General features: G+C 37.9%; 2 protein-coding genes and 1 long non-coding RNA gene across 8 annotated transcripts; 1 reads left to right on the forward strand and 2 right to left on the reverse strand.

The window, feature by feature from the left end:
- Nucleotides 1-276: 276 nt before the first annotated feature.
- LOC100706127 (uncharacterized) lies at nucleotides 277-19,409 on the reverse strand. Of its 3 annotated transcripts, none has more exons than XM_025900081.1 (4): nucleotides 18,749-19,409; nucleotides 2,287-2,586; nucleotides 1,918-2,202; nucleotides 277-412 (listed from the first exon to the last, which is right to left on the reverse strand). In XM_025900081.1, exons 1-4 carry the CDS (start codon nucleotides 18,795-18,797, stop codon nucleotides 282-284), a joined length of 765 nt encoding a protein of 254 aa, XP_025755866.1. In that variant the 5' UTR covers nucleotides 18,798-19,409; the 3' UTR covers nucleotides 277-281. The 3 variants fall into 3 exon arrangements, 2 of the variants coding, with proteins under 2 accessions (XP_025755866.1, XP_025755865.1); XM_025900080.1 differs by lacking the exon at nucleotides 18,749-19,409 and adding an exon at nucleotides 4,532-5,574; XR_003214800.1 differs by lacking the exons at nucleotides 277-412; nucleotides 1,918-2,202; nucleotides 2,287-2,586 and adding an exon at nucleotides 9,122-9,264 and having other exon boundaries at nucleotides 18,749-19,402.
- On the forward strand, nucleotides 12,892-18,137 carry LOC109195677 (uncharacterized). The gene is made up of 2 exons (XR_002057240.2): nucleotides 12,892-13,634; nucleotides 16,500-18,137. It is a non-coding gene; the product is annotated as an uncharacterized LOC109195677 (long non-coding RNA).
- Nucleotides 19,410-22,226: 2,817 nt separating the features above from the next.
- LOC102075733 (uncharacterized) lies at nucleotides 22,227-38,340 on the reverse strand. Of its 4 annotated transcripts, none has more exons than XM_019348194.1 (5): nucleotides 37,696-38,340; nucleotides 35,327-35,431; nucleotides 23,120-23,320; nucleotides 22,752-23,039; nucleotides 22,227-22,368 (listed from the first exon to the last, which is right to left on the reverse strand). In XM_019348194.1, the coding sequence occupies exons 2-5, from the start codon at nucleotides 35,373-35,375 to the stop codon at nucleotides 22,238-22,240; spliced, it is 669 nt and encodes a 222-aa protein (XP_019203739.1). In that variant the 5' UTR covers nucleotides 35,376-35,431; nucleotides 37,696-38,340; the 3' UTR covers nucleotides 22,227-22,237. The 4 variants fall into 4 exon arrangements, with proteins under 4 accessions (XP_019203739.1, XP_005476795.1, XP_025755871.1 ...); XM_005476738.2 differs by lacking the exons at nucleotides 35,327-35,431; nucleotides 37,696-38,340 and adding exons at nucleotides 23,854-23,940; nucleotides 24,256-24,300; XM_025900086.1 differs by lacking the exon at nucleotides 37,696-38,340 and having other exon boundaries at nucleotides 35,327-35,814.
- Nucleotides 38,341-58,488: the final 20,148 nt, after the last annotated feature.

The raw sequence follows: 58,488 nt of genomic DNA on the forward strand, positions 1-58,488 counted from the left end.
CACAATAAAATAAAAATAGTAGACAGCAGGAATAAATAGCAAACAGGAGAAATGTCTACAATCAAGACTGATATAAACCAAACATTCAAAAGTCAAAAACCTGCTCAGCCTCCCAGACACTTTTTCCTAAGATGAAATCCTAAAAAAAACATATCAGCAAGTTCTATTTATAAATTAAGCATTTGGTGGACTTCATTGACAGCTAATCACACATGCCCTGTGAAGTTCTTGTAAAGGTACATGCACAGTTTTATGCATAGATGTGCGTCCTTTTTTTTTCTTTAGTTTTGCTTCTGAAGTTTCTCTATGAGGTGAACACTGATGAAAGCAGACACCATGATGATCAGACCAACAGAGAACACGACTGTCTTCACCATACAGAAGGAGACACCGTCAGAGAAACTCTCAGAACCTGAAACACAGAGCAAAAGCAGACTTTGACTTTACAGCACATTGGGAAAGGATAAAACCAGCAATACCTCTCACTGGATGTGGATACCATTTGATTCAAAATGTAATTGTCATTATATATGTTTTACAGTCTGTAATAGTAGAAAACAGGAGGAGTGATACACCTGCTTAGGGATGGGTATCGAAAACCGGTTCTTGTTGAGAACCGGTTCCCACTGTTTCAATTCCTTGGAATCGTTTGCCATTTTTGCAAACGATTCCCTTATCGATTCCAGTCGCCCCAAATGACGTCACCACGTTGCGGAGCGTACCTGGCAGGAAACACGGCGCCTAAGCGGCTCAAACGCTTAAAAGTTTGTTTATACTTTACGAGAACGGATTGTCATCCGTTCAGGGCAACTTGCAATACTTGCAAAGTAGATATTTCATTAAGGGAGGAAACACTACGAATATGCAAAAGCATTTGCTCACAAAACACGCGATGAACTTAAATGAATGTCTTTAATTCCGCTCCGGACTCGTGAATCTCAACCCAGCAGCAGCAGCGGTAACGTTTGCACGTCATCTCCCGTTAATGCGGCAGGTAAATAATCAACTAACAGTGCATATTATGTTAGCGCGATCTGCTTTATTACAAAACCTTCCATTGTGCATTTAGGTGACCATGATGAGAGAGACAGACAGAGTCTGACTGGCGCTCGCTGGCAGTTGTCGCTGCAGTCTACCGGTAGCATCTCTTTTCAGGCCCGCATGTCACCGAGCAGTGACTAGTTTGTGGTCAAAGCCTTGCAGCCATTTGCCACAGCAGATGGTAAGTGAATGTGTTTAATTGTAGGCAGGGACATTACTGGATATTCTTGTGTAATTGCTACAGAATAATTTATGTTATACTTTGTTATTGCTACAGAAGAATATTTATTTTATTATTTTACAATTTTCCCCGGGGACCCTGTGACACCCCATTGAAGAGCCGTAGGCTGTGGATCTCTTAAGATCTCACTGTTGGGTTTGTAAGGCCATGTTACTCCTAAATTTCTATCTTGTTGAAAAAGAAGATATAAAACAGTTCTAAGCTAATCGACCTTAGTGTTCTCCTTTTTAAAAACATCGATAAGAGAATCGATAAAGAATCGAATCGTTAAACAGAATCGAAAATGGAATCGGAATCGTTAAAATCTTATCAATACCCATCCCTACACCTGCTGCTGTCAGACCTGCAGGTATCAGGCTGTGATGTTCTCCTTTATAGTGGACAGAAATTGCTTTTTTTGGAGTGGCACAAATAATTTGTGTGGCATCTTATTGAATGCAGAACAGCTGATTCACAATTCAAGTATTTAAGGCCCTTCCTACATTCAAGTATTTGGACTGGATTGTGGATGCTTTCTATCACAATGAAAAGACATGTAGTTAGACATGGGGACAACATGCAAACATCACATAGCAAGTCCTTTAAAAATCTGGTTATTTCAGCTTTTCATTCATTATTATGACATTTATTCTCACCTGTCTCTGTTTCACAGTAAGATTTGAGCACCTTCATGGTTTGATTCCAGCTCACTTGGTTGCTGTGATTACAGAAAATGGTGTCTTGGTGCAGGTAAACACTTAAAGAGGAAAATTTTGTTGTGGCCTTCACATCCTTTTCTCCTGCATGAGAGCAGATTTTACCATCACATCTAAAACTACTGCTGATGTTAAAGTCCACTGTGCTGCAGGTCACAGTCAGGTTACAGGAGTCTGAGCTGGTGGACACAGGGTCCACTGTCAGGTCAGCAGGAGCCACTCGATCTGGGGAACAACGGGTGTGAAAGTATTAAAAACAGGTCTATGATATGTTAACACTTCAAAATAATAATGAAAAACAAAACCTACCTTGAACTATGACCTTGTATTCAGCCACCCTTTGCTCTTGTTCGCCGACCACAACTGCTTTATAATCTCCACTGTCACTGTGTTGTACTTTCTTTAATTTCAAAGAGCAATTTTGTCCAAACAACTCAGCCCTTCCTGCATATTTCTTATACACGAATGGATCTCTATTAAAAACACATTTAGCTATATTGTTACTGGAATTACATTTCCAGAACAAATCTGTCTGTTCGTCAAGTTTAACAGGTTTCTCTGTATCCAGGTGTAAGTCCTTTCCATGCAGCACAAACACATGTTGGAGACCTAAAAGAAAAGGAAAAACAAAACATATCAGTCATGAACATCCAGCTCCATTTATGTTAAATCAAACACAAATGCAACACAAAAAGGACCTGACACACACGGCATTGCAGTGCTGTGAATGTTTTGGTTTGTTTTTTATTATATTTTTTTTCACCACAGCTTTTCACCTGCCTTCTGCTGCTCTGCACACCTCACAAAGCACTTTGGTCAGGTCCTGGTAGCCTACTCGCACAGGGGGAGGCATGAGTGGATGATGGAGACCATCTTTGTTGGTCAACCTCCCCTGACACCACCTGCTGCTCCTCCCTATTGTTTGATTATTTTCATTATTGTTTAGTCACAGCTAACTGCTTGAGTTTGTAGCATCCACCAAACAATAATCAGTTTCACATTTCAGATAAAGCTGTTGTGGAAAACCTGAACTTGTCATGAGATACAGCTTCCATCTCACTTCGGACAGCCCACCTCTCATATCTTCAGATATGATCAAATATATGACACCAATCTAGTCTTACTACTAAATTAACAGCTGCGAAAGAGTTCCAGCAATCTTTCATTCTAGTTTATACGTCAACCAAAGGTCAGGACATAGTTAGGATTACTTTGAAAGTTGCATTCTTGGCCTCGCACACACTTAAAAAAACATATTTGTAATTTTTTTGTCCACCCGCACCTGCAACTTTCTGATTCTCTGATTTAGTGCTCAGTGAGATAGAATTATTATAGTGGGTAACAGTTTTTTTTTATTAGTGTTGATGTTGTAAGTGTTGTCACCAAATTTAACCAAAAATCATCAATGAAGGAATCAACCATGAAAAATGAAAAGAAGACTGAGATGAAGTTATACAACATTTAAAAGCCTTAATCTTAACCTTTCAGACCCAAACTGTCTGTTTCCAGTCTGTAACTCCTCCTATCCTTCACCACTGTCAAACACTATTGCATCTTGATAATAACTGTTTTTTGGTAGTAAATTAAGTTTCTATTTCACTACTACAACAGATGGCGGATGTAAGTCCGTTCCATGAAGTACAAGCACATTTTCAGACCCTATAAAGACCTGAAGAGACACGTAAGACGTAAAGTCTTCTACTCACACCTCATTTGTTTTAATTATTTGTATAGTGTTTGTTTTTATTATGATTGAAAATTAATGGGGAACTAGTTGCTTTAAAATGATTTATTAAGCAGCTCTTTTACCTCTTTTATAGCAGGGTGAGATTTTACACAGTTCACAGTGTTGTTAAGAGGTCAAAATATGAAAAGTTGTTAGCAGTTGCTCCTCATCTGTGCCTGAAATCAGCCTTAAACTGTGATGTTGTTTTGAACTTTTCAGATAAATGTATCTTATACTCTTTGCTTTAAATAGCAAACATATAACTCATATAACAGGACAGTGCTTAATAATTCTCAAGATTCTCCATTTACACTACTTCTCTTTTATTAATTCAATAGCACATCTTCACCCAGGACAGAGAACTATTTTGAAAAACATTATCTGAGACACAATGACATTTCTTCCACAGTGTTTTTTTCCTCCCCTCTCACCAAAAACAAAATTGGCCTGTTAGGACACACTGGTTTACACGGGTACAGAAGCTCATTGGATGTGCTTTGGATGTGTTGGTTCTATTTCCTTTCACAACCAGGAAACAGAGTCACTGCAAGAAAGAGGAAGTGACTATTTTTAGATTGACTAACTTGTCAGAGCTTATTCAGCCTGTCAAAGACACAGCTCTGATTAAACTCTTGACTAATGTAGTTCGAGACATTAATCAAGTCTTTTACCCGCTGCAAAAAATGAAAGATACTTTTTGCAGAGAACACTATTATAAAAGAAAACATTTGCACTTTTCGTCTGTCAGTTATGTCCCTGTTGAAGTAAAGAAGCAGTTGTTATATACTGCTACTATATGTGTGCTAATATTTAGACATTTTTTCCTACCTTCAGCCTCACTGCAGGACAGCAACACAAGAATCACAAAGAAAAACATTCTAGAGTCTCGAGGTTTCTCTGAAATGCAACAACGTGGAAGTATTTTATACCACTGACAGCAGAACAGGGTCAGCCCCTTCTCACAGCTGCGTTCTTCTTCTACACAGACCAACAGTGCAAAAGTGAACTATCTTTGAGCTGTGCTAGTTTTAGCTCTGAGATAACCCTAGTTTTACAGTAACACTGCCTTTGAGCAGAAAGAGACGACAAAACAGAAGCCATGACTCAGTCTGACAGTATCAGCCTGCAGGAACAAACTTATTGATTTCTTCCTGCAGATTTTTGGGGTCATGTGTGAGAGTTAGTGAGCTAATGTGCGAGTCCCGTGCACTGCAAGTCACGGTGAGATTACAGGAGTTTTTAAACAGAGAGTCCAATCAGGCCAATCAAAGCAGAAGATGTAATATGATGATCTGAATGCATGAATTGACTTCATGAAATATCAGATGTCTGTGGGTTTTTCATTGATAATGTAAAATTCTGGATTCAGTGCTTGCTGGATTTAGCCTGTACAATAGCTATGAACATCCCCCAAATCCCCCCAAACAAACATAAATGAGAACAGTTTATATATTAACAGCTAAAAATAAAAATTTTAAACGTATTATCTCCCACATCACAAGTCACTCGGTGCCCTCTTCTGGTCACATTGAGGAAAGTTCAGGGTTCAGAGATGTTAATCCTGCATCGTGGAAAAGAAATCAGAAACACACTCCAGCCGATCCAAGACAGAAGAAACTTGTATTTAAGAAAAAACTTTAAAAAGTGATACATAACCTTTATTTTTTATAAATTATTCAGCACTTTTATCACAAATGTCTTTTCTGACCCATTTTGACTTGACCATGTTTATACGTCGTATAGCCTTAAAAATCTTAATGTGTGTGTGTACCTGTTTGAGGATGGGTTAACTTTGTATTATATTTGATTTGATTTGACTGTATCTTTTCTGTTAAGGATTGTTCTTTGGTTAAAGGATTTGTTTATGTAATTTTTAAGGTATTCTTTTCCTTTTTGTGTATAATCCTGCTGATTTTATCCCCTTTGCATCCAGGCTGAGAGCTGAATGTAGTGGAGGGTCTTCTATGTGTCTGTGTGTGGTGCTGGGTTCCCTCACAATTGAATGCATGTGCACAAGTGCCTGCAGTGATCCATTTATTTTTATTTGTTGAATCCATCTCCCCCTCATGTTGACCATTCTCAGCTGCTGGTAAGCCTCAGTCCTGAACTCTCCTTCCCTTTGTGGTTTGATGTGTAGAGTTTGAAAAATGTTTTTTTTCTATTAATAAAGTTAAACTTTTGAAAGGTGGGATCACGTCTCTCACCTCATCTTAGTGCACCTTACTGAAGCTTTTACACATTTCCTTGGGTCACATTCCTAAGGTGGTGTTGTTGACAATTTTTGGCTTCCCAAAACATGGTGGGAATAGTGAGTGTGCAAATATGCAAATGTCTATACTTACAAAACATTTGCAATACCTAATTTTGAGCTGTATAACACAAAAATCTGCATAAAAATTTGCAAACCCCCAAAACGTGTTAACCTGTGTAGTTATCTACCACTGGTGTCTATAACTTCAAATTTTTCTAAAATTATATTAGTTATATGCGTTAGTGGAAATCTCCTTCTCTATTTTTGCTTCTTAATCTTCTCCATAATGTGGACACTGATGACAGCAATCACCATGATGATCAGACCAACAGAGAACACGACTGTCTTCACCACACAGATGGAGATACCTGCAGACATGAGCAGAAATAATGAAACACACTAAGTAAATTCAAAGTACAGTTTCTTTTGTCTGACTCAAGAAATGTTTTACATTTCAGAAATACAGGTCATTTATTTTTCAGTGTCTCCAAAGTGTATTCAGCATTCCAGAGGAAAAAATGAGTGTTATGAAACGGCTGTGTGCAGGCAGGAAAAAGACCCAAAGTGCAGACTCCGGAGACAAACATGAACTTAAACAGCTTTAATGCTGAACTCAAAAGCAACAAACTTCCAAATAAACTTACGCAGGCAGGCAGGCAGGCAGGCAGACAGAACACACAGCAAGATGAGGGTAAATAAGGGTAGATCACGACACGAACACAGAGAAACACAAGGCTTAAATACACAGAGGGAGCAATCAGGGAATGGGAAACAGGAGGGAAACAGCTGGGGCAACTCAGGCCTAACGAGACAAAGGAAGCAAAACCAGACACATTAACATAAGACATGGACCTTCAAAGTAAAACAGGAAACATAACACAGAGACGCAGACTTGACACGGGGATACAGCAACTATGGATGACAGACAGAAAACCAGAACATTAAAACTCTAACAAAACCCACACAGAGAACCTAAACTAAGAATAAACCTATAACCCATAATATAATGAAATAAACAAAATCAAAGAACCAAAACCACAAAACACTGGGTCGATGACCCAGGCACCCTAACATGAGCCTTTATTGTGACTGATTTAGATTCCAAACAATATACAAAACCAAAACTTCAGACAGGAAGCATCACTAGGAAACTCACAGGCCTGACAGCAAACAATACAGAGCACAGCAAGTGACACCATGACAAAGGACACTGAAGTTTATATACAGTTAGGTCCATATATATTTGGACACTGACACATTTTTTTTTTAATGTTTGCTGAAACATATTCCAATTAAAGTTATATGGATATGGACATAATGTTCAGACTCTCCGCTTTCATTTGAGAGCATCCACATTCAAATTGGATGAAGGGTTTAGGAGTTTTAGCTCCTTAACATGTCCCACACACTTTTTAAAGGAGTCAAACGTAATTGGACAATTGACTCGAAGGTTATTTCATGGGCAGGTGTGAGCAATTGCTTCATATTTTGTTATCAATTAAGCAAATAAATAGCCTGGAGTTGATCTAAGGTGTAATGCTTGCATTTGGAAAATTTTGCTGTGAACAGACAACATGCAGTCAAAGGAGCTCTCCATGCAGGTGAAACAACATCCTTAAGCTGCGAAAAAAGAAAAATCCCATTTGAGAAATTGCTACAATATTAGGAGTTGCAAAATCTACAATTTGCCAACCAAGAGAACAGCAAACTCCAGGATGTAGGAGTATCTACGTCTACCATAAAGAGAGGAAGGGCCCACAAACAAACAGCAACTGAAAGCCTCTGCAGTAAAAACCTGGCAGAGCAACAAAAGGAGAAAACCCAGCATCTGGTGATGTCCATGAGTTTAAGACTTCATGGTGTCATTTCCAGTAAAGTATTAGAAATTAACATTTTATTTTCAGTATTTTAACTTTTCCAATTACTCTTGAAATGCCTCTGAAATGAATTGATTGTGAGGAACTAAAATGATTTCATCCCTCGCATTTTATACAGTCTTTTTATTTAATCCACTAAGTTAAATTTTAAAGTCTGCACTTCAATTACATCTGAGTAGTTTCATTTAAACTCATTGTGGTAATGTACAGAACCAATTTAGGTTGGCCTAATTTGGTTCTGACCGGGTTGTTACAAATGAATGATTTTATTTAATAGACATGAACAGGAGCATCAGAGATTGTGATTTTCCGAGCAGGTTTTGTTGTCAACTTTAAAAATCTGATCTGATCCATCGGTCTTACACTCTAGTAATCAGAATATTTTCGATTTTGGATTTTCTCATCAAAAGAAAAATAATAAATCTGTCAAATTTGGTACAGATTTAATTTTTCTCATGTAATCAGTATTCAAAAAAACCTATACCAAATGCAGCCTATGTATGAGTATGTATATGTATGAGGAAAACAGAGTTAATTATTCTTCAAGCAGTCAACTACTACTAAGGTATTTAGCACAGGTTTTGAGATTGTAATTAAAATTGTATTCCAGATCAATAGAAGCAGACACAAGCTTCAAAATACCTGGTAACTTTTGAATGGATGTGCTCAATATGGGTCAGCTCATTGGTTGCAACTGTCCCACCAAATGGTCAAGACATGACTTTGCAAAATGTACAAATGAATGTGATGTCTTTGAATCTTACCTGGTTTTTCCTTGCAATAAAGTTTGATCTCCTCCTTAGTCTGTTCCACGCTCACTTGGTTGCTGTGATTACAGATGATGAAGTCTTGCTGCAAATAGACAACGAGATTGGAAGAATAGGTTTTGGCCTTAAAGCTTCCACTTTGTACCAGAGAGCAGTTTTGGGCATCACATGTCCAAATGCTGCTGATTTGAGAATCCACTGTGCTGCAGGTCACAATGAGGTTTCAGCAGTGTGAGCTGCCGGACACAGAGTCCACTGTCAGGTTAACTGGAGACACTGGATCTGAAGAGTAACAGGCATGAAGAGATTTAAAACAGGTCTGTACCTTATCAACATTTCAAAAGAAAATTGTAAAACGGGATCTACCTTGGACTATGACCTTGTATTGAGCTACATTTTGGTCTTTTCCCTGAACCACAACTGCAGTATAATCTCCACTGTCACTGTGTTGTACATTCTTTAACAGCAAAGAGTAATTTTGTCCAAAGACCTCAACTCTTCCTTCATATTTGTCAAACACGACTGGATCATTATTAAAACCATATCTAGCTACATTGTTAGTTTCATTAAATTTCCAGAACAAAACAGTTTTTTTGTCTAGCACAACAGATTTCTTTATATCCAGGTGTAAGTCCTTTCCATGGAGGAGAAACACATGTTGGAGCCCTAAAAGAAAAACAACAAACCTGATGTCAGAATCATCTTATTAACATGCAACTGGAAGTCTCTCAAATTAAATACAGTAGATATTTTTTTCTTTATTTTTATTATTGTTTTGTCAACAATTTTATATAATCTGTTTATGTTTATAATTAAACATATTTATTGGTGTAAATATGTTTAATTGCTATTCAGCTGTAATAAAACACCCTTACATCAATCAGACATCTCTAAAATGAATATAGATTTGTGTGTAACTTGCCACACATCGTCCTTCAGTTACATTTTGTCTAGATCATTTCCAACAATAAAATATGGACTTCACAGATTAACCTTTTGAAAATCAGTTCCTATTAGAAGTTATGACTTCCACACAACTTTGGATGGTGCACCTCTAATATCTAGAGCTCATTAAACTAACCAAACTGAACATGTTATTTTTTTTTTCAGTTTGGTTAGTTTGTGCTTCCCTCCATGACAGAAATAGGGAAGCTACACCCCCAAACCTGTACAGAATGTGTTTGCTCCCAGACCACGTCAAAGAACCAAACCAAAAATCAGCAATGAAGGAATCAGCCATGAAAAATGAAATGAAGACTGAGATAAAGTTATAAAACATTTGAAAGCCTTACTCTTATTCTTTCAGACCCTAACTGTCTGCTTCAACATTACACAGTATTTCTTGTCTATCAAAAAAAATAATAATAATAAAAAATTAAGTTTAAAAGTAAAGACTAATTTTGTCTAAATAACTCAGCCTGTCTTTCACATCTGTCAAACACTATTACATCTTCATAATAATAGTTACCAACATTGTTAGTGGTAGTAAATAAGGTTTCTTTTTGTCTACTACAACACATTTCTTTATGTCCACATCAGGGCTGGACTGGAACAAAAATTCGGCTAGGCATTTTGACTTGAGACCGCCCATCAGGTATTATAGGAAAAGCCATAAAGCCTTTGAATGAAAACAAATCCTGTTGTACGGGACAAATCGCATTCCTTTTCACCTCAATACAGACACCTCAATACCATTTTCTTCTGTTTGTCTGTGTTAAGATTGCTTTCAGAGCCTTTGCCCTAGCAAGGGGCTGCACCGACCTCCTCGGCTGTTCCAGCCCAATCCACCGCCTCTCATTGTTTATACAGTTACAAAACAAACAAACAAACAAAAAAAGATCAGACATGCCCATCGGGCAATTGCCGGGTGGTCCGATGGTCAGTCCAGCTGTGGATATTGTGATCCTCTGAGCAGGTTTTGTTGTCACCTTTAAAAATCTGATGTGAGTTTCTGCCGTCAGTCTTACACTCACTCTAGTAATCAGAATGTTTTAGATTTTGGATTTTCTCATTAAAAAACGATGAGAAATCTGTCAAATTTGGTGATATATATATGAAATTTTTCTCATGCCGATCAGTATTTTCAAAAACCTATATGAAAATTCAGCCCATGTATGAGCAAAACAGAGTGAATTATTCTTCAAGATTGGTTGCAACTGTCCCACCAAAGGGTCAAGACATGATTTTGCAGAATGTACAAATGAATGTGATGTCTTTGAATCTTACCTGGTTTTTCCTTGCAATAAAGTTTGATCTCCTTAGTCTGTTCCACGCTCACTTGGTTGCTGTGATTACAGACAATGAAGTCTTGCTGCAAATAGACAACGAGATTTGAAGAATAGGTTTTGGCCTTAAAGCTTCCTCTATCTACCAGAGAGCAGTTTTGGGCATCACATGTGAAAATACTGCTGATATGATAATCCACTGTGCTGCAGGTCACAATGAGGCTACAGGAGTCTGAACCGCTGGACACAGAGTCCACTGTCAGGTTAACTGGAGACACTGGATCTGAAGAGTAACAAGCATGAAGAGGTTTAAAACAGGTCTGTACCTTATCAACATTACAAAAGGAAAATGAAAACAGAGACCTACCTTGGACTACGACCTTGTATTGAGCTACCCTTTGCTCTTGTCCTCCAACCACAACTGCAGTATAATCTCCACTGTCGCTGTGTTGTACATTCTTTAACAGCAAAGAGTAATTTTGTCCAAAGACCTCAACTCTCCCTTCATATTTGTCAAACACGACTGGATCATTATTAAAACCACATTTAGCTACATTGTTAGTTTCATTAAATTTCCAGAAAAAGTCAGTCTTTTTGTCAAGTACAACAGATTTCACTACATTCAAGTATAAGTCCTTTCCACGGAGGAGAAACACATCTTGGAGCCCTAAAAGAAAAGAAAAACAACAAACCTGATGTCAGAATCATCTTATTAACATGTAACTGGAAGTCTCTCAAATTAAATACAGTAGATATTTTTTTCTGTATTTTTATTATTGTTTTGTCAACATTTTTATATAATCTGTTTATATGTTTATAATTAAACATATTTATTAATTTTTGTTGTGGTATTTTTCACCACAGCTTTTCACCTGCCTTCTGCTGCTCTGCACACCTCTCAAAGCATTTTGCTCAGGTCCTGGTAACCTACTCACACAGGCGGAGGCATGATTGGACGATGGAGACCAGCTGTGTTGGTCAGCCTCCCCTGATTCCACCCTATTATTTGATTATTTTCATTACTGTTTTGTCAAATCTAACTGCTTGCGTTTGTAGCACCCACCAAACAATAATCGGTTTCACACGTCAGATAATGCTGTTGTAGAAAACATGAACTTGTTATGAGATACAGCTTCCATCTCTCTTCAGACAGCCCACCTCTCCTATCTCGAGATATGACCAAATATATTAAACCAATCAAGTCTTATTAAATTAACAGCTGCAAAAGAGTTACAGCAATCTTTCACTCTAGTTTATATATAAACAAAAGGCCAGGACATAGTTAGGATTACTTTGAAAGTTGCATTTTTAAACTTTCTGACTTTTTCTCTTATTGTGCTAAGTGCTCAGTGAGATAAAATTATTATAGTGGGTAATTAAAAAAATATTAATATTGATTTTGCAAGTGTTGTGACATTTTTGTTACAACACTTGCAGGTGATTTTTTTAATCATCAATACAAGAATCAACCATGAAAAATGAAAAAGTGACTGGGATAGATTTATAAAACATCTGGAAGCCTTACTCTCAGCCTTTTACAGCCTTTAACTCAGCCTGTCCTTCACATCTGTCAAACACTATGACATCTTGATAAAAATGTTTTTTACCAACATTGTAGTAAATTAAGTTTCCTTTTGTCTATTACAACAGATTTCTTTATGTCTACATGTAAGTCCATTCCATGAAGTACAAACACATTTTCAGACCTTATAAAGACCTGAAAAAAAGACGTAAGACATAAAGTCATGTACTCACACCTCGTTTGATTTAATTATTTTTTTAGTGTTTTTCATTATGATTGGAAATTAATGAGCAATTAGCTGTTTTACAGTTAATTATTAGGCACCTCTGATACAAAGTTATGTGTTGTAAATAGTTATATATTGGACCTGGGCAAATAAATATAACTTAAAAAACCCCCAAAACAAATCTATGTCCAAACAACAGTATGTTCATCAATGCCATGGAATTCTGTAATATCAGCAATACGTCCCTTCTTTTCTGCTCAAACAAAGAAGTAATACATACCAATACAGCATCAAATCTTTAATAAATTTCTGTATCTGTTAAGAGATTTTCAAATGTTTCAAGTATTATTCCCACTTCTATTCATATGTTATTGAAAGTTTATCTTTAATTTCAGTGTTAATAGTTGTTTACCCATTTATTCTTTCCATTTAATCATATTTTACTGCTTCACTAGAAGTGAAGCTGAAGTAAAGACAAAAGCATAGTGTTCTCAGATATGATTTACCCAGGACATCTCCTCTGTACCTGGCTCTCTACGAGCCGTTTCACTCCCAGGAAGGGGAGAGCAGGACGTTCTTATCTATACACTCCCAAATACCAAGAGGGGCCCATTCTTCAGCCACACACACACACACTCTGAGATCATACACACACACACACACATACTCTGAAACGCTATAAATAAAGAACTGCCGCATACGCTGGTTGTGAGCCTGAGACAGCAGCGCTCACCCAGCGTGCGCACGTTGTTACCATCTAAACTGTTTTGAGTGTCTTTATTTCGCCTGAAGAATATCTTGTTTAAATATTTACTCCTTACATTTATTTGGTCCTCCGAGCCGGATTAGGACATTGAATTTTAACTAATTTTGTGCTCCAACAGAGTGACCTCGTCGTTTCCTGGATTCGTGAACCCACGCTGCAAAGTCTGTCAGCCTGTTTCTAGTGAAACAGTAAAGACCAACTACGTGAATTCGCCGTTGGCCAGCGTTTTTAGCAAGAGGTCCACGATCCCAGGGAGCGAGGAGGATTCTCTCTGACCGGCATTTTCATCCGAACCAGGTGAATATAAACACTCAAGAACACATTGCGGCTAAAATCGGTTTTTAGATTGACACGGTTCTTAAAAGACTCGTCCTTTAAGGACTGGAAGTCAGGGATCTCACTCTTATGAGTGAAAGGACTCGCCTGTAAGACGGAACTGGCAGTCCCCTGGGGGACTCGTTCCGCAATTAAAAGGCTGGAAGTCAGGGATCTCACTCTTACGAGTGAATGAAAATAAAGGGATCTCACTCTCACGAGTGAATGAAAATAAAGAACGTGTCAATTAAAATAGGATTATAGTACCGCGTGTGAAGTTCATGTGTTGTTGAAGAGTGAGTGACCTTTTGAATAGAAACAACAGGTTTCTGCACCACTCTTACTGTTTCCTGTGTTGACCGATGTACTGGTGAGAAGGGGTCAAAGGTTGCGCTTCAACGCATAAAATTAAGGCCGCCCTGGGTCTAGACCAGGGTAGAAGGCTGCCTTAATAACCTCCCCCGACTCTAATATCAGCGAAGGTCACACAGAGTGTATGTTGGCAGTATTAATAAATAAAAGCAAAACAAGGTGTTTCCAAATAAAATAAATCAAAATAAAATATAGGAAAAATAAAGTGTAATAACCAAAAGGTTAAATTAAATTGGAGCTTCTCTTTAGGGTATTCTAAATTGATAATAGAAGGATAACAACCTGTAAACTGGTATTAACAATGAAATATAGTTGGCAGGACGACCGTGCCTAGAATGGATAGAATGCATGAAACCAGATAACTCACACAAACACATATTAAATGAAATAGAGAGATGCATAAGGTATATTAAGGTTGTGTCATTGTTCAGCCAAAGAAAGTGTGTGAAAAGGAAAATGTCTCCAGCTTGGGAAAGGGTGAGACTGCAGCTCACCCTCAGCCCTTGGTGGACACAAATAAAATATTGTAATATACTATTGCTGTTATATAAAAAGATAATAACATTAATAATGAAATAATATTAAATATGAAGAGGCACCTCAGTCAGTTGTGATGTGAGGTGGATAATTGTTAAAAGTAATCTGTATCAAGCTTAAGGTTTGCTCAAATTCAGTATAATGACATATGAGATGAAGAAAATAAAGAAAATATGTAAACTAATTAAGTGCATAGAGACACTTGACCCGCTTGTAAACCTGTCATCCTAGATGAGATTTTGTTAAGATGAAGAGCAAACCTATACTACCAAGCTAATGAGCAAGATACACACTTTTTATTTTGTATTAATTTTTTGTTTTTCAGGGCAGAAGCTGCATGATATTAAAAGCTCACACATGCAGCAGTCTGTGATCTCAGTTTTTTCTCTCACACTTCTGCTTTGTTTCTGAAAGCAGTTCCTTTTCTTTTTGTGTCCCAACTCGTGTGTAAGGCCTTCATGCCATCAGCAACTTGTTTTTGTTTGTTTCTTGATGTTGCTTGAGTGAGGAATACTGTGACTTCTGAAACAGCTCTCTTCATGCAACTTCATGCTTGATGATGATAATTTCAGAGCCAGCTGAGAGCTGGGTTGAGAGCGATGCTTTGTTTTAAGTGACAAAGCAGAAAAGTTAAACTTAGTTTGTTTTTGTTTGTTTGTTTTGTTGGTTTGAAAAACAAATCTGTGATCATACTTGAGGATCACAGTGACACGAAATGATTAGGCACATGATTTACTGATGCCTAGTTTAAGAGCTGTGAGCTACGAGCTGTAAGCAATGCAAAGTTTTTCCCAACTTAGAAGTTTGACATATGTAACATGTATGAGATATATGAATTATTTTAAAACGAAATAGAAATTGTCCAAAATGCCTTAAGAAAATATGTGTGCCTGTGGTATGTGTGTAACAGGAACTACATGCCCATAAAAGGAGCTGACTGTGTCAAGGACGCAGACAGACAGAGAGACACACAGACAGTTAGTATGTTTTTTCAGCAGTACATCATTTTGCAAAAATTTGGCAGAATAGAGGTATGATTACTTCTACTGGCAATCCAGTGCAACATGGAAATCTTTTAAAGGCACAGCTAAAAAATGATTTGATGACCTGTAATGGTAATCCAATACTACCAAAATCCCTACACAAAACAGCAGCATTAGTGACACACGGTTCCACTCATGTGTCAACCGGAGGGAGATGGTAGATATAATCTCTAAACATCCCTTTACTCAAAAAATTTTGAAAATTCAGCAAAAGAATTTGTAAGAACATGCATGATATGTCAGAAGCATAATGCACAAGGGAATTTAAGACCTAAGAGAGGTCATTTTCCAACACCGCCACATCCTTTCCACACAATCCACATGGATTTCATTCAATTACATAAACACCAACAAGTGGAATACGCATTAGTAATAATAGACGTGTTCTCAAAATGGCCAGAAATCTACCCAGTAAAGAAAGCTGATGCGATATCTGTAGCCAAATGTTTATGTAATCATTTTATTCCAACATATGGAATACCAAGCCTTATAAGATCTGATAATGGCACCCACTTTGTGAATGATGTAATAGACAGAGTGTCTGAAGCTTTAGGCTTCAGCATAAAACACCACTGTTCATACCACCCACAAAGTGCAGGATTAGTAGAAAGAACTAATGGCACTATAAAACAAAGATTAAGAAAGTGTATGGAAGAAACAGGAAGACCATGGCCTGAATGCATAGGTCTAGTAAAAATGTGGATGAGATTAACACAAAACTCACAGAAACTAACACCATTTGAAATAGTACACGGGAGACCATTTCCCCTGCCAATCACCAGTGAACCCATAGATAAATCTATAAGAGAAACGACTCTAGCCGAATGGATGACAAGACTGTTAGAAAATAAAGAAATAGTCTTGGCTAACAAACTGCCGAGTGATTCTCTTCCAGTTTCTTGCAGGTTGAAACCAGGCGACTGGATCCTGATTAAAGTACTCCAAAGGAAAAACTGGAGCTCTCCAAGGTGGGAAGGCCCCTACCAGGTCCTGCTCACCACACCCACAGCATGCAAAATTGCTGAACGACCCTCGTGGATTCATCAAAGCCACACCAAAAAGGTTGAACCAATCCGAGAACCACAAACTCCCGAGCAGAAAAGTGAGCAATAAAGTCTAGACTGCAGACCGCTCTAACCTCTGGTGTTCACTTGGTGGGGAGAAGGGCTATCAGTGGCAACACTGAGACACTCGCTCCTCTTGCTGGGTGTCTACTCATTGGAGGCCAAGGGTGTGTCCACGGTCGAGAAGAGGAGAAACGCTCACAGAGGGAGACCTGATGGAGATGGAAATACTAAATGCAAACCAGGATGCCCCTGAGGGTGAGAAACCGCACAGACGACGTCGATGCTGGACAAGAGGATGCCAACTGACCACTGTCACAACGATGTGTTCCATGCTCGTGTTCACAGTATTCTTATCACTGGCCCTGGTAGGCATGAACACGGCCTGCACCAGCAACCCATGTGACCCACACTGCCCGAGGATTTACCGGCAGGCTCCAAATGTGACGTGCCCTGAAAGGGGAACCATTTTTAAGCTGCAGCCTATGCCCAGAAGAACGCGCAGCGCAACGAGAAACAAAGAAGTGGAGAACAATGCTGCACCTTCATACCTAACAACACTGCAGCTGACGGCAGTCTGACCAGAGCCCTGGAAAGACTGAAGACCCTGAATGAGAGAATGAAAGAACATTCTGGAGTGGACACTTCCATGTGGGACAGCTGGATGGACATGTTTGGAAAGTACCGCAGCTTAGTGTCATCAATCCTAGTGTCAATAGCTGTTTTTGCAGCCATATTGACCCTATGTGGCTGTTGTTGTATTCCCTGCATAAGATCCATGATCAACAGACTGATAGCCACAGCTATTACACCGGACCCTGTCGGCCAAAAAGAAATTATGACACTGCTGGAGCACGCCGACACTGACTTAAACACCGACGACGAAGATGAAGAAACAACCTGTAACTAAAAGAAAAAAGACACTCCTGTTAATAATGAAGCAACAGTTAAAAATGCACTGTCAAGAGACTGTATGCTGATAAAAGTTAAAATGTGTAAAACAAATTAACAACAGGAGGGATATGTTAAGAGATTTTCAAATGTTTCAAGTATTATTCCCACTTCTATTCATATGTTATTGAAAGTTTATCTTTAATTTCAGTGTTAATAGTTGTTTACCCATTTATTCTTTCCATTTAATCGTATTTTACTGCTTCACTAGAAGTGAAGCTGAAGTAAAGACAAAAGCATAGTGTTCTCAGATATGATTTACCCAGGACATCTCCTCTGTACCTGGCTCTCTACGAGCCGTTTCACTCCCAGGAAGGGGAGAGCAGGACGTTCTTATCTATACACTCCCAAATACCAAGAGGGGCCCATTCTTCAGCCACACACACACACACTCTGAGATCATACACACACACACACACATACTCTGAAACGCTATAAATAAAGAACTGCCGCATACGCTGGTTGTGAGCCTGAGACAGCAGCGCTCACCCAGCGTGCGCACGTTGTTACCATCTAAACTGTTTTGAGTGTCTTTATTTCGCCTGAAGAATATCTTGTTTAAATATTTACTCCTTACAGTATCTTACAAACTTTGCTTTACATAGCAAACATATATAACACTCAACACTAAATAAACTCATATAACAGTATAGTACTTAATAATTCTCAAAATTCTCAACTTGCACTACTTCTCTTCTCTTTTATTAACTCAATAACTAAAACATCTTTAAGGACAGAGAGCTATTTTGAAAAACATTATCTGAAGACACAAGGAACTTTCTTCCACAGTGTTTTCTTCCTCCCCGCTCAGAACCAGGAAACCTTCCAGCACATGAAACTGAGTCATTGCAAGAAAGAGGAAGTGACTATTTTTAGATGAACTAACTTGTCAAACCTTACTCAGGCTGTCAGAGACACAGCTCTGATTAAATTGTGATGTACTTCAAGATATTAATCAAGCCTTTTACCCGCTGCAATTAAATAACTGATACCTTTTGTAGTGAACACTATTATAAAAGAAAACATTTGCACTTTTCATCTTTGTCTGTTATGTCCCTGTTGAATTAAGGAAGCAGTTGCTATATACTTCTACTGTATGTGTGCTAATATTTAGACTTTTTTTTCCTACCTTCAGCCTCAGTGCAGGACAGCAACACAAGAATCAGAAAGAAAAACATTCTAGAGTCTCAAGGTTTCTCTGAAATCCAACAATGTGGAAGTGTTTTATACCACTGACAGCAGAACAGGGTCAGCCTCTTCTCACAACTGTGTTCTTCCTCTAAACAGACCAACAGTGCAAAAGGGAACTTTGAGCCGTGCTAGTTTCAGATCCAAGATAACCATAATTTCACAGGAACACTGCCTTTGAGCAGAAAGAGATGGCAAAACAGAAGCCGTGACTCAGCAGAAACAGTTGAAAATAAAATTTCTAAACATATGATCTCCCTGCAGCCCACATCACAGGTTATTTACTGCCCTCTTCTGGTCACATTGACGAAAGTTCAGGGTTCAGGGCTGTTAGTCCTCCATTGTGGAGAAGAATTCAGAAACACTGCTTTTGTTCTTGTATTTAAGAAAAAGCTTTAAAAACACAATTTTCTTTAAAAAGTGATACATAGCCTTTATTTTTTATAACTTAGCAAGAAAAAAAAGGAGCATTTATATCGCAGATGTCTTTTCTGACTCATTTTGACGTGACCATGTTTATATGTACTATGTTTGCACTGTATTTATTGCTACATCTAGTATAAAATTAAGTGATAAGTAAATAAATAAATTCTAATATGCAAAACTGTGTACCGCCTTTATCATAAAACACTTGCAAAGTCTTGTTTTCAAAATTTCTAAATCATATTCATGATCTCTTTGCAACATATGGAATGAAGAACACTCAGAGCATATATATAGATTTTATACAGCACACACAACACATTACAAACAACCAAACAGAATACCAGTGGTTAGAGAAGAAGGGTTTTTTTTTTAACTTCAAGGGTTTTTATAGAAGTGTGGGAACTATATGTTCAGTGTAATTGATGCACTATTTATTTTTGTCTCTCTAATTTCTCTATGATGTGGACACTGATGACAGCAAACACCATGATGATCAGACCCACAGAGAAAACAACCGTCTTTACCAAACCATCAGAAATACCACCAGAGAGACTCACAGAACCTGCAACACAAAGAAAAGGTAAAACAAACAAACAAACAAACAAACCAAAAATAATCAAAAGACCTTAAATGTAAAAACAGATTAAACTCTGAGTCAATCAAATGTAAACAACAATTAATTTCTCTAACAGAATTTGACTAGATTGTTTTGTCTAAATTTTATAGACCGACAATGTGCAAAGCAGGTATACAAATAACTTGATTTGCTTGTTTTACTCTTAGACTACCAGTCAAAAACAATAAAATAGCATCCAGAAAAATATTCATTCTCGTTCTGTGAAGTTATAATTCACTCTTGGTGTGAGAAGGTCACGTCAATTATTAATTTCTTTAAATGAAAGAAGTGTTATTTTAAGAAAAAAATCAAAATGATCATCATCAACACTTTCTCTTTCAGTCTTAGCAGCCAGTAGTGCACAAATATGTTCAATGTTCTTCATGTCTCTGGTCCAGCTGACCTGGTTGCTGTGGTCACAGATGACTGATAGATTTGACAGGTAAACATGGAGAGAAGCACCTGAGGTTGTAACCTCTGATTGCTCTCCTCCTTCCTGATAGCAGGTTGTGGTGTCACATGTAAAAATGCTGCTGATGTGAGCGTGCTTTGTGCTGCAGGTCACTGTGAGGTTACACGAGTCTGAGCTGCTGGACACAGAATTGACAGTCAGGTCGACCGGTGACACTGGATCTGAGGGGGGAGGAGGTGTTTAAAGTAAAATACACGTCAGTGGTTACTCGCCATCAATGTCTGACAAGTTGCAATACTTACCTTGAACCGTGATGTTGTATTCAGTTAATTTTACTGTATCTTGAGGCCCTTTCACTTGTGCAGTATAAACTCCGCTGTCTGCCTCTTGAAGATTCTTCAGTTTTACAGAAAATTCAACCCTTCCAGAGTAATCATCAGTGACTGTTGGTTCTCTACCAAGTGAAAATGTTATTAAACTATTGTCAACCTTAAATGTCCACTTAAAAATAAACAAATATTTTGGAATTTCATCTTCCTTCACATCAAGAAGTACATCCTTTCTCTTCTGTACAAACACAAAAGTCACCGCACTGGACCCTGGAAAAAACAGAAGTCACATAATAGAATATCAGTGAAATATAATTTTAATCATTATTAATCATTTTGTAAATTTGTGCAGAAGAAATGAAATGAAAGAATGAAAGAAATCCATCCACATTAATATCACAGTTATCACAGTTTTCACTTAAAGTGAAATTTTAGAAAGCAGTTTTGGATTTTTTTTAATCCTAAACTGCTTTCTGGTTATTCAGACATAAAATTTCTTACCTGGTGTCTCGGTGCAGAACAACAGTGTCAGTATGATTAAGGAAGGCAATGTAAACTCTCTACCTTTCATAGCTCCAGTGTACAGCATGAAATGTTTTACTCCAACAGCAGCAGCAGAGTGTTAATCCTGGAGCACTGTCACGTTTGTCCTATTGAAACCGCACATTCTTTCATTGCAAAAGTGAACACATGAATCTACTTCCCCTTCATTACACTTTTTACACTTATTTAGATATGTTGATAAAGTCTGAAAATAACGTTAAATCTTTGTAAAAAAAAAAAAGAAAGAAAGAAAAAAAAAGTTTTGAATGCATATGTGCATGAAAAGTTAATAAACAAAACAAAATTCATTTTTGTGAGCTTTTTGAATGCCATTTTTAGCTCACTGTAATATTAGTAATAACTAACTAACTGTTTAGGCCACTAAACTAAACCAAGTCATATGACAGATGAACTGATCTAGAGAGGAGGTGCCATAATAAGTGTGGCCGGTAGATGACAGGAAGGCAAGGCTACTCACGCTCCGATTTTTACCAGAGTAGGTGGGGTAGAAAACCGAGAGAGAGCTAGTTCAAACTGGGCGAGTCCCCATCATGCTCTATTTCGTCTTTGCATTGCTTACTGAGTAAGACCCATAGGATCAGGGATGAGGATTTTTTTTAAACACAAAGCCAATCCAGCCTTCCTGTATTGGGTTGCTGGTCCCACAAGATCAACTAACATTAAAATAATACAAAAACACAGGTCATCCACTGCCCTCTGCTGCTGATATCAAAGAAACACATAGACTAGACTAGAATAGAATAGAATACAATAGAATAGAATAGAATAACGCTTTATTGCCATTGTACAAATACAACTAAACTTTGTACAAATACAACTAGACATTTGGTGCTGCACACCAAATGTCTAGAATCAAGAGTGATATATACCAAACATTCAAAAGTCAAAAACCTGCTTAGCCTCCCAATCACTTTTTTCCTAAGATTAAATCCTAAAAAGCATTTTAACATCAGCAAAAAGCAGTTCTATTTATAAACTAAGCATTTGGTGGACTTCATTGACAGCTAATCATACATGCCCTGTGGGGTTCATGTAAAGGTACATAAACAGTTTTATGCATAGATGTGCGTCCTTTTTTTTTCTTTAGTTTTGCATCTGAAGTTTCTCTATGAGGTGAACACTGATGACAGCAAAGACCATGATGATCAGACTAACAGAGAACACGACTGTCTTCACCATACAGAAGGAGACACTGTCAGAGAAACTCTCAGAACCTGAAACACAGAGCAAAAGCAGACTTTGACTTTATAGCACATTGGGAAAGGATAAAACCAGTAATACCTCTCACTGGATGTGGATACCATTTGATTCACAATGTAATTTTTGATGTATGTGTTTTAGAGCCTGTAATAAAACAACATATGTTGAAAGTACTAAATCTGTAACAAAAAACAAAACAAAACAGGTTACCATTCACTAAATATTCAGTTATAATGATATTGATTAATTACTTCCTGGTTCTTTAGTTTGTTTTTCACACATGCAGACAATAACATACTCCATGTTTGCATGTTATCCAAATGTTTTTAGGCTTACAGTGAATTTCCAGGCTGGAAAATTTTATCAGAAAAAAAATGTATCTGCTTATCTGACTTACCAGCATTTCGAGGACAAAAATGTCCAATCTCTATCATATCTTTGGTCCAGTTTACTTTATTGCTGTAGTTACATATGATGGATCCATCTGACAGGTAGACATGAAGAGAAACGTTGGGCCACCACCAGGTCTCTCTTTGTTCTCCTCCCTCTTGATGGCAAGTTTTGTTATCACATTTAAAAATGCTGTTGATGTCAAAGTTATATGTACTGCAGGTCACAGTAAGGTTACAGGAGTATGAGCTGTTGAACACGGAGTCCACTGTCAGGTTAACTGGAGACAATGGATCTGGAGGCAGATATAAGACATCCAAAGTTTTAGTAATATAGCAGCAATCCAGCACTGGTTTTGATTGTTAACATACCTACAATAAAATAATTCATCCATTTCCATGGCAATGTCATGTTCCACGTCCAATTCATACTCGTAACTATAATTAGGAATTAGGATTCCACTAGCCAAGCCTTCCACCTCCGTTAAGTCCAATTCAGTCCGGTTACTAATATCAAAGTCAGCTTCCACAACATCATGAGTTATATTATCCTCCTCTCCAAACACAGGATGTGACCCTTTAAAACAGTAAATGTGTGAGTACCAAATCAAACACAACAGGTATATAGTCAGTGAATGTTCTATAAATTCTTAACTTCAGAATTCATACAAACAGAATTTAACAGTATTTTAAGAACTTCCATCTTCATTGTTGTGTAGTTTAGGAAAACAATACATTGCTTTTAAATTTCTTTATTTAAGACTCCATTTATAACAAATTTGGTAAATGTACTGACTAGTTATTGACTAGATCTTGTCAGTGTTTATGGCCCACTTACAGTACTTGAGTGAACTTTCATGTTAGATTTACAACCTGAGTTATTAAATCAGATTTTAGTCAACATCGTGTATCTTGACAAATCTACTTTTAGACTTCAAACAATGAAGTAAACAATTTTAAAAACAATATATCTTCTTCCATTCCACTTTGATCAAATTGCACATTCATATAGGTTAACCATGTGTATACTCAGTTCTGCTCCAAGTCTGTATTAAATGATCAAGTCATAAATCACACATGATATTTACATTTAATTAGAAAGTTTCCTACCAAGTGTCTCAGAACAGAACAGCAGTGCCACCATCACAACAAAAATCATGGTTGAATCTCTAACTTCTTTGACTCCAAAATGTGGAACTGTGAACGAATGAAAGGATGACAGTGTTACAACTGTCTCACTTTTTTTCTTTTTCACAGCTACTGGCTGCAGTCTTATAGGGCAAAAGTAAGCACAAACCCTGTTTTATTGCTTGATTTTGTGCATTCATCTACCTAACTTCATTAAAGAATGCACATGAATTAACATTTTGCTTTAATGCACAAACAATGCATTAATTAAAGCTTCAACATTTGAGGCATTTTTTGTTGAAAATCACAATCAAAGATATCAAGCACATCTTGTAATGAGTAAAAAACCAAAAACAAACAAAAACATCTCCCAGATCCACTCACAGGTTTAGCCACAAAGTTTCCTTTGTCACAGTTAAAAGGAACAGGCCCCCATTTTCTCTGAAGGGCCAAACATATGATGCAGACATTAGAATTTATTCTTAGTTAATTATTAGTAAAACATTTAGAATTCAATAGAATGAAAAAGTCTTATTGTTATTGCTCAGCATTTTAACTTTCTCCATGAACTACAGAAATTAAAAAGATATAAACATGATGGTTGAAACTGTTTCAGACTATCTACTTTTTAACACATAATATTGAAGTCCTCACAGTTGATGTAAGATTGCATTCACTTTTAAATAGCTTCATTTGCAGTGACTTCTTTAGGATTTTTAGGATGTAACACCCTTTACATTTTACATGTTAAGCAAAAATACTTGCACGAAAAAACAGAAATGTAATTCAAGTAAAAGGAAGTGGCATCTTTTCACAGATCGAGAACAAGAAAGAGAAATAAAATTAGCAGAACAGCAGACAAGCTTGCTTTTGCCATACTTCAGTTTGCACCCCCGAACCTCGTAACACACTCAAATAGATGTGTTTTTTCAATAATTTTCTCACAAAATAATGTCAAAAAATATGACTGTCTTTCAACAAAAGCAAAATTATTCTTTCTTAAAAGATTCTTTATGGTATAATGATTGCAGTTCAATATACAGATAGTACGTAATAACACAGTTTTAGTATATATGTGTTTCCGGTCATAGAATAAGATACAATAAAAGGTTTGCTCTTTCCATGTTTGCGAGTTTTGCCTTAATGTTCAGTTTGAGAAAAACTGAACTGACAAAAAAGAAGCACAAATTATTTATATAAGTGTTAACATTTACTCATTTATCATTCATCATTTAATCAAAAAGAAAAATGATGTTGTCTCAAGCTTTCTATAACCAAGAAGTGAAGCCATGAAGTGTTTCCACAGAGCCACAGAGCCGGGCCCGTCTCACAGCTGTGTTATTTATGAACTTCCCATCAATGTCTTGTTTCACTGCTTCAATTCTGTCAGTAGCTACTAAAACACTTTATTGACAAAACAGTTTTGTATCTGAATTTCAATGAGACATTATTTTTAGGACACTACAAAAATTGGCAGCATATTATATTGAATATTTTACCACGTGCTTTATATATTTGGTTACTTTTTAATTCACACAAACTTTATCAGCTTGCTGCATTTGGAAAGATAACCAATTCTCATTTGAGGTATATATTTCTGTACTCTTTCCCCATTCTTAGGTTACTTTAAATGTTAAATGAACTAAACGCTTGTTAAATTATGGTGGAACTATTTGTTTATATTTTGACTATTTCATAAACATTCAAAATAATACAAAGAGGACAGTGATTAAAGCAGAAGTAATAACTTCTGAGAAATCAGAGATTGATAGGTTTGTTTTTGATGATTTTAAATTAGTTTAAGATGGACGTGTTCACTAGCTGAATTCCTTTTTTTTTCTTTTTGTTTAGAACTTTGTAGTTATTAGTTGACCCCCCTCACACTGAAGAAACATCTCGAACCTGCTCTCTGGAAAATACTTCTTCTTTTGCAAATGCAAAAGAAGAAATACTTCTTTTGCATTTGCTTCCTACATAACATCTCAGAAAACAGCTTTATCAGGTTCAACAAGCATCAACCAGCATTCATTCATTTTTTTCAGTCCTGTTTTTAAAATTTCAAAGATCATGTTAATGATTGCTTTAGTGTTAATTAAATTAACTGCAGGTGCACTAGAGAGGCAGAAATGATAGAACTAACAAAACAGCAATAGTTTTACAGGTGGAGGCCACTGACATTTTATCCCTCATGTTTTCTGATTGTTTTTCTAACCATTGTCACAGTAACACTATCACCAATGCTGTCAGGCATGCATACGAGCATGTGGGAGCCATTTTGAGTTGCCACAATAAAATGTTAGCCAAATAGTGTAGCTTTCCCCAGCATATTTTTTTTACTTATTTCCATCAAATGATGTGACATCCTTTTATACCTAACACATTACACAGTCATCATCAGTCTATCTATCCAGAATGACCTGATGTGTTTTTTTTCCATACTTTTTTTAGTTTTTAATTCTTTAGTGTGAGAAGTTTAGTCACACTCATAACTTATGTCCTCAAAGTTTGGACTGATAGCAACCTGCAATAACTTCTAAACGTTTTCACAATGTAGAAATAATTAGTATTCAGACACACATTTTAAAGACCTAACAAATGTTCTTTTTAATGTTAAATTTTTACTTTTTCATTTTTGTTTTCAGCTTTACCGTCAACCCAAGAGTAGCTTGAAAGCAGCTTTTGCCCTGTTCAATTAAAAGTAAGGGAACATATTTTCCTTGAGCAACCAGTGCTAGAATAGCACAAAAACAGTATTGTTATTTGTAAATTCTCCTTGGCAATGCAGCCTACCTCCAAAGCCACCCACTGCCATCTGCTGGAGAGATTAAAGAAACACATATGTCAGGATTGTATTTATTTACCCATTGTCTCTTAAACATATTCATAATTTGTTTCATGTTATTTTACTGTTGGCCATAATGGTTAGTTTACATCTATGCATATGTTTTAAAATCTAATTGTACCGAACCATCAGGTAATTTGATTTTTCTTTTCTCTTAGAAGGTAAATTTCTGGTCAATTACGATTGTTATTGTTTCTTTAGTTATACTCACTATTGTTCGTCCCCTTGTTCAGATCCTATCCAGAACAGGTGTATGGGAGGGGTCGGCCCAGCACTTCCTATTTATATAGGTTCATGAAGTCATTATTTGTTGCAGAGCAATAAAAATGTGGCACTATGGTGAATTTCACTCATGTGATTATCATGATCATTTGATCAATTTTAAGTTGCTGTCTTTCACACTTACATTATTCAATCTAGATCCTCTAGCATACCAGGCATTTGCTAAGCTGATAGGTCAGATCAGATCTTAATGCAAACAGTCCCTCCACTACTCTCCCTGTGCCTATTCACTTGGACAGCAGAGTTTAATGTAAAAGAGCCGAAAAGCTAAGAGAAAAAACAAAACTAGAAGTAGATGCAGCAAAACGTGTCAAATTAATCAACATGTTAGCTGTCGGAGCTGCTGCAGCAGTAAACAGTAGTACTAACAACAGCTACTAAAAAGCCCTGGCACACAACAGTTGCTAGCACTAGCCATGGAGAAGTCAGCAGGTCAGTTTGCTAAAGTATAACTTTTAATTGTCTCATGCTTCACTGCTGTGCAACTCAGATCTCCTAACTTAACAAAAACTATACCAACCTGATTAGAAAGAAAAACTCTTTCATTATCGATTCTCTAACAAAGTGAAATATATGTGTGTGTGCATATATTATTTATATCTTTCAGTTTGTATAAAATATATGAATTCTTTTGCGTGTACTCATCCTTTTTGTCCAGGCAAGACCTGTGCAGAGACACAAGGACCCTCTCATCACTGTTGGTGATATAATCCCATTGAGAACTTATTTACTTTTACATATAAAGTTTTGCATGCTATAGAAATTTAGTTCTACAGTGTATTTCCAAGCTGGGGCGGTGGGTCATTAAATTGCTTATCTGTCAGACTTACAGTCATTCTGAGAGACAAAATGTCCAATCTGTCAGATCCTTGGTCCAGCTGACATGACTGACCAGACATATTGCACAAAGGCAAGCACAAGACACTTTCTTGTTACGTTTCTGAACCCTGTTTTACTGCTTGGTGTTGTGCATCAAATAGGATTCATTTATGTAAAACTTGATGAAAGAATGTACATGAATTAAAATTATGCTTTAACAATATGGGACAATACTGAACAATAGAACAATTGAAAGCTAAAGCTAAGGTATCTGAGTCATTGTTGGAAATAAAAATTAAATTAAGCACATCTAGGTATATGAAGCAAGTTTGTTTTTGTTTTGTTTTTTTAAAAACGACCTCCCAGTTCTTTTTCTTGTCCTTGAGAAAACAACTGGTGCCACTGTTAAGGACAAAAAGATAAAATAATACAGGATACATTTTTTTTCAGTGGAATTGTTGCAGGGGTTTGCTCCTGCTCACAGTTTTAGGCACCTTAAAGCTTACTTTGTCATTCGTCACAGTTTGAAAGGAACAGGACACCATTTTATCCTAGTTATTTATTAGTACAACAACTGGAATTTAACAGAATGCAAATTTACTGCATTCACTGTTCATTTTTTTTTTTTTTTTACCCCTTTGCATGACATACAGACATGACAATAGCATGTACGTGATGAGCTCATCAGTCATGACGAAAGACTGTGGTTGTTTCAATTTTTCATGTTGAGTTTGTCATTTATAAATGAGATGACTACGCAGTTTATGTATTAGCCTTAGGATTACATTCACTTAAACATAACTATCTAATGAGACCAAATTCTTCCTTACCAAATACCAAATGCTTGCACTTAAAAACAGACACAGAAAGGGGAAGCTACCTCTTTGCACAGATATTAGCAACAAGAAACAAAAACAAAATTATGTATGTATGTACACACAGATACATTCTCTGTCTTAAAATTAAGTTTACATTTAAGTTGAGACTATTTAGTATAATTAATAGTAGTAGTATTAGTGTAATTATTGTTGTTAGAATTATAATGAAGTGGTGTAATACTTATGTGTTAAGTGTAGGCTGTGTGCAGACAGGAATAGGACCCAAGGTGCAGACTCCGGAGACCAAAGGTGAACTCAAAACAGCTTTAATACTGAACTCAAAAAGGGGTAACATAACATGACTGGAAAAAATCAAAATAAACTTAAACCAGAGGACTAACAGAACACACAGCTAAGTAAACGGTAGAACGCGACAGAGAGCACAGGAAAACACAGGGCTTAAATACGCAGAGGGAGTAATCAGGGAATGGGCAACAGGAGGGAAACACAGCTGGGGCAAATCAGGACTAACGAGACAAAGAAGCGTAAACTGAACACACTGAGAAAAGACAGAGACCTTCAAAGTAAAACAGGAAACACAACACAGACTGAACTTACAGACACAGACTGACTGGACACGGGGATATAGCAACTAAGGATACACAGAGACGCGAACTAGACAAGGGGATACAGCTGACAGGGGAGACAGAGCAACTAGAGACGACAGAGACAAACCATAAGACAGAACTCAAAGAAACCAAAGACTAGAAATTATAAATAATATAACAAACTCAAAAACCCTGGGTCAACGACCCAGGCCTCCTAACATTATGTGCATTTTACTTTTCCATTTTAGGGGGATAGGATCATATTTATGGTTTTAGAATAATGTATTTGGGTACCTGGTGGAGCAACTCAAAATCATGAAAACTGATATTACCATAAAATAAAGTTATTGTTGTTGTATCGTTCATTTCTAATCTCCTTTAAATTTAAATAACTCCTTCAGAAATTGTGTGACCAAAGAAAATAAACAAGTAAATTATTCAGTATATAAAAATATTAAATCATTAAAGAGGAGCTGGTCTATTCCTTTGTATATAACTGCTGTCTATTTAGAAAGGAAAAGTAGGAAGTAGTGTGATCAAAAACATGCATAATGAGCAACAACCATTTATGTATACATGTATAAATAAGAAATTGACAAGAATCCTGCTGTTTAAGGGAATCTCATTTTTAGTTCTCATGTAACACAATCATGTAACATCGACTTGGTTATCATCACAACTCTGTTTTAAGTGACACTTTCCTCCTCCTCAAAGTAAATTCTACACTATCATTAGTAGAGTAATCCTCAGCCACTTCTATGAACACAATTTACTCAAGAATTCAGCTTTTTTAAAACAATATTTAAGTAGTTTTAAGCCCCGTTCTATATTATAATTGCATAATATTTGGCTAAATTCATGTGAAGCAAATTAAAAAGCTGCTTTGGTTTAATGTTAGCTCTTGTTTCTAATTTTATGTACTTTCGGATATCATAACATCTGACAGTGTTTACAGTGCATAAAGGCTTTCCTTTGAGAACTCCACTGTGAATCTCTTTGCTCTGATTAACAATGAGAACTGAGTGAAAAGAAACCAGTGCTATCAAACAAACAATGACAGCTTTTGTTGTGATGCATCATCTGCATTTTGAGGATTTACGAGCCAGTCATAATCTTTCCCAATCCTCAATCCACAGACCTCATACCCACGAAGCCTAGGAACAAATCTCTTGATGCGTCATTGCAGGTAGCAATGCCAGAATGAAGCTTTCCATCGAAAAGAAGAGCAGTGTTTGGATCTGCCGAGTTTAAATGTTTTACACGTGTAAAGTGGTTTTCTGTCTTTTCATATGATTTTGAAGGAAGTACGTACAGACAGTATATAATAAAAAACATAGTCAAAAGTCACATATGTACTAAAACTATTTCATCAAAAATAATTAGTAACTCTATCATAGATGGTTTGTGGAGTTCTTTTCAAGCAAGTTTGCATTGGCATCCAAATGTGTAAAATGAAAATGTGATAAGTGAATATATCTGAATTCTCTATTAGAGCTTTTAAACTGTCTACTGCATTCCAGGAAAATTTCATGTTTCAAAAATTTCAAAGTCATCATGATTTCTTTGCAGTGTATAAATTGAACAAAATAGAAATCCATATAAAAAAAGTTATGACTTCAAGTTTGTTATAAAAGTGTGGAAGCTCTATGTGCAGTGGGTAAGCACTGCACAATTTATTTTTCTTTCTTAAATTTCTCTACAGTGATAACAAGCAACATGATGGTCAAACCAACTGAGAATATTACTATCTTCACCGCACAGATGACAGAGACTCACAACCTGCAACACAACGAACAGGCTAAAACCCCCAAAAACAAAATAGACCCAAACTGTGACACTCACGAGTTTCTCTAACAGAATATGAAATGCAGTTACTGATGGTGTGCACTATATGGAAATGATTTAGTTTTCTTCTTTTACCCTAAAGCCTGTAATTTTTTTCATTGATAAACTACAGCAGTATGTGAAAAACAATAAAACCCACTTTTAATATGCACTGCTCAAACAGCTGCTTTAGTGTTAATAAAATTAATAGCAGATGCACTAGAGAGGCAGAAATGATAGAACCAAAAAACAGCAATGGTTTTACAGGTTGAGGCCACTGACTTACTAGTCTATCTCGTCCCATATCCGGCATTTCCCAACTTCTGAACATATATATTTGAATATGACAAACTTTAGCTTTTACCTTTACCCCTTACTGTGCAAAGATTACTATGAAAGAGGGTTATTCTTATCTAAACCTGTTCTTTCATGTGACCAGTCACAAGTCCAGTCTGGTTGGTCTCACAGATCTTATTCTGGGTGTAGATGGAAGTTCTGGAGAAATTGTCTCTGAAATGTCCGTACAGCACTGCTCCCTGGCTCCCACAGATTCTGGCTCCCCACTATCACTCTCAGTTTGGTCTGGAGGGCGTTTCATGGGAACAAGATGCCGACGGTTCCGCCTAATTCTCCCGTGAGGTCCCTCTATGAGATATTGTCGTGGTGTTGTGTGGCTGCCAATAACGGCGCCACTGGCTCTCTGGTCTGTGATCCACACTTCTTGTCCTAGACTGAGCCCGTCGTGGCTTGTGCGCAGTGACAAAGGTTGTATGACTGTGCCTCTTAAGTCCTCCTCTCTTTCTCCCTCCTGGCAACAACCACACTATCAGGAAGTGCAGGGTCAAGCAGAGATGGCAGTGTTGGCACTGTGGTGTGAAGATGTCTCCTCATTAAGAGTTGGGCTGGACTGTAGCCATTCTTCAGTGGGGTGGCTCTGTAATAGAGTTAAGTGTGGATCAGCAGCTTTCCTTAATAGATTCTTGACAGTCTTAACTGCTTGTTCGGCTTTGCCATTGCTTTGGGGATATTTTGGGCTGCTCGTGATGTGGCGAAAGCCATACAATTTTACAAATGTCTCAAAAGCTGCCCCCAAAAACTGCGGCCTATTATGTGTAACCAGCTGCTCGGGGATCCCGTGACATGCTAAAATCCCTTTGAGATGATGGATTGCCCCTCTGCATCCTCTAACTTTGAAGGTGTGAATCTCCACAAATCTCGAGGCGTAATCCACAACAAGAAGGTAGGTTTTCTGCCCCGGACTAGCACGTCTTCCATGTGGCAAACCACCCCTTCCATGCCATCTGTAACCTCTGTGACTATCCTGTTGTGGAAATGCTCTGGTGCTGAACCAATCCTGAATGGCAGTCTCTTGAAGTAATAACGCCTGAACTGTGTGATGAAAGTGGTGTATTTGGCTGAATTTTCCATCAGAGGTATTTGCTAGAACCTCATCTTAGCATCCAGCTTGCTGAATATGCTGGCTCTAGCCAATCTGCCCAGTGCTTCCTCCACCGATGGCAGTATCATTTTCTCTCGACACAGACTCATTAAGGTGTGTAAGGTCAATACATATATGCATGGCTTCTGTCTTCTTTGGTACCACCACCATGCCCAAGCACCAATCAGTTGGCTCCTCACTTCTACAGCCTTAAAACATCTATAATAATTGTAAAAAATAAAGTTGGCTATTTTGCGGACTTATGATTACTGTCTCGAAGTGCATCACAGTTTAATCAGAGCTGTGTCTTTGACAGCCTGAATAAGGTTTGACAAGATAGTCCACCTAAAAATAGTCACTTCCTCTTTCTTGCAGTGACTCAGTTGCCTGGTTCTGAAAGAAAATAAAACCAAAACATCAAAAGCACATCCAAGGAGCTCATATAAACCAGTGTGACCTAACAGGCCAATTTTTGTTTTTGAGAAGTAGTGTAAATGGAGAATTTTGAGAATTATTAGGTAGTATCCTGTTATATGACTTATATGTTTGCTATTTTAAGCAAAGTTTATAAGATACATTTATTTGAATAGTTCAAAAAAGATGAGGAGCAACTGCTAACACCTTTTCTTATTTTGACCTCTTAACACCGTGAACTGTGTAAATTTTTACACTGTTATAAAGGAGGTATTAGAGCTGCTTAATAATTTATTTTAAAGCAACCAATTCCCCAATAATTTCCAATCATAATAAAAAAAAACTGTAAAAATAATTAAATCAAATGAGGTGTGAGTACATGACTTTACATCTCACGTCTTTTTTTCAGGTCTTTATAGGGTCTGAAATTTGTTTGCACTTCATGGAAAGGACTTATAGGGCTAACTGTTTAGGCCACTAAACTAAACCCAGTCATGTGACAAATGCACTGATCTAGAGAGGAGCTGCCATAATAGGTGTGGCTGATAGATAACAGGAATGCAAGGCTACTCGGGCTCCAGTTTTTACCAGAGTACGTGGCATGGATAACCAAGAGAGAGAGCTAGTTAGAACTGGGCGAGTCTCCTCAACCACCATGCCCTATTTCAGCTTTGCATTGCTTACTGGGTAAGACCCATTGGATCAGAGATGAGGATTTTTTTTCTAAACACAGAGCCAATTCAGCCTTCCTGTATTGGGGTGCTGGTCCCACAAGATCAACAAACATTAAAATAACACAAAAACACAGGTCGTCCACTGCCCTCTGCTGGTGATACCGAAGAAACACATAGACTAGACCAGACTAGAATAGAACAGAATAGCGCTTTATTGCCATTGTACAAATACAACTAAATTAAAGGTGCTGCACACCAACTGTGCCGGAATAAAATCTAAATTGCTGACAGCATGAATAAATAGCAAACAGGAGAAATGTCTACAATCAAGAGTGATATATACCAAACATTCAAAAGTCAAAAACCTGCTTAGCCTCCCAAATACTTTTTTCCTACGATGAAATCCTAAAAAAACATTTTTAACATCAGCAAAAAGCAGTTCTATTTATAAACTAAGCATTTGGTGGACTTCATTGACAACTAATCATACATGCCCTGTGGGGTTCATGTAAAGGTACATGAACAGTTTTATGCATAGATGTGCGTCCTTTTTTTCTTTAGTTTTGCATCTGAAATTTCTCTGTGAGGTGAACACTGATGACAGCAAAGACCATGATGATCAGACCAACAGAGAACACGACTGTCTTCACCATACAGAAGGAGACACTGTCAGAGAAACTCTCAGAACCTGAAACACAGAGCAAAAGCCAGACTTTGACTTCACAGCACATTGGGAAAGGATAAAACCAGTAATACCTCTCACTGGATGTGGAAAATGTAATTTTTGATGTATATGTTTTACAGCCTGTAATAAAGCACCATATAACACTAAAGCTGTACCAAAAGTAACAAGTAAGCATTCACTGAATAGTCAGTTATAATGATATTGTTTAATTATTTACTGGTTCTTTAGTTTGTTTTCCACACATGCAGATCAATAACATAATGCATGTTTGCATGTTATCCAAATGTGTTTAGGCTTACAGTGAATTTCCAAGCTGGAAAATTTTAACAAAAAACATTTATCTGCTTATCTGACTTACCAGCATTTTGAGGACAAAAATGTCCAATCTCTATCATGTCCTTGGTCCACTTTACTTTATTGCTATGGTTACATATGATGGATCCATCTGACAGGTAGACATGAAGAGAAACACTGGGCCATCCCCAGGTCTCTCTTTGTTCTCCTCCCTCTTGATGGCAGGATTTGTTATCACATTTAAAAATGCTGTTGATTTCAAAGTTATGTGTACTGCAGGTCACAGTAAGGTTACAGGAGTCTGAGTTGTTGAACATGGAGACCACTATCAGGTTAACTGCAAACAATGGATCTGGAAGTGTATATAAGACAGGCAAAGTTTTAGTAATATGCAGCAGTCCAGCATTGGTTTTGATTGTTAACATACCTACAATGAAAGAATTCTTCTATTTCCATGAATGGATTAAAGAAATCGCCTTCTATCTCCGATACATTCCAGACGTGGTCATCATCATCATCATCATAAGTATATATATTATCCTCCTCTCCAAACACAGGATGTGACCCTTTAAAACAGTAAATATGACAGTACTGTACAAATCAAACAATAGTTATATCGTCAATTAATCTTCTAAAATTTCTTCACTTCAGACTTCATATGAAAAGAATTTAACAGAATTTTAAGAACTTCCATCTTTATTAAATGATCAAGTTATAAATCACACTGATATTTACATTTAACTAGAAAGTTTCCTACCGAGTGTCTCAGAACAGAACAGCAGTGCCACCATCACAACAAAAGACATGGTTGCATCTAACTTCTATGACTCCAAACTAACGTCTATGACTCCAAAATGTGGAACTGAGAATGAATGAAAGGACAACAGTGTTAGAACTGTCTCACTTTTTTTCTTTTTTCACAGCTACTGGCTGCAGTCTTATTGGGCAAAAGTAAGCACAAGACACTTTGTCATCAAGTTTGCAAACACTGTTTTATTGCTTGATTTTGTGCATGAAATTGCATTAAATTATCTAAAACTTCATTAAAGAATGTACATGAATTAATGCACAAACAATGCTTTAATTAAAGCTTCACTTTTAAATAGCTTCATTTGCAGTGACCTCTTTAAGATGTAACACCCTTTAGGTTTCACATGTTAAGCAAAAATACTTGCACGAAGAAACAGATGTGTAATACAAGAAAAAGTGGCATCTTTTCACAGATCGAGAACAAAAAAGAGAAATAAAATCAGCATGCTTGTTCCATACTTCAGTTGGCACCCGAACCTCATAACACATTCAAATAGATCTGACTAAGCTAAATTCAGTGGTTAAAACATGATTTACACAGTTTTGGGGGGGGGGGGGGTTCATAATTTCCTCACAAAATAATTATTTATTTAATTTATTTTATAATGATTGTAGTTCAATATACAGACAGAATGTAATAAAATAACACCGTGTAATCAAAAAGAAAAATGTTGTTAAGTCTCAAGCTTTCTATAATCAAGAAGTGAAGCCATGAAGTGTTTCCACAGAGCCACAGGGCTGGGCTCCATCTCAGAGCTGTGTTATTTCTGAACTTCCTGTCAATGCCTTGTTTCACTGCTTCAATTCTGTCGGTAGCGACTTTGTTTACAAAACAGTTTTGTATGTGAATTTCAATGAGACATGACTTCTTGGCAGCATGTTATATTGAATATTCTTTTACCATGTGTTTGATAAATTTGCTTACTTTAGAATTCACACAAACCTTATCAGCTTGCTGCATTTGGAAAGATAACCAATTCTCATCTCAGGTATATATTTTTATACCCTTTCCCCATTCTTGGGTTACTTTGAATGTTAAATAAACTTAATCCATGTTAAATTATGGTGCCACTATTTATTTATTTATATTTCTACTATTTCATAAACATTCAAAATAACACAAAGAGGACAGTGATCAAAGCAGAAGTAATAACTTCTGAGATATCAGAGACTGATAGGTTTGTCTTTGATTATTTTAAATTAGTTTAAGATGGACATGTTCACTGAATTCTTTTTTTTTTTTTGACATACTACTACAGTAGTATGTCAAAAACAATACAACCTACCTCCAAGTGATTAAAATGCACTGCTCAAACAGCTGCTTTAGTGTTAATGAAATCAACAGCAGGTGCACTAGAGAGGCAGAAATGATAGAATCAACAAAAGAGCAATGGTTTTACAGTTTGAGGCCACAGACATTTTGTCCCTCCTCATGTTTTCCAACTGTTTTTTCTTACCATTGTCACAGTAACACTATCACCAGTGCTGTCAGGCATGCATACGAGCATGTGGGAGCCATAGAAAGTACTGAGTACCATGTTGCTGCAATGAATTTTCAGCCAAATGGTTTATATTATATACAAACTAAAAGATATATATAATATCAAATGTACACACATATATTTCACTTTGTTTGAATATAGATATTGAAAGAGTTTTTCTTTCTAATCAGGTTGGTACAGTTTTTGTTAGGTTAGGGCATCTTAGTTGTGAAGCAGTGAAGCATGTGAAAATTAAAAGTTATACTTTAGCTCAGCGGTCCCCAACCTTTTTTGCGCCACGGACCGGTTTATGCCCGACAATATTTTCACGGACCGGCCTTTAAGGTGTCGCGGATAAATACAACAAAATAAAACTAGTGCCGGTACCGAAAAAAAGAAGATTTATTCATAACACACGTGAAAAGACCCAGGAAAACCGAGTTAACGATAAAAACGATAACAAAATAACGCTGAAAACCGATAAAAACCCTGAAAACCATACATTTCACACCTGAGCCTAAATTCTCGCGGCCCGGTACCAAACGATTCACGGACCGGTACCAGTCCGAGGCCCGGGGGTTGGGGATTACTAAAACCGTGATTTTTTTGCGAGAATTGTAACCGAGGACAAGGTATGAGTAAACAGGGCAAAGAAATAAATTGATCAGTTATTTATTACATTAATTAGACATTTAGACAGTTATTTCCAGACAGGATTTACAACACATCCTGCTGATATCCCAGCTGCACATGAGACTTACCACACAAACTGTGTGAAAATAACACAACTCTGCAACCTGTCACACCCCGCTTAGCGACACTGCAATCGATTTACCTGTGGCACACACTGCAAACATTTCGGGTCTCAGCGCAGCTGGGAATCAGCGCTATGCAGGACCTGCGCTATCCATGACCACAAGCTGGTCAACCTCCCTCACTCCATCAGGAGTATGAGTGCAGCGATACAACACAGACTCCCTTTGTTTCATCCGCCCCCATTGACGGACCAATTCCCTCGAACCCTTACCAAGACCATCTCTTTCCTTTGAATCTGGCAACCTGGCCACCTCCCAATACTTTAAGAAAGGACCAACCAATCTCTGTAACCTACAGAGATCAGAGAAAGAACAACCAGGTAAAACACTTATCTCTGCCTGAACACTGGGAATCATCTCACACTGCACTCCAATATCATTAGATAAGGGACAATCCAATTCCATCACAGTTCCATGTAGGCGGGACAGTGCGTCTGCATTAGCATTCTGAGCCCCAGGCCGGTATTTTATGGTCAAATCAAAAGCTGCCAGCTCTAATGCCCACCTCTGTTCTGTGGCACCTAGCTTTGCCGTGGACAAATGGCTTAGTGGGTTATTATCTGTAAATACAGTGCAACGATGACCCAAAAGATACTCCCTAAACTTTTCAGTGACTGCCCACTTGAGAGCTACAAGCTCAAGCTTCATAGAACTATAATTTCTCATATTCCACTCTGTAGGCTTTAAGCTCCGACTAGCAAAAGCTATTGGCCGCAACTTACCCCCATACTCCTGGGAGAGCACTGCCCCTAGACCACCATAGCTTGCATCTACTTCCAACGTAAATGGCTTCTGAAAATCAGCAAAAGCAAGCACTGGTGCAGGAACTAGGGCAGCCTTGAGCTGATGAAAACTTTGTTCACACTCTAAATCCCAAGAATCCAATAACAGTTTTTGGGGGGGGGGTCCTAACTTTTCTATCTGGAGGGAGGAGTGTAGAGATCAGTCTATGCAAGGGAGCAGCCATGCGTGAAAACCCAGCTATGAATCTCCTATAATAACTAGCAAATCCTAAAAAGGAACGCAGTTCTGCTAGATTGCTGGGTGTTTTCCAATCCCGCACTGCAGCTATTTTATCTGGATCAGTAGAAACTCCTTCTGCGGACACCACATGCCCCAAATACTTCACTTGCCTCTGGAAAAACTGGCACTTTGAGAGTTTCACTTTAAGCCCCTCTTTATCCAGACGAGAGAATATTTCTTCCAACCGTCCCAAATGCTGTTGCACGGAGGATGAAAAAACAATCACATCATCCAAATACAAAAGCACCGACTGATGTCTGCAGTCTCCAAACAAACGCTCCATCAGGCGCTGAAATGTACTGGGTGCATTACACAAACCAAAAGGCATGCGGTTGAACTCAAACAAACCAAATGGGGTACAAAATGCAGTTTTAATCTTATCCTTCTCAGCCATTTCCACCTGATTATAACCACTAGCCAGGTCCAAAGTGGAAAACCACTGAGCACCAGTCAAAGCATCCAAGGATTCTTCAATCCTTGGCAGAGGAAATGCATCCTTTCTGGTCTTGGCGTTTAACTGTCTATAATCGACACACATGCGTAGACTTCCATCCTTCTTTTGAACAAGAACTATTGGGGATGAATATGGACTACTACTTTCTCTGATGATGTGAGCTTGCAGCAGCTGTTTGATATGATCCCTTGCCAGTTCATACTGAGACGGAGGGATTCGCCTATATGGTTGTCGCACTGATGTTTCATCTATCAAAGGAATTTCATGAGTGATCAATTTACTACAACCAACATCCAACTCATTCTTGGCAAACACGCCGCTATACTTCTGCAATAAAACTTACTTGCCGTTTCTCGCTCTCCTCAAGATTTTCAAATTCAGGCAGATCCAATTCCGCTGCATTGTCTGCCATTGTATGACTGGAAATATAAGCTGTACAACACTGTGAATTTACAGAGACCTGTATTTCAGAATTACCCTCTGCTAGCACACTGGCCAGTTGAACTGTAGCAATCACCCGACGAGGTGTCAACCAGACATCAGTTTTACCCACATTAGTAACTGGAACAAAGGCCTCCCCTCCTTCTCCCTTTACCAATGAAGGAGACACCAATAAGCCTTCTGGGAGAAAACCATCATCAGGCCCTAGAGGTTCAATCAAGAGGTCAATGGGTGTATTCACAGGCATCTTTGGACAGGTAACAGCAACATAACTTTGCATTCCAGCTGGAACACAGAAAGACTTCTTACCCTGTACTCTAACATGATGTGGTTCAGGAGAATTTGCCATGGCCTCCATCATTTGGCAGTATCTCAACGCTCTTCTCCAACCACGTGGCGCAGTCTTCAAAACTTCAAACTTCAAAACCATATTGTTTACAGAATTCAGAGTACAGGGGGTTCAATACATTCATTCCTAACACACCAGGTACAGATGTCTTTTTCTGTGCCATGTGGCTATCTGTTGGATCTCCCACAATCAACACCCCTCGACGAGGTAGGTGAATTCCCAGGATTGTAACTCAATATATTTGTAGACCATTAGCTGCTTTAAGTCCCAACCAACCACAGTCTTTAAGCTTTTCATCACTGAGATGAGAAAAGTTATTTTTAAAAGAGCTTTCTGTGATTGTTGTGACCATGGACCCTGTGTCCAGCAAGCATGAGATAATAACCCCACCCACATCAACCTCCCCTTCCAAGCATTCACCAACTAGATGATTGAGTTCTACATTATTGGAGCCTTGCAACCCTCCCACCAGTGTGTGGCTCTGTGCACTGGTGGGTACTAGTTTTCCGCCGCTCTAGTAGTTTGGCCGTCAGCCCTAGCTGCTCTTTCATGCTGAGTTCCATCTGAATTGGGTAATGTCGGGCAAAATCGGGCAATATGTCCAATTTGCTCACACCTAAAACAAATGGGTTTACCATTCACCGTTCTTCTACGTCGAGAAGTGTGATTGTTAGAAGCAGCCACCTCTTGTGGGTTTAATGCCTTAATGACCAACTCTAATTGTGTCTGTTGGGCTTTAAAAAGGGACACCAACTCAGCATATTCTGATGTTCTAGAATCTACACTTTCACAAGAAGCTTGCATATCTGCAGAAACAGAAATAGACTGATTATATCTGGACCTAAAAGGCTGATTCTCATACTGTGCCATCCACCTGGTTGCTTCGGCTCTCGCCTCACGAATCGTCCACTGTGGATTGGCATTAATCAAATCTCTCAGCCTGATCCTCAGTGTCTGATCTCTAACACCATCACAAAATTGATCACGCAGATCTTTTGAAGCTTTTCTTGTGGCTTCCTCATCTGTTTTAATAATCTGGTCCATTAAGGCCATCAAAGAATGAGAAAAGTCAATTAAAGACTCACCTTCTAATTGTTTACGATTGAAAAATCTGCGTTGCAAAGAAATGTGGGAATCTAAGCAGCTGTAAGTTTCTTTCAGTGTATCAAAAATTTTCTCAACATTTTCTTTCTGTTCCTTTGGTAAAAACTTTATCTCAGTGGTGCAGTACCCTCTAAATGGTTAAAAATAATTTGAGCTTGTTCTTTTTCTGTTCTGCCTTTCGTGCGCACAAAGTCTCTCATTTGCTCAATCCACTCATCTAGAGTCAGTGAGCCCATATTGTCCAACTTCCCTGAAAATGTTGGCAACTTTCTATCCTGTTGTACATATACATGTTGTACATGAGACTTACCACACAAACGGTGTGAAAATAACACAACACTGCAACCTGTCACACCCCGCTTAGCGACACTGCAATCGATTTACCTGTGGCACACACTGCAAACATTTCGGGTCTCAGCGCAGCTGGGAATCAGCGCTATGCATGACCTGCGATCTGGGAGATAAAGGGAAGTGGCACAAACAATTAAACAAAAAAAAACAAAAAGGGAGGTTAGTCCGCCCTTACACAACTCACTCTCAATCAATAACTGCCTTTGCGGCTGGACGGACTAACCAAAACAAAATTACAAATCAATCAAAAGAACGAAAAAAAGGACAGCAGAGACAGCACAGCTGAAAAACACAAACAACATTATCGATTAAAATATTACCCCAAAAAATATCAATTTTATGAAACCATTCAAAATCATAAAGCTAAAACAACCACTCAATATACCTACAATATTGATCAGTTTCCCTGCGCGCAGTTGATCTAGGGCTTGATCAATTCTTCTGTTAAAATTCGTGGTCACACTAAAAAAAGTCCAACGACACACATTAAAAATGGGCACCTACAATAACAAATGATCCAAACAAAATGGCAAAAGTCTCTTACCAACAGTATACCCACTGGCACCCGAGTGAATTACTCGCCTCTGGTTTTTTCCACAGAAGAGCACTGACTTCACCCCACACACCCACTACCTTTTCACAGGTCTTCAGCCAATCACCTGGCAGAGAGCAACAAACTGCCAGGTGACACTTGTTACAGAATGTCTCATGACAGTGACATAAGTGAGTGCGACGTTTGTGACAACAGCTGTCTGCAGATCAACAATGGATAATATATCGAGTGCGGGAGAGAGTATGAGCATGCAGCGTTTAAAGCGTGGAAGTACTGACCTTACTTTCAGTTTGATTCCATAAAAGTGACAAAAACATTGGTGTCTGTTGTGCGTGGGAAGAAAACTTCTTTTTACAGCGAAAAAAATCCCTAAACTTTCAAGCAAGGACCGAGTGCGCTACCACGTATTTCCGTTCCACAAAACTTGCGGATTCTTCCACTGACCGCCGCGGCACACCTGCACCAGGGCAAACCTCCGCCTACCCCACTCCTGCTTTACAGGTGAAAATAGAGCAACAGGAGTGTAAACACAAAAAAATATTTTATTTGATGTGCAGAAAATAGGTTTAAATGTTGAACAAATCTCTTCCAGTCAGAGAATGTTGCATTTAATTAAATTTTTGCTTGAAGCATAAAGTTAAATGATTAAAACTAATAAAACAAGTTTTAAAAAGGGGCTTTTCCATTTGATTACATTTTGTATGATGGATTATGCAGAAAAAGTAGAACTGGGCTGAAAGATCTATCGCTTTATTACCTATTCAGGTTGTAAATCGTGTTTTTAAAAAGTAACTAAGTAACCAAGTAATTAATTACTTTTGAAAATAAGTAATCCGTAAAGTAACGGGATTACTTTTGGGGGGAAGTAATCAGTAATTACTGATTACTTTTTTCAAGTAACTTGACCAACACTGACTTTCACATATAAAAGTTTTGCATTTTACAGAAATTTAGTTCTACAGTGTATTTCCAAGCTGGGGGGATGGTGTCAGTAAACTGCTTATCTGTCAGCCTTGCCATCATTCTTAGGGCCAAAATGTCCAAACTCCTTGCATCCTTGGTCCAGCTGACACGACTGACCAGTCTTATTCTACGAAAGCGAGCATAAGAAACTTTCTCATTAAGTTTCTGAACCCTGTTTTACTGCTTGGTGTTGTGCATCAAATAGGATTCATTTATGTAAAACTTGATGAAAGAATGTACATGAATTAAAATTATGTTTTTACAATATGGTACAATACCGAACAATACAATAATTGAAAGATACAGCTAAGGTATCTGAGTCATTGTTGAAAATAAAAATTAAATTAAGCACATCTAGGTATAAGAAGCAAGTTAAAAAACAAAAAACAAAACTCCCAGTTCTTTTATTGTCCTTGAGAAAACAACTGGTGCTAAGGACAAAAAGATAAAATAATACAGGATACATTTTTTTCAGTGGAATTGTTGCAGGGGGTTGCTTCTGCTAACAGTTTTAGGCACCTGCAAGCTTACTTTGTCATCCTTTGCAGTTTGAAAGGAACAGGACACCATTTTATCCTAGTTATTTATTAGTACAACAACTGGAATTTAACAGAATGCAAATTTGCTGCATCCACTCATTTTTTTTTACCCCCCTTTGCATGACATACAGACATGACAATGACATGTATGTGATGAGCTCATCAGTCATGATGAAATACTGTGGTTGTTTCCATTTTTCATGTTGAGTTTGTCATTTATAAATGAGACGACTGCTTAGTTTCAAAGTTTATGTATTAAGCTTAGGATTACATTCACTTAAACACAACTATTTTAAATATATGAATATGCAATGATACCAAATTCTTCCTTACCAACTACCAAATGCTTGCACTTAAAAACAGACACAAGAAAAGGGAAGCTACATCTTTGCACAGATATAATTAACAAGAAGCAAAAACAAAATTAGCAGAAGGCTAAACAAGTTCGCTTCTGCTTTATTAACATTTGCACTCCAGTCATGTGACATATATATACAGTGTTGGGGAGTAACGGAATACATGTACCGCCGTTACGTATTTAGAATACAAAATATGAGTAACTGTATTCCGTTACAGTTACCGTTTAAAAAGGTGGTATTCAGAATACAATTACTTTGTTGAAATAAATGGATTACACGGCGGTACTTTCCTGTTTCATATTGTCGCGGGTCAGGATTGTTTGGGTTTGTTTGACAGCTATGTTCTGTTGTTCCAGGCGTCAGCGTTACGGTTGCCATAGTTACTCTCTGCGTGTTTCCTGGGTGAGAGAGCGCTTTTTTGTTGTTGTTGTTGTGCTAAGCTAAAAGGCAGAATGCTACAGGCATGGCCCTAAAGAATGTAGCCTCATGGGCAGTGTAGTCCGTGCTGCAGGGAGAATGGACTGCCATACACGTTATGTGTCTGTGAGCGAGGGAGAGAGAGAAGGAAAAGTCCGAGCTGTCACGGAGCAAAAACGGGAGCTGGAAGCATGTAAATATAATAATAACCACTGCAGCCAAGAAGAGTACCTGACGAGCCCATTTGTAAGTAAGCTATTAAGACTCAACTGTACACTGTGTTCGTGTTTTCCTCCGGAAAAAACAAGTTCCGTTGGAGCAGCCTTTCAACGCCTCTCTTTGTCTCTGGCAAGCAAAGTTGACCCAGACAACAAAGTAAAGCTAGTTTTCGGCTACCAGCCCAACACGGAACCCACTGTATTAGCCCGAGGTCGCTTTACTACGGTTCGGAGCCGCGGACCTTCAGTAACAGTACATTCACGTAGTTGTAAACAGCATGATAATATATTAAGTAATCCAAAGTATTCAGAATACGTTACTCTCATTGAGTAACGTAACGGAATACGTTACAGAATACATTTTGGGGCATGTATTCAGTATTCTGTAATGGAATACATTTTAAAAGTAACCTTCCCAACACTGTATATATACACAGATGTGATACCCACTAATGTGTGATCACATTTATGTGAATTAATTTAAGTAATTTTACTTTCAATGTAAGTGATATTTCCATTTGGGAATGCCCTAAATAACTACAGTAATTTTAACAGGAAACCTGGTAACTACCCTGGGATATTTGTAGCGGACCCTCGATTTTTGTACCAGTAGGTGGCAGTGTGAGACCATGGTTTGGCCAGTTGTTAGCAGCCGGAAGCGCATGCTGCACTCTGTTTTCTCATAATGGCGGAGTATTCAGGAACTGCAAGCCATGTCTCCCTGTCTGATCATTTCTTTCTTGTTTACAGGTTCATATCGTGCCCGAAATAGAATATAACAGCAATCACATAGCATAGATTAACCATTACGGTTGGAAACTGAAAGCTTACAGAAAATGTAGTACAGTAAATTAGACTTTTGTAAGTATTTGTTTACAGCTTTAGCAGCATGCTATGGTTAGCATGTTAGTTTGGGTCACACACCTCCTACGCTCTGTGATGTTAGTGATCGGCTCCACCGTTATTAGGGCCCGAGCACTGAGAGTGTGAAGGCCCTATTGTATCTGCTCCGTTTATTATTATTATTTTTCATTGAAATGAATTGCCTTTTTGAGGGCTTTAACATACTCAAAAACTCAGAAAATTTTGCACACATGTCAAGTCTGGTGAAAAATTTTGTATTTTAATGGTTTTACATATGAGCATGTGAAAATGGCTCTGTAGCGCCACCTATGCCTTGTTAAATGAAGCCCTACGAACACATAGTTTGAGCTACATGTATGAAATCTGGCACACATGTGTATCATGCCAAGACGAACAAAAAAGTCAGTGGGCCCATATGACGCAAACCCAACAGGAAGTCCGCAATTTAGAAGTGAAGGTGACATTTTGGCTCTAATTTTGCCATTTCCATGCCTCGAACTTTTTCGAACTCCTCCTTGGGATTTGGTCGTATAAGCTTCATATTTGGTCAGTGTCAACTACACACCTGGCCATGTTAAATTGCGGAGCTTTTGAGTTTTCGCGATATGGTGAAGCGGTGGCGCCACGGCGAATTTCAATGACTCACCATGAAAATCTTATTGCCTCTCATTCTATCATACATTGTCCGATCTGGACCAAAGAGCACACATATGTTAGGGCTCCACCCCTGAACATATTTCAACTGCCATTTTTGACATCAGGGACAGCGCCACCTAGTGGGAACAGGAAATGTCATGTTTTACACTTTGGGGTACAGTATAGAGATTGACAGACCACGTGACTTTAGCGCATTGCATGCCGGGCACTGGTGGCAAAACAATCAAAGCAATGCATCAAACGCAAGCATTTTCAGCACCGCAAAACATTCATTCTCCGGTTCCAATACCTTCTTGCTTTTTCTTTGCCCCCCAAAAAGGTATGTACAAAAACGAAGGAGAACAATGCTGGTCCGTACAAAGACAGACTTGATGAAAAGTCAAAGAAAAGATACGAGAAAAAAATCAAAGGAGTGAAAGGGTCAGACCCTTACGAGCACACAGAGTGGACAAAAGACGTTAGCGTGCTGCCCAACTTTCACCACGCTCATATTTATAATTATACGGTTCTTGGAGTGAGTGCATACACTCATGAAGTTTTTAGTAACTTCAGGTCACTGCAACAAGCCCAGGTACAGTTTATCGACGGATGGGTACAGGACCTTGAAATGCACTGTGTAGAACGAAAGACCATCGTACGTATCGTAAGTTTACCAGTCTCACAAATCGTCTTCATAAATACACATTTCGTTAACCGTTTATTAATAGGACCTTTGAGCTCAAAGGTAATTAATTAGTAGTGGAAATAATTTCTGGTACGCATTACAGAAATGTAGCAGTGACAATAATATTGTATGCTGTAATCGTACTGGACAATTAGTGATACAAAAAAACTGTTTTATCCTGTGAATAAAAGTATACGTTTTTGTCAGAAGCGAAACGCAATTCTGTCAGGACAATTCACTATTTATGCGCAATAAACAAAGGAGCATAGCACGATAATTTCTGTTCAGCGCCAGACTTGCTTGTAACCTATATCACTAATTATGTTATGAAAAATGACGTATTAACTACTACAAAACACTGACCTTTGTGGAAATGCTGGGAGCAGACTAACATGTGAGCTGGAGTGTTCTGGGACGTTATATTTGGTCTTCGAATGGCTGCAATCCAGGCCATCCGTCGGCTCTTTGTTACTTCGGAAACATGGCTTGAACAATTTCTCTTCAACGACGTAATCCGATAACAACCGATCTCTTTACCCGTCGGCTTCCCGTGGCTGTCATGCGACCGGCTATTGCAGTTAATAATACAACAGCTTCTTGCCATTTTTTGTGTTTCTTTTTATCGCTGTGTAACTGATTTCAATTGAAAGCCTGCGTGCACTAGTACCTCTTGCCACGAGTTCCCAGAATCCTTTGCGGTTTTACCCCTGAATGACGTCACATTTTCAATCTCTATTGTGATGGGTGACATCTGCAGCCTCAAATTTCTCCAGGAAAGCCTTAAGGAGTTGGTCTTGGGTTACAGTGAAAACTGTGACTTTTCGCGAAAGGGTGTGACCCCAGCAGCATGGTGAACTTTGATGTCTCCCATTAAGAAACAAATTAGTATAACTCAATGAAATCCAGTCTGATCAGTACCAGACTTTACAGGCATGATGTCAGACCCGCCCTGAACAGATTGATGTGCCCATTGTCTGGAATACGCAGAGCGCCACCTAGTGGCAACAGGAAATGTCATGTCTTTAATTTTGTTGTACTGATTTTCACAGGTTCATCGTGGCCACCTCAAAAGCGGTGAATATCACCATCAGTCCTTCATGATGCTTCAGTGAGAAAATTGTGACTTTAAACTGAACGGCCCACCCTGGTGGCAACGCGGTTCACCATGAAAGATGAAGTGGCTTTTGAGGGGCTTGGAAAGTTTAAAAAGTCTTGAAATTTGGCGCACACCTCCAATGTGTTAAGGGCTATCTTGTTATGTGATCATTTTCCTTGAATAGCGCAAAATGGCTCCACAGCGCCTCCTACAAAATTTCAAAACAACAGCCCCTGCTCTGTGTTTTATGTATGAGTCTCAAACCTGGTAAGCTTATAGGAGATATCAAGATGTACAAAATAGTCTCTTGGAGCAATATCCCAAATCCAACAGGAAGTCAGCCATTTTAAAATTAATGTGTAATTTTGGCGACATTTCCCCTCTTTTCAGGCACCGTTCTTTGACGAACTCTTCCAAGGGATTTCATCAGTACACTGTAAAAAAAAAATTGTTGCAAAAACTTAAAAACTCAAGGCAACCCACTGCATTTACGTTTTTAGGTTCTGATGGATAACTTATAATTTCAAGTTTAGGAGAAAAGTTGCTTCAATTAATGTTTTTGTGTTTACAAGACTAATAACTGTGCTTTTTCTCAACTCATATTTTATTGTTTTACCAATGTAATTCCTAAAGTTTACACAACATATATTTTTTTTGTTTTGCCAATCAATTTCCTAAAGTCTAGAAAAAGTATCCTTTATAGTTTTCATGAGGTGCTCCCTGTTGTATTAATGAATGTTTACACAATGTTGATTTTCAAATAACTTTATTGTGTTCAAACACAACTGCACCACTGACAATGTTTTGAGATCAGCCATTTTTAACATACTGACAACATTCAGCCACAAATAAAGTCCTTTTCCAAAAACAAAATGAAAGTTAAATTTTTGTAATAAATGTTACTCATCCAATTTTAAAGGTGTGGTATTGTCAGACAGAATATCAAACATATCTTGATTAGGAGCACCTCATGAAAACTATAAAGGATACTTTTTCTAGACTTTAGGAAATTGATTGGCAAAACAAAAAAAATATATGTTGTGTAAACTTTAGGAATTACATTGGTAAAACAATAAAATATGAGTTGAGAAAAAGCACAGTTATTAGTCTTGTAAACACAAAAACATTAACTGAAGCAACGTTTCTCCTAAACTTGAAATTATAAGTTATCCATCAGAACCTAAAAACGTAAATGCAGTGGGTTGCCTTGAGTTTTTAAGTTTAAGCAACAACTTTTTTTTACAGTAATGACGCGATCTCCTCTGTGTGGAATCTAAAGACCTTTGTGATATTAAATTGCGAAGCTTTTTACGTTCAGGGAAACGGGGTGGTCATGGCGGCACGTGGAGTTTCAATCACTCGCCAAAAAGCAGTAATCTGCTGTCACTCAGAAACACAATGTCCAATCTCTCCCAAAGGTCGCAGGTATGATGAGACTCAAGCTCGGAAATGTTTGTTATGCCATTTGTCAGTAATGGTTAGAGCGCCACCTAGTGGGAGGACTATAATCATGACTGAATGAGATTAAATGTTAGCTGGTGGTTAAATGCATGAATTCCATCAATGTGACATCAGATCGGATGTGCTGGTTTTAGGTGCTGAGTGTGGCTCGACGCGCGGGGGGTGCGAGGGCCCTCATAACGCTGCTTGCAGCTTTAATTGTGTATTGTTTTAGTCTCTTGTTTTCTGCCATAAAGTGTTTCCATGAATTCAGTGCACATGTCAAGATGGTGCTGATTACGCCATTCTTTCAAACTATTTGAGATTTATAGTTTTGTCTTGTTGGAATTCATTTTGAACCAAGTCTCACAAGAAAATTGGTCATGTTTATGACATTGGAATGTGTTAATTCCCTTTTGTCTAGTTGGTAACAGAACACATATGGAGAATGTGTGAGCTATGTTTAGGAATAAGTATATACACAGTTGTAATACTGTAAAAGTAATAAAAAGGAGTGCATAATTGTGAATTTGAATAAATAATGGCGGAGTATTCAGGAACTGCAAGCCACGTCTCCCTGTCTGATCATTTCTTTCCTGTTTACCAGTGTTGGTCAAGTTACTTGAAAAAAGTAATCAGTAACTAATTACTGATTACTTCCCCAAAAAAGTAATCCCATTACTTTACTGATTACTTATTTTCAAAAGTAATTAATTACTTAGTTACTTAGTTACTTTTTAAAAACACGATTTACAACCTGAATAGGTGATAAAGCGATAGATCTTTCAGCCCAATTCTACATTTTCTGCATAATCCATCATGCAAAATGTAATCAAATGGAAACGTCTCCTTTTAAAACTTTAAACTTTAAATCTTTTAACTTTATGCATCAAGCAAAAACTTAATTATATGCAACATTCTCTGACTGGAAGAAATTTGTTTAACATTTAAACCTATTTTCTGCACATTCCAGCACATAAAATATTTTTTTGTGTTTACACTCACTCTTTCAAATAGATGCAAATAAAACACAGCAGAAAATAAATAAAATCAAAGACTAGCGGCCCTGTTGCTCTATTTTCACCTGTAAAGCAGGAGTGGGTTAGGCGGAGGTTTACCCTGGTGCAGGTGTGCCGCAGCAGTCAGTTGAAGAATCCACGAGTTTCTCTGTGAATTTCCCATTACAGTCGTAGCGCACACGGTGCTTGCTTGGAAGTTTAGGGGGGGTTTTTTCGCTGTAAAAAGAAGTTTTCTTCCCACGCAGTGAACAGCGGACGCTAATGTTTTTGTCACTTTTTATGGAATCAAACTCAAAATAAGGTCAGTACTTCCATGCTTTAAACGCTGCACGCTCATACTCTCTCCCGCACTCCATATATTATCCATTGTTGATCTGCACACAGCTGTTGCCACGAACGTCGCACTCGCTTACCTCACTGTCATGAGACATTCTCGCAAAAAATCACGGTTTTAGTAACGCAGTAACGCAGCGTCTTTACGTGAAAGTAACGGTAATCTAATTACCGTTTTTGCAATAGTAATCCCTTACATTACTCGTTACTTGAAAAAAGTAATCAGATTACAGTAACGCGTTACTGCTGATCTCTGCTGTTTACAGGACACATATATAGCTGTCCACAGGTGCTGCCACCCAGTACCTGTAACACAGACATATTCTCTGTCTTAAAACATTAAGTTTACATTTAAGTTGAGGCTATTTAGAATTAATTATTAGTAGTATTAGTGTTATTATTGTTGTTAGAATTGTAATGAAGTGGTGTAATACTTATGTATTTGTACGTGTACAGTTTACTTTTCCATTTTAGGGGGATACGATTATATTTATAGTTTAAGAATAATATATTTGGGTACCTGGTGGAGCAATACAAAATCCCAATGAATAAAATGAATAAAACTGATATTAGGATAAAATAAAGTTATTGTTGTGGTATATATAATCAATAATTTCTAGTCTGCTTTGAATTTAAATAACTCCTTCAGAAATTGTGTGACAAAAGAAAATAAACAAGTAAATTATTCAGCATATAGAATATTAAACCATTAAAGTAGAGCTGGGCTATTCCTTTGTATATAACTGCTGTCTATTCAGAAAGGAAAAGTAGGAAGTAGTGTGATCAAAAACATGCATAATGAGCAACAACCACTTACGTATACATGTATAAATAAGAAACTGACAAGAATCCTGCTGTTTAAGGAAATCTCATTTTTAGTTCTCATGTAACACAATCATGTAACATCGACCTGGCAATCTTCACAACTCTGTTTTAAGTGACACCTTCCTCCTCCTCAAAGTAAATTCTACACTGTCATTAGCAGAGTAATCCTCAGCCACTTCTATGATCACACTTTACTCAAGAATTCAGCTTTTTTAAAACAATATTTAAGTAGTTTTAAGCCCCGTTCTATATTATAATTGCATAATATTTGGCTAAATTCATGTGAAGCAGATTAAAAAGCTGCTTTGGTTTAATGTTAGCTCTGGTTAGAGCAGGACGATATGACCAAAAATATTTATCACGATATACATTTGAAAATTTGCAATAACGATATAACAGACGATATAATTGACACTAGACAAAATACTTTACAACTCCTCAACTTTATTAGTGCAAAAAAAAAAAAAAACCATCAATGTATTTTCACTTAAACAAGCAGCTTTTTTAAGTGCATTAAAGTTATATAAAAATGTAACAGTGCAAATTCCTTGCTGACAGTTTAACCAAAAGTCATTTCCAGCGGAGACTGGCCGACATATCCTCAGCATAACCATGTATAATATCCACAAAACTTAAAAAGAGGTTATACACACACAATACGGTAATATTATGTTGAAGCACAGTACGTATCACTCCGCGAGGCGCCTGCCTACGATAGCCGTAATGCTCCGACAATCCATCAAGCTGTGCGGCTTCATAGCTTAGCAAAGTCGTACTGAAACATTTGACAGATTTTCGAGCACCGTGTACCACATACAGGGAGTGCAGAATTATTAGGCAAGTTGTATTTTTGAGGAATAATTTTATTATTGAACAACAACCATGTTCTCAATGAACCCAAAAAACTCATTAATATCAAAGCTGAATGTTTTTGGAAGTAGTTTTTAGTTTGTTTTTAGTTTTAGCTATTTTAGGGGGATATCTGTGTGTGCAGGTGACTATTACTGTGCATAATTATTAGGCAACTTAACAAAAAACAAATATATACCCATTTCAATTATTTATTTTTACCAGTGAAACCAATATAACATCTCCACATTCACAAATATACATTTCTGACATTCAAAAACAAAACAAAAACAAATCAGCGACCAATATAGCCACCTTTCTTTGAAAGGACACTCAAAAGCCTGCCATCCATGGATTCTGTGTTTTGATCTGTTCACCATCAACATTGCGTGCAGCAGCAACCACAGCCTCCCAGACACTGTTCAGAGAGGTGTACTGTTTTCCCTCCTTGTAAATCTCACATTTGATGATGGACCACAGGTTCTCAATGGGGTTCAGATCAGGTGAACAAGGAGGCCATGTCATTAGTTTTTCTTCTTTTATACCCTTTCTTGCCAGCCACGCTGTGGAGTACTTGGACGCGTGTGATGGAGCATTGTCCTGCATGAAAATCATGTTTTTCTTGAAGGATGCAGACTTCTTCCTGTACCACTGCTTGAAGAAGGTGTCTTCCAGAAACTGGCAGTAGGACTGGGAGTTGAGCTTGACTCCATCCTCAACCCGAAAAGGCCCCACAAGCTCATCTTTGATGATACCAGCCCAAACCAGTACTCCACCTCCACCTTGCTGGCGTCTGAGTCGGACTGGAGCTCTCTGCCCTTTACCAATCCAGCCACGGGCCCATCCATCTGGCCCATCAAGACTCACTCTCATTTCATCAGTCCATAAAACCTTAGAAAAATCAGTCTTGAGATATTTCTTGGCCCAGTCTTGACGTTTCAGCTTGTGTGTCTTGTTCAGTGGTGGTCGTCTTTCAGCCTTTCTTACCTTGGCCATGTCTCTGAGTATTGCACACCTTGTGCTTTTGGGCACTCCAATGATGTTGCAGCTCTGAAATATGGCCAAACTGGTGGCAAGTGGCATCTTGGCAGCTGCACGCTTGACTTTTCTCAGTTCATGGGCAGTTATTTTGCGCCTTGGTTTTTCCACACGCTTCTTGCGACCCTGTTGACTATTTTGAATGAAACGCTTGATTGTTCGATGATCACGCTTCAGAAGCTTTGCAATTTTAAGACTGCTGCATCCCTCTGCAAGATATCTCACTATTTTTGACTTTTCTGAGCCTGTCAAGTCCTTCTTTTGACCCATTTTGCCAAAGGAAAGGAAGTTGCCTAATAATTATGCACACCTGATATAGGGTGTTGATGTCATTAGACCACACCCCTTCTCATTACAGAGATGCACATCACCTAATATGCTTAATTGGTAGTAGGTTTTCGAGCCTATACAGCTTGGAGTAAGACAACATGCATGAAGAGGATGATGTGGACAAAATACTCATTTGCCTAATAATTCTGCACTCCCTGTAAAATCGTTTCGAGGTCATTAAACACAACCAGAATTCATACATAAGGCACACGGGATTATAAGGGACACTGTCGATTTTCAGAAAAATCAAAGGATTGATTTTAAGTGTGTCGTATTTTCCAAAAAACACGGTAATAACGACAGCCCGCTAGCATGCGCTACCAAAAATAGTGCTTTGTTGTGTATCTGACAGATGAAAGCCAAACCAGTTCCACACCACTGAAGTTGCAGCATTTTTACAAACCAATTCTGGTTCATCCGTTTCATTCAACGATCCGCTTTCGCTCTTCTCATTCTGTGTCGCCATGTGCATATGTAAACAAAGGCACAGCACATGCGCGTTTTGCCCATATTCTATCGCGATATTTCATTTTCTTATCGTTGCCCAACATTACACCGGTATTGCCGTGAACGGTATGATATAGCCCAGCCCTAGCTCTGGTTTCTAATTTTATGTACTTTCGGATATCATAACATCTGACAGTGTTTACAGTGCATAAAGGCTTTCCTTTGAGAACTCCACTGTGAATCTCTTTGCTCTGATTAACAATGAGAACTGAGTGAAAAGAAACCAGTGCTATCAAACAAACAATGACAGCTTTTGTTGTGATGCATCATCTGCATTTTGATGATTTACGAGCCAGTCATAATCTTTCCCAATCCTCAATCCACAGACCTCATACCCACGAAGCCTAGGAACAAATCTCTTGATGCGTCATTGCAGGTAGCAATGCCAGAATGAAGCTTTCCATCGAAAAGAAGAGCAGTGTTTGGATCTGCCGAGTTTAAATGTTTTACACGTGTAAAGTGGTTTTCTGTCTTTTCATATGATTTTGAAGGAAGTAGTTCAGATAAAGGCCTAATAAACCTGAAATCAATGGAAAATCAAATCCAGGCATTGGCGTAGTGGTCAGTTTATAGCTTGATTCGATGCATCTCTGCATCTTTAAATGCTCTGTGAAAGAGGAGGCTTTAGCATAATTTGCACAGAGGAAGGAGAGACTGCCATCAGTTTTCACTAATGAGCCAGGGACTGTTAGACCAAGACTCAAATAATCCATATTCAAACAGGGAGACGATGCAGCTTGGATCATTATCTAAATCCTGATAAATTATGTTGTTATGTTATGTACAGTATATATCTGCTTCTGCAACACACCAGCGATTTATATGAAGCTACAAGTCTTCATTTTGATCCAGTTAATATATTTGTGTCTGATTTACTCCATATTTTTATTATTTGATTTTGTATTTCACCTTGTAATGCTAATAATATTCTTCACTGAGAGGGAGCGTCAGCTAAATGCAGTGATTGAAGATCCTTTTTTTATGTGTGCTTGTCCTGACTTTTTTACTTACCTTTTTTCTTACTTTTCTTGCTAATTCTTACTTTATTTTACTTGAGATTAGGCGGGACACAACCTGTGGAGAGTAATTATATTCTAAAAAGCATTGTCTTTTTTAGGAAAACCTAAGAAAAGAAATTGATATAAATTTGTTCCACCTCTGCATTATGTAGATGGTAGCACAACAGCATACATAAAAGTTTAAACAAGGTCATTGGAGTGAAATAAAATTGCCCGAGCTTCACCCAGTGCTCTTTGCATGCATCGTGCACCTTCATCCACTCGTTAATAATTCAGAGCCAGGTGACAAAACTCAGGATTTACTGCTTAATGAGTAAAAGCCGGTGCAGAACAGTTTTGACATAACACAGGACGGATGCAGTATTGGGATTACGTCAAGGCTGAATTAACAAAGGAGCAAATTGGGCAACAGCCCTTAGCCCTATACAGCTCCAGGGCTGTCCAATGCTCCAGGCTTACTGACTGTGGAGCAGATTTTATTTATTTATTTATCTATTTTGTGTTAAATTAATGAACCATTTGCATTTATTCGGGAATATTCACAAATTAACCACTATACCAGCTTGTAAAGCCAAGGGCAACGAGGTGAGTCCTTGATCTTAAAACCTTGTCTCGAGCCCAGTTTGTGTAACTGCATAAAATCTTTTAACCTGAAGCAAAATTCTGAAAAATAGAACAAAGCCATCAGATTAAGCCTCCCTTTACTCTTTATTCTAACATGTTGCATGTTGTTTAATGAACCTTTTAAATCAAATTACCACAAAAGACGTTTAAATTTGGGAAATGTTTCACCAAAGGGGGAAAAAAAACAGTATACAGGCTGAAAGAATGAAATTTGAAGCCTTGATATTTTCGTCATTCTGGCCCTTCAGTGGTTCCTTGAAACCAAATATGACAATGGATAGATATGCTGGGGATATATAAGACACTCCGTGCTCACACAGTAAGGATTTATCAGTCACATAAGTAGCCACAAACGTAAGCATGCCCGTCTTTAATGTTTAATTTACTCTAAATGGGACCATAATTTACAAAATGAACATAATGCTCTCTTACATAGAACTCAGCCCAGTAAACTCATTAGGAACGTTTTAACTGAGATTATAAATCAAGGTTGCGTTCGGGTCAGTTTCTCATAGACTTCTTTATGTAGTGGGAAATGCTATGTATACATTTTTTTGGTTTAAATTGAAAACCAAATATATTTTTTATATATGGAAATGAATTTAAAGCGTCTTGATTATTGGTCTAACATGTGTGCTATCAACAAGTCATTGGCAGGATGCTCCAAAACCAGCCGGTCAAACCCTAATTTGTAATCAACTCACATCCAAAGTGTCTGTCTCTTCCCTTCTGTCCCTGGCCCAACAGACCACATTAGTACAGTCACACCAAGGACATCCATTATGAGTCACATTATCCTCTGCTTCAGTAATAAATAATTGCCCACATCCTAATTTACTCCCCATGCCTTCCTCTTCACTCACCACCGCAATCGGCTCTAGCGCCACTAGATGGCGACAGCACCAAGCGAAAACCCAGAGTGCACTTGACAACTTCTCTGCCTCCAGACACAAAGCCCGTGACATCATCTGCGAAGGGACAGAGGGTGTGCGAAGGACAAATGTCTTGAAATGCATTACATCATTCGCCACTAATATGATAATATATCTCAAGCAGTGAGTGCGGTGCCAAGAATGAGAGGGGCCATAATCCATACAACGGCCGCTTCAAATGGGAACAAGAGGATAAAATGGAAGTGCTGGTGAGGGAGGAGAGAAGGGGGGTCCACACTGGAGTCGGGAGTGCAACGCTGAAGGTTATTCCAGACATTATTCCTCAATGAGAACGGTAGAGGAGAGCAGGCAATAATCATAGTACACACTAAGCAAAGGAAAGCTTTAATGCTCTGTCTGTCTCCTGTCCTTGTCTGCCTTTACCCTGACAGAGCTTTGCTTTTTTCTCTGCCACCACTTCACTCATTTTTCTTGTCATTAGTGAAAGAAAAGTGAAGATGCCACTGAAGAGAAAAAATGAGACATAGGTGGATGAGAAAGGAGGGTGAAAGAAGGACTGATAAGTATAAGACGAGATGTAAGAGTTGAAAAACTGATAAAGACTAGACTTGTGAGACTTAGAGGAAAATTAAGAAGTAATTAAGAGAGATGGCAGATAAGGATAAAGAGGATAAAACAGCAGATATGAAAGGAGAACTGAAACTATAGCAAAATCCGAAAAAGAGGGAGGGTGATGGCATAGTGGTAGGATGAAAATGAAAGAGGGCAGGTGAAAGAGCAGGAGATCAAAGGATGCTAGAGAGATGAGAAAGGGACAAGATGGTTTGAGGAGAGCAGAGGAGGACTAATGTCAGGTGAAAGGAAAGGTGTTGAGAGAAAATTAGAAGAATATTATCTGTGAGAAGGAGTGACAAGTCGAAGCAAATGGAGAGAAAAACAGACACTGAAAGGAATGGAGGGAGATCTAAACTGCAAGAGGGAGAGAGAAGATTTAAAACGATAATGAGAATCAGGCAGAGGAGAAACACAGAATGACAAAATGAAGCAAGGGAAGAGGAAGGGAAGACTCATTTCAGGAGACACCCCGAAATGAGTTTTAAATGAGAGGAGTGACTAAGACTCAGCAGATGTTTGTTTTGGCTTTGTGCACTGTGCTCCACTGTCTCCCTCGCACTCAGGTAAACACTATCACTCTTGCTTGTGTGCTATACATAGACACACTTACTTACTTTTCACTCCAGTCTGCTTGACATGAGAAACTGTCAAAACAACTGTTTGAGTGCTGTATGCTGCCGGTGTGAGTATGGCCTAAATAAACAACAGCACACGAGGTGCACAAACTACATTTAGAGTATTTTTAGCCCCATCTCGGAGTCTCATTTACAAAATGAACAAAATATAATTTTATAAAATAAGCTCTCTGAAAATTGGGTTTTGGTAGCATAAATAAAATGAGCTTTTACCAATGTTCTTATGAAACCGTGTCTTCTTTTATTTAATTTTTTTTTAATACTGTGAAAAAATAATTACATAGAATTTGAAAGAAAAACTGAAATAAACAAAAACCATGAAAATAAAAGAACATTTCAATAATATCTTGTATGTTTTGCTTACATGTTTACAGTTTCTTTTCTCGACAAAAGGATAAACAAAGAATCCAACAAGAACATAATACGCATGTGAACAATATATAGGGATATTTAAAAAAAATTTGGATTATGGAGAATATATGCTTACACAGGCTGTCCCTCTTTTGTCGCGGTGTACACCTTCACTTCACAGATTTAAAAGTGGGAAGTCCTCGTCACTGTACCGATCATTGTCATCATATGCTTTGAGATATCAAGCAGAACATCAGTTAATCTTGTTCGCTCGTGCAGCTGT

This window comes from Oreochromis niloticus, linkage group LG18 (assembly GCF_001858045.2).
Source record: "Oreochromis niloticus isolate F11D_XX linkage group LG18, O_niloticus_UMD_NMBU, whole genome shotgun sequence".
NCBI lineage: Eukaryota > Metazoa > Chordata > Actinopteri > Cichliformes > Cichlidae > Oreochromis > Oreochromis niloticus.

What these genes read in the sequence shown, in the direction of transcription:
- LOC100706127 (XM_025900081.1), bottom strand. Translation starts at nt 18,797, where the DNA reads ATGTTTTTCTTTCTGATTCTTGTGTTGCTGTCCTGCACTGAGGCTGAA. An exon ending in GTCCTGCACTGAGGCTGAAG is followed by an intron (nt 2,587 to 18,748) that starts GTAGGAAAAAAA and finishes CTTTTCTTTTAG; the next exon opens with GTCTCCAACATGTGTTTGTG. An exon ending in ATACAAGGTCATAGTTCAAG is followed by an intron (nt 2,203 to 2,286) that starts GTAGGTTTTGTT and finishes GTTGTTCCCCAG; the next exon opens with ATCGAGTGGCTCCTGCTGAC.
- LOC102075733 (XM_019348194.1), bottom strand. Translation starts at nt 35,375, where the DNA reads ATGTCTTTTGTTGTGATGGTGGCACTGCTGTTCTGTTCTGAGACACTC. An exon ending in GTTCTGTTCTGAGACACTCG is followed by an intron (nt 23,321 to 35,326) that starts GTAGGAAACTTT and finishes ACTGTTTTAAAG; the next exon opens with GGTCACATCCTGTGTTTGGA. An exon ending in AATGGATGAATTATTTTATT is followed by an intron (nt 23,040 to 23,119) that starts GTAGGTATGTTA and finishes ATCTGCCTCCAG; the next exon opens with ATCCATTGTCTCCAGTTAAC.